A 72,089-nucleotide genomic window follows, 5' to 3' on the forward strand; every position below is an offset into this window, starting at 1 on the left:
TACAAGATATAACAAAAATAAATAAAAGCTGAAAAATAGAGAACTCAGCTTATGCTTGGGTGTGGTAGAACTCAGAAGGAGCATGATGCGTCTGCATGTTGAAGACCAACAGATCCCTCATCGTGATAATCTGACGGCTGGAAAACAAGGGCACATCGTAGGTCCATGTGGAAGAAACGCACCGGAACTGAAAGCAAGAGTTATCCTGAAAACTTAAACAAAAAGAAGTGCAAGAGACAAGAGTCGAACTCATGTCCTTGTACATGGGAATACTTTGGCCACACGCGCTCTCCACCAGACTAACATTATTACGCTGCTAATGATATGAACAACCATCATGATATAAGAAATAAGTCGCTAATTAAACAAAGAAAAATCACGTTCAGTTTCCCTTCATCTTCTTCGTTGGGTCTGTTAGAAATAGCAAAACTTTTTGTGTGTTTTCTTAAACCTGCAACCTTCATAAATCAGCAATATCCAATATAAATTCAAGGGAAAAGCATGGTTCGATTGGATTTTATGTCACGGTTTCAATGGTGTCATCGATTTAATTCAATTTTGCCTCAATCTAAAAAACCCAATTCAAAGCTCTGAGACCTATCAATGGTAGATGTTAATTTCAGCACCAAATCTTGCAATTAAAGACTCAATCATCACCGAAACAAATGCAGGAACATGTATATATGATTACAAATCATTCAAATAGCATATTTTAATAGATATGGTTAAAGCATAATCAAGCAAACCGTGACTGTCAAGGGGTCGATTTCGTGCATTCGGTTTGAAGGGGATAGTACGGTCACGTTCGGACAGCTCTCAGGAACCGATTGTGGTGCTTAGGGTAGTATGAATGAGCTTCAAAGTTCGTTGGCCATGGTGCTTGATTTTCACGTCCCTTGGAATTCCGCCCTCAGTCTTGCTATGGCCGCAGAAGAGACCCCTCTAATCTGAAAATCATTCTGCTTATATATGAGATTGAATTAGGTTAAGAAACTGAAAATCAATTTCTCAAATTATCTTGGAAAGATTTGATTCTCTAATCTCATGAAGATTGCCAATTTGTGACCAAGATTCACACGGCTTGCCCACTGTTTTGGACAACCAATATTACTCCAATTCAAATCCATATCGTTTCTTCTTTTTTTATTTCATGATTTTTTCTCTAATCAGTAATAATTTCTAATAACTAAGTAAATAATAATACCAAACATAATCTAATAATAACCTAATAAGAATGATTTTAATAATAGTGACAAAATTGTTATAATTTAGATCTAATCTACTAAAACTTAATCGATAAAAATAAAACTATAAACTTTACTAAAATAATAAAATATGATGATAGCTAATAAAAAACAAATAACTAATATTAATACTAATAAATCTAATATAAAAGTAAAAAAAAAATAAAAATAAAAAGGTAAAAGATAAAATAAAAAATAAAGATAAAAGACTGAGGGAGGTGAGATTCAAACCCGGGACATTGTACCAGCAAGCATTACACTCTTACCAAATGTACCATCTCACTCATTTGAAATAAAGTGATATTGGTAAATATAAGAGGGCAAATTTTGGGGTATGACACAATGTATTAGAGTACCACATTATCTCACACAAAATTCATATCCTTGTTATCATCAAAACTAAGAATATTGATCAGAACAAATCTTGTTCTAACATGGACTTCTCCACGCTCGATTACTACTCTGACTAATTGCAGCCTCACATCAATGTGCTTAGTTCGCTCATGATAGGCTGAATTCTTCGACAGGTGTATTGCACTTTGACTATCACATTTAACAGTGATACCTCGACCTTGAAGTTTCAGCTCCTTCGCAAAATCTTCAAGCCACAATGCTTCTTTCACATCTTCAGTTAGGGCAATATACTCCGCTTCAGTGGTTGATAGAGCAACAACCTTCTGAAGTGTTGCTTTCCAACTAATTGCAGTGCCAAACATAGTGAAAACATATCCAGAAATAGATTTTCTGGAATCCATACAACCTGCATAATCAGAGTCGACATATCCTTCTATTACTGCTTTACTATCTTCACCCAAGGCTCCACCATAAATTAGGACTCTATTCAGATATCCATTTATGTACCTTAAAATCCACTTCAATGCTTGCCAGTGAGCCTTTCTAGGGTTCGCCATGTACCTGCTTACAAGACTTACTGCATATGTTATGTAGGGTCTAGTACAGACCATAGCATACATCAAAGAACCAACTATATTAGCATATGGGATGCTATTCATATAGGCTCTTTCGATATCAGTACTAGGACACTGATCAATACTCAGCTTGAATTGAGGGTTTGTTGGAGTCACAACTGGCTTCGAATTCGACATACCAAACTTTTTGAGAATCTTCCGTAGATATGCCTCTTGAGATAAGCATAACTTCGACTTCTTTCTATCTCTTCGAATGTCAATTCCAAGAATCCTGGAAGCAGCTCCCAGATCCTTTATATCGAACTCCTTATTGAGATCAGCCTTCACCCTCGTCACATCTTCAACATTGTTTCTTGCTATGAGAATATCATCCACATAAAGCAACAAAATAACAAATGAATTACCAGGTCGAAAACTGAAGTAAACGCAGTGGTCGAACTGACTTCTAATGAAACTTATGCGTGCCATGAACTTGTCGAATCTCCTATTCCACTGTCGAGGAGATTGTTTCAGCCCATACAAAGATCTCTTTAACTTGCACACATAATCTTCCTTCCCCTTTTCGACATACCCTTCAGGTTACCTCATCAGGATCGTTTCATCTAGATCACCATACAAGATCGCAGTCTTCACATCCATCTGTTCCAGTTCAAGATCGAACTGTGCCACCATGGCAAGCAACATTCGGATGGACCTATGCTTCACAACAGGAGAAAACACATCATTGAAGTCGACACCTTCTTTCTGAGTGAAAACCCTTGCAACTAACCTTGCCTTGTATCTTTTCGACGTCACTCCTTCAATTCCTTCCTTAACTTTGAAAATCCATTTACAGCTGACTAACCTTGCCCCGGCAGGTTTCTTGATCAGTTCCCAAGTAGGATTATCATGAAGAGATTTCATCTCATCATCCATGGCCTTCAGCCATTCAGTCTTATTTCGACTCCTCATAACTTCCTTATAGTCTCTAGGTTCTTCGTCTAGAACCTCACTTGCAGAGATTAAGGCATAAGCTATAAGATCTGCATATCCAAGTCTCTGAGGTGGCTTGATGACTCTTCTCAACCTATCTCTCGACAATAGGTAGTCATCGTCAGTTTCCTCAACTTCAGCATCTTCTGCTTCTTCTTCGACTTCATCTGGGATATGCAATTCAGCATCAACATGCTCCACCTCAACAGGAACCTCTACCTGTTCCAGCTCTTCGTCAGATGTTTCTGTACTTCGACCAACATCATCAGTTTTCTTAAAAGCCATTTCAGCTTCATTGAAAACTACATCTCGACTGGTGATACACCTCCTGTGACCTGGCTCTAGGCACCATAGCCTATAAGCTTTGACTCCTTCAGGGTATCCCATGAACATGCATTTCAGAGCTCTAGGTTCGACCTTGTCTTGCCTAATGTGAGCATAGGCTACGCATCCAAATACTCTCAGTTTGTCGAGATCTGGTGCATGTCCCGACCAAACTTCTTCAGGTGTCTTCATATCTAACGCTGTCGAAGGACATCTGTTTATCAGATATGTTGCTGTTGAAACAGCCTCAGCCTAGAACACCTTCGTTAACCCCGCACTAGTCAACATGCATCTGACTCTCTCCAAAATAGTTCGATTAAACCTTTCAGCCAAACCATTTTGCTGTGGAGTACCTGCAGTAGTTCTATGCCTTGCAATACCAGAGGCAGCACAAAAACTGTCGAATGCCTCATTGCAAAATTCAAGGCCATTGTTGGTTCTCAACCTCTTGACCTTTCTGCCAGTCTGATTTTCAACCAGAGTCTTCCAACTTTTGAAATTCTCAAAAGTTTCATCCTTAGTCTTCTGGATGAATACCCATAATTTTCTGGAATAATCATCTACTATGGATAGAAAATACCTTGCTCCTGAATGTGATGGACACCTTGCAGGCCCCCAAAGATCAAAATGGATGTAATCAAGAGATCCATGTGTTCTTTGTTTGCCTTTGTTGAACTTCACTCTGCAAGATTTTCCAAGTACACAGGGTTCACAAAACTTCAACTTTTCGACTTTGTCTCCACCAAGCAGATTTTGTTTCCCTAATTCGACCAGACCCCTTTCACTGACATGGCCCAATCTCATGTGCTAGATTTCTGTTTTCGACAAGGGTTTCGTGGATGCAACATTTGTCGAACCACTTACAACTTCAGCCTCAAGGGTATACAAGCCTTGTTTCTTCACGCCTCTCAAGACTTCCTTCGAACCCTTCATGACTCTTAGGATACTTTTCTCTCCTTGGAAAACATATACTTTCTTGTCGAATTCACCAAGAGAAAGCAGATTTCTTTTCAAATCAGGAACATACCTGACTTCAGTCAACAACCTTATTGACTCATCATGGAGCTTGAATCTCACAGATCCAACACCTGCAATCTTGCAAGCCTTGTTGTTTCCTTGCAATACTGATCCACCATCTTGATCACATAATTCCTTGAACAAGTCTTTGTTTGGAGTCATGTGCCAAGTGCAACCTGAATCCATAATCCACTCCTTCTTAGAGTCACTGCTTGAAACCACAAGAACATCAGATGATTCGAAATCATCTTGAACAATGGCAGCGTTGCCATTATCCTTACCTCCATGATATTTCAGGCGTTCAGGGCACACCTTTATTGTGTGACCCTCCTTCTTACAATGGTAGCATCGAATGCCAGATACTTCGCCACTATAAGACTTCGACTGGCTTTTGCCTTTCTTCTTGTCGAACTTACCATCCTTTCGTAAAAGTTTTCCTTTAACGGCCAAACCTTCGCCAACAGTCGAAGGTTTATGCTCCTTTCGTTCATTCAAGTCCTTAGAGTACAAGGCTGATTGAACTTCTTCAAACGTCAGGGACTCCCTTCCATACAAGAGAGTTTCTTTGAAGTGAGCATGTGATCGAGGCAAAGAACACAATAGTAACAGCGCTTGATCTTCATCATCGATCTTCACATCAATATTTTCAAGATCAAGAATCAGCTTGTTGAACATATCCAACTGCTCAGCCAACACTTTGTCTTCAATCATCTTGAATGAATACAAAGCTTGCTTCAGGTAGAGTCGATTTACCAGCGATTTGGTCATATACAAACTTTCCAGTTTCACCCATAACCCTGATGCCGTCGTCTCCTTTGATACCTGCCGGAGAACCTTATCACCAAGGCTCAACAAAATTGCGCTGTGTGCTTTCTCGATCATATTCGTCTTCTTCGCTGCCGTCAATTCTACATTCATGGCTGCCTCTCCCTTCAACGCTTCCAAACAACCCTTCTAAACCAGTAGGGCTTTCATCTTCAAGCGCCACAGACCGAAATCATTCACTCCGGTGAACTTTTCAATCTCATACTTTGTTGAAGGCATCTTCTCCACGCTCACCGCACCAGTTTGTTGTGAAAAACGATGTCAAGAACAAAGTATAATACAAGGGAAGAATAAAGGACAAGGAAGAAGAGGAACACAAGAATTGGTTATAACTGCTATTCTTTCACTTTCTCTTAAAACAAGATTACAAGTTTACAAGAATAACAAATAACCTCTCTCACCCTAAATCAGGATTTGCAGCTTAGCAATGATGAGAGACTAGTATGCTATTTATAATAAGACCTAACATACTAACTAATGGGCTTTTTCAGCAAGGCCCATTACACAAGCCAACTTAATAAACAAGCTAACTTAACAAATTAGGGTTTAAACACTAAAACCTAATTTAACATGCTAACAACCCTAGCATCTTCGACATCTGCATGCTAGACCCATCTTCGACTACAGCATGCACACTTCGACACCAGCATGTGAACAATCCTTCGACTTCATGCTTAACTCTGCCGAACTGTCAAACCAAGAAGCTACCCTTCGACAATACTAGAGTTCGATCCAATATCTCACAAGGTGAAATGTTGATATTTATTTCAGTTGGGAGGAGTTATAACCGAAAGGGAATTTTTTTTTTGGAATATATATATATATATATATATATATATATATATATATATATATATATATATATATATATATATATATATATATATATATATATATATATATATATATATATATAACACCCACACACAAGGCAACAAATCAGAAGTATTTTATATATACAAAAATTGTTTACAAACCAACCAAAAATATCAGACATACATTTGCTTCATACTAATCTAGGTTACTAGACAACCACTCACAAGAAATTAGTTTAAATCATAAGAATATAGGAAATAGTTGGTCCATCGTGAACATTCATCTTATAAATCAAATATTCTTATGTGAATGGTTTCACATCGTTAAACACTTATAATTTAAATAAAGATTAAAATTAGATTAACACAACAACAACATTTAACTTTCAATCTCTACAACAACATATATATTTTACTAACTAACAACAACAACAATAATAATTTAAATAACATAAATAAACTACATGCATATGGATAAAGTGATTTCCCGTATCCCATAAATTCCTAATTTCTCGAGAGAAAATATCTAACATATGTTCCATAAGATAATATCCACATGCATATCTGTTTGGTTGTTTCTGCATCCACAAATAATTTGTATATAGTGGTTAATATACTCAAAACACAAGTACTATTTTCATTAGAGAAAATTTAAAGAATGTCACAAATAATAGCACTTGATTTTGGAAAAATCAATTTTGGTTTTTATTTCTTGACTATGACACATAAGATTGTATCCCTTCATAGCTCTACATGTTTAAAAAACACAAATAAAAATTATTCAAAAGTAAAGGTAACAGTTACCTAATACAAAGAATATCAATTACGAGCAAACAATTTCTTTTATCTTTGAATCAAGACTATAGTGTAACGAGTATAGCATAATTATACAATTTTTTTGGGACAAATGATTATTAGTTGTCAATGACCACAATAGAAAACTTACATTATATATATATATATATATATATATATATATATATATATATATATGTATATATATATATATATATGTATATATATATGTATATATATATATATATGTATATATATATATATATATGTATATATATATACATGTATATATATATACATGTATATATATATACATGTATATATATATACATGTATATATATATACATGTATATATATATACATGTATATATATATACATGTATATATATATACATGTATATATATATACATATATATATATATATATATATATACATATATATATATATATACATATATATATATATATATACATATATATATATATATATACATATATATATATATATATATATATATATATATATAATCTATTTTCTCTTGAATTAACTTATTTTGTATGTATGTTTGGATATTATTTGAAGAACGTTGGGAAAATTGGATGCGGAATGGGGCATAGAAACCATACTTTTCTTAATTTGTTTGAGCACAAAATTGATGTATGTACCTAAACAATATTAACACAAAATTGGCATTAAAAGTATTAGAGAATAATGAATATAAATTGAAATCGCCATAAAAGTTATACTTATGTGCACCATAATTGAAGTATGGTTATGTCGAGCTAATTAGTACCATTCACAATACCCCTAATACAACTCTTTAATATTAGAAATAAGTGTATTTGATTCACGTTGTAGTTGTATCAGGAAGGAGTCTCACATCTCCTCTATCATGTTTGTCAATCATTGTAGTGGATCAAGTTGAGGTATTAGGGTCTCAATCTTATGTTGGAGGATGAAGCTGAACAACTAGTTTTGTACTTGCACCACTTAAAACAACTTTCTCAAATATGTATGATTTATTTAAATTTGGATGGTAAATTACACCCATCAATTTCAATTGTTGCATCATAAAAACAACAATACGATGCATAATTTTAAGAACATAAACATCAACAACATACAACATATATTTTTAATCAGACAAACAAAAAATAAAATTTCTAAACCAAACTTATATTTATCTCAATCACATCCCGAGCCACACTCTCCCACATCTCACGGGTCACACTCTCCCCACCTCTTAGGTCACCCTCTCCTACAACTCTTGGGACACTCTCCCGCATAGCCACTCACTCTTTTTTTAATGTTTCCTCTATCGTCCCATGCATCTCTCTTCAAACCTTTGGATTACTAGCTCTTCAATTATTTTTTGCATATTTCGTCTCTCTTTGACGATGATCCAAAAAATGACCTCAGGTGAAGCCTCATCCAAAACCATGGACACATCCATCATGTTCATTTGTTCCAATCGCTTCTACCAGTATGTCATGGCGTCGTTGTGGAACAAAGACATCAACATTTATTTTTCAACCACTGAATCCTGCAACATAAATAAAAGTTCATTACTAAATCTAATCAACTACAATTAATAATGTTAAAAAAAAAAATCTATTTACAATCTTATCAACAACTGCGGGTGTAGCATTTTATGTGAACTTACATCCTGGTCTTTAACGTGCTAGTTTCCATTTCTCATGGCGTGATGGTGGAGATGTGCTACGATAAAGGATTACATAGGATCTCCCAAATCTTGTTCTATTTATTTTCTTTTTTCTTTTTTATTGTTTCCTCCAGTTTATCATATCCTCCACGTGAGAATCTATGATGATAAATAGTTTTTCCTATTCTCCTTTCTTTTTCATGATCTTTAGATTTGTATTAGAATCCATTATGAGTCGTGTCTTAAAGCCCCTCTGATACTCACCAGCATATGATATTAATTTCTTTTCTAGCTTAGCATCTTTTGGAAGAATAAAAATATTTTACATTTACATAATAAAGTTGGTATTAGTATGAAACAAAAATATAAATGGGCATATATACTTGTAAAACAAATCATGAAAGTTAAAATAAATATCCCCAAGATCTTTCCATATACTTTCTTTCAAGTCACCATCAACTTGGCTCCAATTATATAACAAAACGTTAGTCTTAATTCTATCAGCTAATTGCACGTAACTCTTAAAAGTCGTAGAATTTTCACCATAACAGTTACCATTTGTAAATAAAAATCGACTGGCAACCTAACACCGATGTTATGGGATTTTTTCAATCCTTCCATCATCGTGGCACATATAGAATTTATTTTACTTTTAGTCTTAATAGATGTGGTTGTAGAAGAGATGATGATTTTATGAGAGGTGGTGGTTAAAGTGTCCATCTCGGTTTAAACAACAACAACCACAATAAATATATTACTTAACACAACATCAACTTCCTAGAGCACTTCATAAATATAGTCTCATAACCATTTTACTTTACAAAAAACTAACAAATAAACCTAAGAATTGCATCAATAAAGGCACCTAGTGTAAGATTCATAGTATATATGCTATATATTGTAAGTATGGAGTGGAACCTAAGAAGGGGTTGGCGGTGAAATAGGTTTTAAGACTTTTTCTCGTTTTTAAGCGATGGTTCTTATGTTCTTATTTTTTCAGAAATATTTCGATGAACTTATGAAGTAAAGTGCATAAAAATAAATGCAAAATATAAAGAACACTAGAATATATACTAGTTCCTCTTTCCAATCAAGGGTACGTCTAGTCCCCTCACACTCCGTGAGAGATTTCACTATGTTAGAAAATGTTACACCCTCACACCAAGACTCTCTTACTTATCCCTATATCATTTTCTTATCAAATCCTGGTCATCTTTCACTACCCTTACTTGTCCATTGCTTAATGGGTACTTCATTGTTATGTATAGAGTTGATAGAGAGGCCTCCCATGCGTTGAAAAATGTATGACCAATGATAATGATTCAAAGGGATAAAACATTCACCACCATGTACCTTATTTTGACACTTTTCGTGCATCCCCCTTTTTTGAAAATAGTTAGAATGGTGACATATCCTAGGACTTGCATCTGCTCTCCCGAGAAATTATCCAATGAACCCCTAAGATGTTGCAGGAGCTCTATGTTTATCTTTAAATATTTGAAATCATCCTAGTAGAGAATTTCGATTGAACTATTTGAATCTTCAAAGACTAATTTGGAGGTTCATTACTATAAGATTATCTTGTTGGGAATGATTCCTTCTACATCCCTACTGGAGAAACTAATTTTTGAATTGCATTTCTTTCTCTAAACATCTCTTGGTCTGGGTGGGAAACCTTAATGTTTCCTTCATTGAAACAAGCAAAATATTCTCTTAACAACTCAAAGTGGCTTTGGAAAAATATTGAATAGGCTTGTGGAAGATACTTTCCTATGTTTGGAGGGCGAGGATTGGTGGATCTTCTTCTTGGTTAGGTTCTGGTAGCTAGTAATGGAGAACCGAGAGAGGCTCATATACCATTTGAGGACTTCTTCTTTTAACATTCCCGCCATAAATTTGCCACAATAAAGGTTGTTTTCATTTTGATAGAAATGATGTACTTTTGCGGATCACTTTGGCCATCAAACATCGCTAAGAAGGGCAATTTGAAGTTGTTAGGGGCCAGTGCATCTTAGAACTCCGCTGCTAGAGGTTGAGTCTCCAAGGGTTCTTCTTGGTCGTCAACTACTGGTTACACTTATTATTGTTGTAGATCATGTATGTTGTCTTGAAATGTCTCATTCTGGCGAAGTAGCTCCTCCATATAGGCGAGCATATTCGCTATTGCGGGTCAATCACTGTAATTGTTGTTTGTTGTTGCCCTTACCATCAAAGAGCGACAATGGGTTATTGTTATATATGGTTGTGTGGACCTGTAATATGGTGAACTGAATTTTAAAGAAATGTCACGGTAAGCAAGAGTCGCCACCGACTTTTATTTTATCCAATCAGAAAGGCAAAAAGAACAGGAAAGACCTTTGAAAGATTTTGAGTTCAGGGGGTAGGTTGTACAAAGGGAAGGTTTAAAGCACCCTTTGTATCCATGGTTATCCATGGGCTCTTAATTTCTTAGCTCACTTGTTTGAATTGTTTGTTTGAAAAGTAGTGTATGAATAGTAAAAACTTCGTTAAGGACTTTAGCTTGTAAAATAAGCGTAGCCTTGTTTTTTAATTGATTTGAAAAGAGATTATGAAAAGTAATTGGAAGTGTTGAGCAAGCAATTAAGAACTACCTACCCTAATTTTGTATTTCTTGTTCTTTAAGTCTTTCGGGCGAAAGGGTCTATCCATACCATGAGAGGGTAGGAAGTCTTTCAATTGGATGTTTAAGGGTCATCGAAATATCGTTCGCCATAAAACTGTACCTACCATGTAGAGAGGTAGGTAGTTTTTAGGGAAGGATAGAATAGTCATTAATCTTTTTAGGCATCATGCGAGGATACCGCGTTAGGGTTACCCTAAAGGTGTGTGTGTGTAATCAATCACGTGGTTCAGTTCAGTGATGTTATCTTATAATTAATGACTCTACTTTAATTCAGGGTTTGCACTCCCTAAGATTACTAACCACGCAGTTATAAACAAATAATACAAAACCTAACTATTACAAGGCCTCGGGTGGGGGATTACATGGCCAAAAAACCCGTTGGTGCAGAAGAATAAAGGCAGAAAATAAGAGGGAAGAATAATTAATTTAAATATCTTGAGCCTTCATGCTCCTTGATCAACCCTGAAAATTAAGAATGAAGAAGAGAAAAGTTAGTTCATTAAAGATCCACAAACCCCAGCTGGTTAACCTAAACCAGGGCAAGGGCAAAGTTAACTTAAAAGAAAATCAGGTTTAAAAAGAAACTAGACTAGGGTTAGTGTTAAAGTTAATTATTAATTCAAACCTAAAATTAAATACTAAATTACTAAGAATAATTAAATTACAAATCTAATTATGTAACCTAAATTAACCACTAAATTATTTAACTAATTAACCTAACTTAAGTTAAAATTACAAACCTAATTATCTATCCTAAATATTAATTAAATTGATACTAATTAGATTATCCTAAAAAAATAACTAATTAAATCTAATAATTAAAACCTAAATTGATTAATTGAAATTAAAACTTAAATTAATTACTAAGTTAATTAAATTTATAAGCTAACTAAAATCATTATATAATTAAAATTGATAAACTAAATAAAATTATTAAAAGAAAAGTGTTGGCTTTAAAAGAATTTTTTAAAAAAGTTTTTGAACAAGGTTTTGTAATTGAAAAGAAAATAAATAAAATCAATTAGAATAAAAGGAAATTTAAAAAAAGCTTAGCTTAATGATTCGGTGTGGTGCGCATCTATAGGTTCACGGTGGAACAGCAAGCTCTGGGCGTTCGATCATACACTGGTGTTGATCCAGAGGTGGAGGTGCGAAGGCACGTCGTGCGCACGCGTAGACGTGTAGTACTGGATCGGAAGACACCCTATAGCATACGAATTAACCCAAAAAAACAATCCCCCACCAGGTCTCGAACCGGTGTCATGGAGGACCTGAGTAACACACACATACGCGCTACCGCTGGGGCAATTTTATTTTGCTGTTAACCTAGCAAACAATAATAAATATATAAGAGATATTTTATTCAAATTCCTTTGAACGAAAATTGCGCGCCCAATCCTTCGTCTTCTTCACGGGGACGAAACCTTTGCCCACGGTTTCCACTTGCATTAGCTACGGTTTCTTGAGCGTCGCCATAGATCCTGCAATAACCAAAACTCGAAATACAGAGCATAAATTTAATCTATGGACATACATAGGCCGGAAATCATCCCCTGAATTCAATTGCAACGTTAGTTTTGGCCAATTTTGCCTGAGATTCAAAGCCCCAAAACAGAGCTCCTATGACCTAACAATGGTGAATGGATTTCCCTGCACTTAAAACTCAATTAACATATCCAGAAAGCTTGCAAACATGATTATGAACCTGAATATACAATCAAACCATATTTATAATGCATAAATCACTACAGTCGAACTTAAAAAGAAAGTGTGCAAACCGTGGCTTGCTGGGAACGATTCTGAGTGTTTTCAACCTCGATAGTGATTGGAAAAGCTTCAGGGCACCTTCAGGAATGTCTTTTGATCTTTCAAACTCTTTGAATTGGGCTGTGTCGTGAATTCGAACTTCAACTTTCTTCCAACTTTAAGCGCTCGACTGTGGCTTCTGTTGGCTGCCAAAAACCTTCTTTTTCGTCTGGGATTGTTGTATGCATATATAGGAATAGATTAGGTTAACAATATTGATTCAGATCTTTGCAAATAGTATGATTGAGTATGAAATATTTTTGATTGGAATTTGATTGAAAATATTCCTAATTTTGGCCAAAATCATTCCATTCTCTCACCAATCTTGCATCCACGAATTTTGAAGCAAATATGAATTATTTTGATGATTGAATTTAATTGGAACTTTCTCTTAAATCAAATATTTGCATATCCTTTAATTATTTGATTTATATTATATTTTAAATGAATAAAATTCAATATAAAATAAAAAAATCTTCATAAATTCGTGGCAATTGGATTTGAAGTCTTAGATAACTTGAGGATCAAGATTGAATCAAAAAAAGATTGGGTTGGTTTGCAAAAAAATCTATTTTGACCCTTATTTTCTTCATGCACCCTACTCAAAAATGACCAACTTTGACAAAGCATATCTCCCTCAATTTTTAAGATATGGAAGTGTTTTAGGACTTTTTGGAACGCTCAAGATGTCCTCTACAAGCCAGTTTGGAAGCTTTTTTCCATTTGAGGATTTTATCTTGATGATATTGGCTTTGACAAAAAACTGCTTTTGGTCGACTTTCAAAAAGGACCTATGATCTTTTGATCCATATCTCTCAAATGAAGCATTTTTAGACTTGGCATGTGAAATACAAAGTTATAGAGAATTCAATTTCCTTCAAAATGAGATTTGGATGGAAAATTTCTGATGTTCCATGTGAAAGTTATGGCTGGTCAAAGTTCAATTGACTTTAGGCCAAAAAATACTAATTTAGGAACATTAGGTTTTGTTGATTTATGCACTTTCCTTGATGAATCATGATCAATCCTTGATCAAATGATGAATGATACATCAAAATAAGGATGTTGACAAAAAATCAGGAATTTTGACTGTACTTTGACCACAGTTGACTTTTAGGTCAAACTAGTCGAATGTGGACTTTCTGGACAATTGACTGAGCAATCCTTGGAATTGAAGCTTGTATTCTGCCAAAGAGATAGTTTGAAACATCATAAACCATATGAAATCAATTAGAGACTTTGATTCATTGATTTTCTTTAGGGAATTCAAAACCCTAGTTCATTGAGCCATTGTTTAGGAGAATGTGTCTTTGAGTTTTGAACTTTGGTATGAGCTTGAAAGGAGAAATGAGATGGGCAAATTTTGGGGTATGACAGGCCCGAGCTAATTTTAACAGACCTCGCGGTGTGCTCCGAATTTACACGCCGAGTATACTAACTGATAACCTTACTGGTGTTAAGTCAGACAGAGTCGCAAGTATGAATATATATCATATGAAAAAGTGTTTGCCCTCTTCTCTATGATTGCATCATGTATATAATGGTCTAGGATTGTTTTATATTTAAGACCAATTAAGGGGATTATGCCTCTTTTAATGGGTTTTAATTGTCCTTGGAAATCAAACTTAATTGACAGATTCTTTGCCATAATGTTCCTAGTTTGCTCATAAACACATTGTCTATTGTTCCCTAATTTAAATAACCTCTCCATATTGGTTTTGGGTCGGCCAAATTGACTTGGCTCGTTAGTTGACCTAACCCGGCCATGCCTTGTTGAACAGATTAGAAATTAGGGCGGGTTCATCCGAATTTGGATTTAAATCCGATCCAAATTACCGGATTCGAACACAACCTCTCAAACGTGAGGCATGAAAGGTGAAATATTTACATGTAAACACTGGTGTTACGGATAATATTGTAGAGACTATATAGTTAGATATTTTAAACTTAAAATAATAAGAGAAGTTGTGAGAAAAATTGTTTCCTTCTCATAATTAATTATATAAAACTGATTCTGAAGTATATCAGAACAAGCTACAAAAGCTTTGTACTTAGAAATTTGTAGACAAAAATTTTAAAAATCTCTTCTTCAAAAGCCATAGATAATTATTTGTTCACTTTTTTGCCTAAGATCATGACAGGAATTAGAGGATGCCTTGTTGTGACAAGCATACATGAAAGTGATCAAAGCTTTCTCCACATCTTCAGGAATCCGTTCTTGAACTAACGAGATTGCATAGTTCAAGAAAACACTATCACACGGCAACATGATAGGTCTATTCCCCGGCAACCCAAACACTTCTTCGGACCATTTAAAGAGTTCTCTGAACACGTTCGTGCTAAGATACTCTAAAGGAACCACAAATCGTTTACGATCAATGCTGTAAACAACAAAGTGGCCCTTATTTACCGCTGGAGATTTCAAAACCACTTCATTTCTTAGGTACGAGATCCTCTTGCGTCTTCGAACCGCCATTTTCTGCCACTTTTTCGCCATTTCTATGACCCTTTTTGCACTTATCATGGTTTCAATTTCTGAAGATTTAGAGAGTAAACTAAACTATGGTGCAATGCAAGTTATGATCTAGAATCATATATATTTATACTCAAAAAATTTAGACAACACCATATGGTAATGTACGAAGAGTGTTGTGCTAATAAGGTACATTGCCATGTGGTATCATTCATTCACTAACGAAAGAAGTGACAAAACATAAATTGAATTTGAGGACAATATATTTTTGGACTAGACATGATAAATGACCAAAAAGAGAAGTGTTATTGTAAACCAATTTGGTCCTTTGAATATTTGTGACATAAATGCTAAAGATGCAAAATCGTTTTCTATACAGCAAGACATGAACCATATAAGTTAACATTCTGGGCCCAGCAGCTTAGTGGGTATGAGGCTGAGAACATACCTAAATAATTATAAGAGCAATATATAGATAAGATAATACAATACACCCCACTGAAATGGTACTTAGGAAGATGCATGAATATAAACAAAAGAACAGAAATTAAGGAAACAGTTATATGTGTATGCATGTAGTCCAAAATATTTAATTACATTTGTTTTGTTAGATTAAATTTCAACTGTTTTGCTGGTAGACCGGTTTCATCAAATGGTTAATTGGTCTTCTCAAGTATACTACTTCTTGTATATGTTTGAAAAAGTACTATAGTACTGTACAATTTATGATATATAGTAGGCGAGTACTAATTGATCTGAAAACATTGCTTTAAACTAAATTAAATGCCATGCCAAAAAGAAAAAAAAACACATGTTATTCTTCAGAAAATATTTATTATGATTCATTATGATGCTTTGCATATTTCATTTGTATAAAAAAAAAAACTATAGTTTTGAAATTTTAAAATGAAATGTTCACAATTTTATAAATTTTTTTATTATATTTTAAAAGTTTTATGTGAATTGTCTCATAATTTTAAGTGAGAAATGTAAAATTTTATAAAAAAATTATTATAATGTATTTTTAATTTTTAATTTATAATAAATTTGACTTAATTTAATATTTATTTTATTTTAATGTTGACTTAACTCAGTCCAATTTATTACTCTTGCTTTTATGAAAAAGAGAAACTAAAATACATAACATGAAAAATTCAAAAAAAATATATATATCTTGTGCTTCTTTGTCTCAAGATTACATATTTTAGTCACTTTATAGATTTATTTTGTGATCAGGCCAAGTTCATTAGTATTGATTTATTGACCTTGAATGGATCTGATCCAATTCCATACGTGAGTTCCTAATATATATGTATCCAGTATCATAACTTAAATACTGTAATTATTCTAGACATGTAATTATAGTGCTACATTTTTTGTATCAGAGTAGGTCGGTTCATGACCTAGCTATGTTAATTAGTATAATGTAAAGGATAAAATTCTGGAAAATCTTCTATAGGTTCTTGCTATCATTTCATAAGTATTAAGTTTCATCATCTTAATATTCATGTGTGATAGACAGGATCATTTAGTTAAGAACTAGAAAGGAAGTTGTGGGATTGAGAAGACCTAATAAAGTTCAAGATTTAATTTCAAGAGATGGAAAGCTCAAGGCTTTATAGGGGAGGCTGTCACCTAATAATCAAGAGGTTTTTGACCATTTCAACCGATTCATGTTCGGGCACTTGGGTAAAGCACCTTGATTTCAGCCATCTGAACCTTTTTAAGTAATCATCAATTAATTCAGACGCTTTACGCCTAACACTAGCTAATTCTTTGAGGCTAATATTTCACTGCCCAATATAGAATTATTCATGGAACAATCTCTCCAATTGATTCCAATTATATATGGAGTGAGGGGGAAGTACGAAGAACCACGTAAAGGCATTTTTTGTTGGAGAATTTGGGAAATATCTCATTTTCAAATTTTCATTATTAGCTATATCGCCTGCCTCAGTTTGATATCGAGGAATATGTTCGACAGTTGACTCACTAGTGTCTCCTACAAACTTAGTAAATTTAGGGACTTTCTAGCCATCGGGGATTTAAACTTGTAACACGTATTCGGACAGAGGAGACACAAAGTTTGGACTATGTAATCCTACACTCAAGCCATTTTGGGCTAAAACGTTTTCGACCATAAGGGCTAAGTGCATGTTTGGATTGGCTTCTACAAGCCCCAAAAGCACTTCTAGTGCACTTCAACTTGAAAATTGATTTTTTTTCTTGTTTGGATACTTTTTTTAAAATCAATTCTCCTACTCCAAAAGCAATTCTAGTAGAAGCTACAATTCCTAGCTTTTGAGTTTAGTAGAATCAATTCTACATATATTATATATTATTTATTACAACTCTTTTAAATTTTCCTTCTTTACCCTCTTTAATTTTTATCAATTACTTCTTTTCTTTTTTATTTGTATTAGAATTTATTACCATTTTGGTAATTATCCAATTCAAAATCACTTTTGTTAAAACTATCCAAACAACATTAATTGATGACAATCACTTCTATATCATTGTATCCAAACATAAATAAATTATTCTAAACTCAATTCTGTTGAAATCAATTCTACTAAACTCAATTCTTCCAGAATCAATTCTGTCCACCGTCAATCCAAACACAACCTAAGTTTTTCTGCCCCCTTAGTAATCTTGTCGAACATTCCTGACTACTTCCTCAACATCTGGGTCTCTATGTACCGAAACCACTCTTAGGTTAGACTGACCTATACTCTCTTCTTCTCCTTTTTGCGTAAGAGGTTTGGCGTGTCATACACCTATTTGTTGTTGTTTCCCTGGGTTAACATGGGCAAATCTATTGTTTAGTATCTCTACTGGCCTGGCTTGCACAATCTGGGTGATTGGTTCTGATTGGGTGTGAGAGGTACCCAAAAAATTCACTACTCGGCCCATTTTATTGGCCAATAATTGGTAACTTTGGTTAGTGTTCTGAACCAGAGGTTTAAACACCGTACCAATTTTCCAAGTAAGCATATTAACCGTCTCATGGTTGCTCTCATCCATTTGTTTCCTTATGGACATCATGGAATTAGTAGTTAAAGCATGCATATTTGGAGGGTAAAATCCAATCCCTCTTGGTTGTGTTATTCAACCAGGGTTGCTGATAGCAAACCCTGATTTCGCATACAAATTCAAAATGGACGGTATTATTGCACTGTTATCTGCAAACATTGACGCGTGACTTTGTAATCATGCCATCATTGCGGTTGGCATACCATAAGGATAGTCCCTAGATACACGTGGTAATGTAAGACTTGGAGAAAAAGAAGCCCTAGGGTCTCCTATAACAGCCCGTGTAACCCTAGGGGTGGTCGGAATGCTTGTTGCCACAACTAATGCAACCACCATTCCTAGTAACCACGTCATGTTAGTTATTAGGTAAGGATAGGTTCATCGGTTACTAGGGGATTTGAAGTCCCAGTCACTGCAACCATTGATCTGATAGGCTATTTAATGTCTAGGATGTCATTTTGGGGAAGTGAAGGGTTCCTAGGGAGAACCATTTTGAATAGAGTGTTACCATTTATTAGACACATATAGATGCATAAAACATTTTTTCAAAAAATAATTGACAACAAAAAAGAAATCACACCACAGTCCCGCTAAACGTGCCAATTTGTTCACTGATGTTTTTCGCAAACAGTCACTTAGTTTTAAATTTGTTGCTTGAAGAACCAAACTAGTAAATCCTGGGATATATTGTGTGATTTCTCTGGGAAAAACGTGCATTGAAGTCATTGTGAGTTTAATGTCAGTTGTGTTGAAAAAAGTGTTAAATAAGATGTAGTAAGTAAGAATTTATAAAGGACAATAATTCGATTGGCTCATATTGCTAGTTAAAAAGGGAAATAAACAAACTTAGAAAGAAAGGTAAATTTTATTTTCATAAATAAAATTGGTAGGCATACATACATTTCCTTCAGAAAAATCATTTCTTTCTTATGTGTGGGTATTTTGAGTGTATATTAATGTTTACAATGATTTTGCCACCCTGAATTTTAACATTAGAGTCCTTATTTATAGTATTTGTAAAAATAATTGTCTTCAACGCTCAAATCACTTCCATCTGACACGTTATCTTTGAATATTTCACTTGTCTTCGATTGATTTCCATGTGTTTTTGGTGCTCCTAGATAAGATCAAAGAATAGTTATTCGATTTGATTTTGGAATTTCCTCAGTTGAATCTCCTCCGATACGTCGAACTAGCCAATCTTTAAGTCTTTGGAAATTTTGCTTAGTCCCAAACAAAAACCTGAGCAGGTCAAACATTAACATTTTTCCTTGAATTAACCCATGGTTGAAAAAGTATAAAACCTTGTTTTTTCGCATGTGTAGAATTTACGACCACTTCTTCTTGTTGAGTTGACATGTTGAAATTTCTTGGTTAACAACAAGCAAGAGTGGTCAAAATTTCACTTAGATGTGAAATTAAAATTTTTGAATGGACCACTAGATTAAGTAGTGCATGTCAGTCAACCACCTTGTTTTGTGATACAATGTGAATAAAGACAAGTATACAAATTGCACAAAGCCTTTTATAGCCGCAAGCAGGCACCTAAGACATGGAACAAGAAAATTGACTCATACCTAGTGGAATTGAGATTCATCAAGTGCAAGTTAGAGCATGGTGTCTATGTGAAGGTGATGACATGAGACATAACCATTATTTTCCTATATGTTTATGCCTGCTTGTAATTGGAGGTAACACTAAAAACTTGATGAAATTCAAGGAGGTGATGAAGGTGGAATTTGAAATGTCATATTTGGGAAGCTTGTTCTATTTCCTAGGCATGGCGTCTCAAATACCAAAATTGGTATGGTTTCACATAAAAGTAAGTGTGTAAAATAAACCCTTAAGTGATTCAGGATGCTTGACTCAAATCTTACATCTTCACCTATTGAACCAAATTTGAAACTAGAGAAGCATGGAGATGCAGACAAGGTTGATGTCACTTTGTTCAAGCAAATTATAGGTTCCTTGAGGTAAGTGCGCAACAGTAGAGCTGGTATAGGAATCTCAATGGGTCTGGTTAGCAGATACATGGATAAAACTAGAGTGTCACACATGAAGGCTGCAAGGAAAATCCTGAGATATCTAAAAGGGTTACTCAATTGTGGAATCCTATTTCCATAATCAAGTGAAGGCAAAGAGGCACCAATCAATTGTTTTTCTAATGTTAATTGGTATGGAGACAAAAAGGATAGAAGAAGCACAATTGGATATTTCTTTCAAGTGTTTAGTGCTCAAAATTTATGGTGTTCAAGGAAGCAACTTGTGGTGGCATTTGTAGCAACCTGCCCTAAAAATTAAGATTTTAGAGTCGCCACCTATTCTACCAGGGTGAATAGGAAACCCTACACAGTTAAGAAATTCTGGTAAGGTTATTATAATCAGGTCAAGGGAAGGTGTTAGGCACCCTTAACCCTTTCCTAAGGTTGGCATTTAAGGTTTGTAGCTTAAGAGCATTGTGAGCTTTATGGCTAATAAAGATGATAGTGACATAAAAGCCAATTAGGGTTAACAGTAAGATTTAAACCTGATTGGGGTTTTGGGGAAGGGGACTCGCCTTGGTTATCCAAGTGCCTACGTACCTCCTTAGGGAGGATCAGAGTCTACGTAGTTCGGGGGCAAGGTTGTACGCCTTAGAATTGATTATGAATGTATGAAGGCATTTTGAATTGCCTTATCGAAGTTATGAAAATCCGTAGTTTGAAGATAAAAAGTGTTTTAAATGTAGCGTATAACCCTGGTTTGAAATATGTATTATTAATCGTAATGATCAATAGGTTTGATCACCATAATTAACAGATTAGTAAAGGATTGCTAACAATTCTAATCGATATATTCGATTATCACTATTTAGCAAATAAATGTATTTTAAAAAATTAAATTATTAATTTTATCGTTACTCCTCATAATCAATAGTTTCGATTAAAAATAGTAATGAATTGATAAGAAGAAATGCTAATCATCATAACCAATAAGATGGTTAAAACCTTTTAGCAAAATAAAATCCTATTTGAATTTAATTAATTAAATAATTAGATAATTGATTATTACCCACCGCGATCAATAAATTTAATCAAAACGAATAATAAATTTAATTTTAATGTTTATCATATTCTAATGTAATTAAAAAATATTAGATTATAAATATATAAATAAAGATTAAGAAGTTAATTAAATAAATATAGTTAAATAATTAAAATAAATTAGAGAATCTGGTTCAGTGTGGTTGGGCTGAAAGATTATAGTATAGAGATCAATCCAGGGCGGTGGATCTAGGTGGATTGAAGATCCTACAGTCAAATCTAAGGGAACACCATGGCCTAGGGAAATACCAGCGCATGGGATCAAGCAGTTAAACATGCTATTAAAAAAAACTGGAGGGAGAGCTTGAACCCATGACATCCCCCTCACATACACGCCTCTCTAACACTCCAACCAATTGTTTCAGTCGTTTATAACCTACGCTCCATATAATATATATATATATATATATATATATATATATATATATATATATATATATAAAAAACAAGAAAAACCCAAATAAAATGCACGCGCGAATTCGAATAGACAAACCAGATAAGGACACCTCATCATCTTCTCCAACAAACCTGTAAAAAAACTGCCAATTTTAGCTACGCATTCGCTATGAATTCTCTTCGTAGAAATTAAACCCTGCAACACAAAAATCATTTGCAAGCTAAAGAAACTTTTTGCGACCATCCCATATTCTTCGTCCGAGTCCACTGAACCTAAACACAGCCCTAATTCCTCCTGATTTCACCCCTAGCACAAAACCCCAATTTCAAACCTAAGAACCCTAATTCGGCCTTCAATGGCGAAACATATTTGAACCATGCAAACTTCAATTAAACAATCCAGAAACATTCATAGCATTGAAACAAAGCATGACACGCACTCAAATTCACCTAAACATGCATGAATCACTCTAATCGACTCAAAGTTTAGAACGACATACCTGGGCTTATATGGAGGTTATCTGGGGGTGTTGATGCAGTGTGATGATCCAAACACCTTCAGAATCCTTCAAGGAATGTTTTGCAATCCTTAGATCCTCTTGCAACTGCTTAATTCTCAAAACTCGAAAGCAAGTTCTTGATGAATTTTTTCGTTCTTGAATATGTTTACTGGCCAGAATTTTGTCCCCCATTCCATTGGCCTCTGTTCTCTATTTATAGAGGAGTGTATTAGGTTAACTAACTTGCCTCCAATCTTGATATTTTGTGAAATTGATCTTTGATTGGAACTTGAATAAAATCTTTCTAAATTGGACCAATATTGCTCCTTCTCTTTCCAATCTCTTTGCATACGAATTTGTGTTGAAAATATGCCATGATTATTGATTGAAATTGATTATTATGAGGCCTATAACCAAATATTTGATTTTCTTTTATTTACATAACTTCAAATCATTATTTAAATGAATAAAAATCATATAAAATCAAATAAAAATACTACAATTCGTGGAAAATGAATTTGATAGCTTGGATAACTTGTGAACAAGATTAGACATTAAAAGGTTAGGCCCATTTGCAAGAAACTCCAATTTGAACCCCTTTTACTTCACATTTTTCCTTCAAAATTGCCCAACTTTGACAAGGCATATCTCCCTCAAATTTTAAGATATGAAAGAGTTCTAGGACTTTTTGGAAACCTCAAGATGTACTCTACAAGCCAATTTTGAAAATATGTTTCATTTGGAGATTTTATCTTGATGATATTCTCTTTGAAAAAAACTGCTTTTGGTTGACCTTTGAAAAGAACCTATAATCATTTGCACCATATCTCTCAAATGAAGCATTTATGGCCCTGGCATGTGAGAGACAAAGTTGTAGATAATCCAATTTCCTTATAAATAGGCTTTGAGTGAGAAATGTCTGATGTTCCATGTGAAAGTTATGCTTGGTCAAAGTACAATTGACTTTTTGGACTAAAACCCTACTTTAGTAACTATGCCCTTTGTTGATTTTGAAGCTTTTCCTTGATGAATCATGACCAACCTTTGATCAAATGATGAATGATACTTCACAATATTGTTGTTACCAAAAAAACAGGAGTTTTGACCATACTTTGACCATAGTTGACTTTTAGGTCAAGCTAGTCGACTATGGATCATCTGAGCCAATGAATGAGCAATCCTTGGAATTGAAGCTTGATTTTTGACATGGATATATTTTGAAACATAATGAGCCATATGAGATCCATTGGGAACCTTGGTTCAGCCCTTTTTCTCAAAAGAATGCAAAACCCTAGTTCTGGAGGTCCTTGATTAGGAGGAAGCCTTAAGTAAACCCTTGAGCCTTGAGTCATTGAAGATGAAATGGGGAGGGCAAATTTTGGGGTATGACAGCATTTTCCTCGTGTAAAGCAGAATACTAGCAGGATCTTATGTTGCTTTTCAAGCCATCTAGATCAAGTATGTGCTAGATGAAATGCATGTCCATGTTAGGAGACCTATGGTGCTACAAATTGACAACAAATCAGCCATTAACCTCTTTTTTCTCTCTTCTCTTGCAGATAATTGTTTCTCAACCATCTGCATTATAACTAGAATTCCATAACCAATAAGTTTCTAAGTTTTATATTATAGAAGAGAAATATTTTTATTAAATTGAAGGGTTTTTGAGAGGTTTCAAGAATAACAAAAGAAATTTAACGTAGGGAGGTGTTAACGTTTGGACGGTGTAACCCAAAAAAGAAATGACATGTTTTGAAAGCATTGTTGATAACAATGTGAGAAGTTATCATACTTTTTATAAAAATAAAATAATGGGAATTTCTTTTTCCACTTAGTGGTGGTGAAAATCACCCCTGAAAATTCTAAAATGTCCCTCGGAGGTGCATCTCCGAACGCACCACAAAAGAGGTGTTTTTGAATATGCATCTCCGAAAGCATCATTTATGCGTTTGAAAGGTGTTTCAGAGATGCATCTCCGAAATAACCACTGACAGTGATTTTTTTAAAGAAAATTATCAAATTTAAGTTTTGATACGCATAATAAAAACGCGAACGAAATAAAAATGTTAAACAACAATAACCATAAACAATAATAGGCAATATCAAATGATAATAAACGATAAGCGCAACGATAACAAATAATAATGTGTTATTTTGAAAATAGTAAAATATTATACATAAATTATTCTGAAATAAAAAACATTGCCTACTGTGTATGCCTAATCCTCACCTCATGGCCCTTACTCTGCCTCCTGTATCCCACCGCAGCCGCTGCCTCGCTAACCACCCTCTGCATGATGGCCACCGCCTCAGGTATGCCCCTCTCAACGATCCCTAAGTACATAGCCTCATGCATAATCATTTGTATCCGCTGACAAATCGGCAAGACATCAATGGCATGGGCATCCTCGGCCTGCTGGTTCTCCAAAATCTCCTCATGAGATGGCTTAGATGGACGTCCAGGAGCATCGGGTGTCATGATAGGGTGTGACAATGTATAGAACCATGTCACGTATCCCTCTACACAATGTTAACATTCGATAGTCCTATGGCACCAAATGATGCTCCCAATCATCAAAGATCTCATTGAGATCTCGGGAGATAATGGTGTTGGAAACAGCCTGAGATGGAGATATGTGTATGACCTGGACATAGCCAAACTGTCGCATGCATCACTCCGGCACCTGACCATAATTCAGGTCCCACATGCCAGCCACCCATAGTACAAAGAGATGGATTTGAATGGGATAACCTCTCTCTGATCCTCAAACGGTGTCCATATGATATCATCATGAACAGTATGATCGAGATACATCTGGAGTGTAACATCCCGATTTTATTAGCTATTTATTTAATTAATTTTATTTGGTGTTTTACTAATTATTCATGTTATTCAATTATTTAGTATGATATTATTTAATTGAGATTTGTGCTAATTGGATTAATTGAACTATTAGTAATATTATGAGATATTAGTTGATGGGCCTAATTTAGTTAGAAAGAATAGATTGTGGGTTAAGCCCATTTATGTGAGAAAGATATTAAGAAGAGGAAAACTAGGGTTTTAGAGATAACACAATTTGGGGGAAAGGAAGAGAAGGAAGAGAATAGAGGAGAAAGAACATAGAAGAGAAGAAGAAGGAAATTGTAGATTTCTTGAAGAGGGTGGATTTAAGAGTTAGAGGTAAGGGTTTGAATCCAAGTTCTTATAGACTATATGATTGGGTAATGTGTGTTGTTGTGATTATCTCTTCATCTTTGCAATTTCATGGAAACATAGAAAAGTTAGGGTTTATGAACAAATGCATGAATTGATGATTTGGAATGTGTTTTAATTGATGTTTGATGATGTTATGATGTTAGAAGACCCATAATAGGTGTTATAATTGAGTCTATAACATGTATTCTACTGATATTCGTGATGCTTGATGTTTTCCAACTTGATTGGGTTAAGTTTGGGGGTTTTTGGATGGGTTTCGTATGCTGTTTTCTGAGTTTGGGGTTTTCTGAAATCGCCAGTTCGCGCCGCGACCCCTTGTGCGCGCCGCGAACCTCTTGGCAGAAACTTGGGAAAAACTGGATCTGTTCAGTTCGCGCCGCGACCCCTTGTTGGCGCCGCGAACTGCTTGGCAGAAAGTTAGGGATTTTTGGATTCGCTCAGTTCGTGCCGCGAACCCTGTTGGCGCCGCGAACCCTGTTTTACAGAACTTCTTCCAAACTTTGAAAGGCCATAACTTTTGATCCATAACTCCATTTTATGCGCCGTTCGAAGCGTTGGGAAGCTAATGAGATTGTCTATATGATAGGATAGAATGGATTGACACTTGTTTTATAAATTATGATGATAATTGAGAATAACATTTACCTATATGTGTATGTTATGGATGAATTGTGCATGATCAATGTTCATGGATGTATCATGTGATATGATAACCGCGATTTATGTGATTGAATTCTAAATTCTAGTTGATGTGGAATAGTTTAAATTGGATGTTAATATATGGATAACATGTGATTACTTATGTGTGTATTATGAAACAAGACTTGTGGTTAATATTCATATATGTGTTAAGTGATGTGATATCCATGATATGTTATAATGAATATAAATATACATTTATATGTACTATTTGAATGTGTCTTATTGATAATGATCATTTTAAGGTGTATGTATTGAGATGTGGATTGAATACATGTAAATGCTTTTATGTGCGTTACGTTTTGGTATGTAATGAATAACAACTATTGGTAAGATGTGTGGTAATATATTCATGATGATTGTGACTGGATATATGATGGTTGTTATGCCTTGTTGTAATTGTTAATTGTGTTGTGAATGTTGTGTACAATTGGCGGATAATTCATAGAGTTGGATTATTGTGGTATGCGGTAAGTTAAGATTGATGAGATAATCTTAATTGCATAAGTTGTTGGTAATTGTACATACATTCATAGCATGGTCGGCTTTATGGTGGAAGCGGTGAAACTTGGGTTCACATGGTAAGAGACGTTGATCCTTGAATGGAAATAGGCGTAGCAGACGTGATCCTTAATTGGAAATAGGCGTGTTGGCTTTGATCTTGTCCGGATCGGGAGCGTGGCTTGGATTCTAAACATTGAATCGGAAAGCGGTGAAACATTGGATTCACATTGGGTACCACATGCATAGAGTCACATGTCTTGCATTGAGTTACATTGGTGTTATGTGATGTTTGAATGTATGCAATTATGTGATTGTTATGTGTGTATAAGATGTGATAAGTGAATTTGGTGACTCATTTTATATGAATTGTTGTTGTGTTATGAATGTGATATATGTGATTTGGAGCACATGTGATATATATGTGAACTTATATGTATTAATGATATATGTATATATATGTGAATATGTGAATCATGTTTGATCACTTAGGATTGAATGAGCTAAGTAGTATAACATGAATATGTGAATCTTGATTAATGGCATATGATGCATGTTTATGTGAAGAGTGATGAATTCTTGAAATGTATTCTTATTGTGTGTTACATTTCCCATTATCATGTTTTCTATAAGAAGTTGAATTCTCACCCTTCTGTTTGAATGTTATCCTTTGTTGGTAACGTGCAGGTTTCATGGATTGTGATGCTTCGAAGGAGGCTTAGCGTCGAGATTTAGATCTCTAGTAGGGTGTCGTGACTAAGTAGTCACTTGTGCTCTGGTCATATGTAACACATGGGAGTTGGGTTTTATGTTTTTATGACTCGATGTTATGAGATATTTGTTTACTCATATTGTATTTGTATTTGAATATGTTATTCTGGTTAATGTGTGGCCTTGAGCCAAGATGTTGAGACATGGTGGATGATGTATGAGAATCATCCTATTTTACCATTTATTTGATGAGATGATTATTCCGCTGTGGTTTGCATGTTGTTTTAAATTCCCGTGTTAATTGGAAATGACCATTGCATGTTTAAAGATAAAATATTTGTTCTATTTTGAAATATGTGTAACGCCCTTGTGAGATGCATGCTTCTTTACTCTGATTTATGCAAATGTATGCCTTATTTGGTTAGTATAGAAATGGGGGTGTTACATGGAGCGGCAGCACAACTTGATTCCCTCTGTGGGGGAGATACATAGTAGCCCTCGGCATAACCTCTTTATTGTCAAGATCAAGAACATATCCATAAATGCGGTGGAAGTGAGAAATGATCCATCCTTGATAGATTTAATAGTGGGAAATGATCCTAGGTATAGTAAAATAAATTTAATAGTGGGAATGAAAGGTATTGTTAGTAGAATGCAAGAGCCTGTAAGATGCCTCGTCCTCCAGTTAGTGGCTTCATTAAGCTTTTGGTATAGGTATACCAAACAGCCGGTCCCCCAGCTCCACTCACTCAGTGCATCCAAATCCATAAAGTACTGGAGGTATGTTACATCCACGTAGTTAGAACTTTTGTCGACAAAAAGGGATGTGTCAACCAAGTACATGAAGTAACACCTCAAATTAAAGCACACTGACGGTGATACTGAACAAAGATGTCGTCGCCCTCAGACTCAAAATCAACAGCCGCAATAAGGTGGTCATCATAAAGGTCCTTCAAGAACGAGAACTTTGCATGTGCCCTATTAGTCGAAGAACACTGCTCAACTGCCATCTCTGGTTGAGCACCCCAAATACTCAACCATCCACTCAATGGAAATATCACGAGTGATGCGAGAGTGGTTAAAGAGCCTCCCTCCAATAGGAAGGTGTAGCAGGCAGGCGACGTCATCTAGAGTGATCATCATCTCTCCAACCAAAAAGTGGAAAGACAAAGTCTCCTCGTACCATCTCTCTACGAATGCCCCCCGCATTCCGTGGCTAATGGTGTTGTAACCGGAACAACAGAATCCTGAAATTTCGGAGGCAATAATGGCATCCCTGAACCATTTCACAGCAGGATGATGCAGAGTGAATATTTTGCGAGCGTGGTTCACAGGCTTTAATACCGACCGCTCCTGTAAAATGAAAATTTATATCAAAATGGACATATAATACAAAAGTGTAATAATAAGAGGAAATTTGTAATTAAAAAGTGTAATAAAAAATATACCTCTCCACTGGAAACATGTCGGGCAACATGATCAGAGTAATATATCAAGAGGGAGGTGTCAAAGGGCCCTCCTGTGTAAGTTGGGGTAACATGCACGGGTGCAGACACACGAACCTCCTCACGTGCAGGAACACGAACCTCCTCACGTGCAGGAACACGAACCTCCCTGTGTGCAGGAACATGTACCTCTTATGATGCCTCCTGGGTTGAGGACGCACGTGATAGACGACTCAAGGAGCAAAAGTGGATGGTCCCTTCACTTCCTTCGACGATGTTCGCGACCCCTCACAGCCTGCTCAGCTCTCTCACGCCGAGCGGAAGCAGTTTAGGTTAGCCTGCCGAGTCTAACTCTATCCGGGTTGTCAGATATTTTTCCTGGAAAAAGAATAATCATAAGAACAGGCCAGGTTTGAAAAGAAAAAAACAACTCAGTCATTATTTTGGAGATGCATCTGCGAAACTACCTACGACCTTTATTTTTGGAGCTTCAACCACAATCATCCAGAAAAACCATTTTTACACAATTTAAACTTCAAACAACTAATATTATACAATACCTACTAACTATAAATGATCCTAAACATCTTTTTATACACATGGAAATAGAAAAATAATTTTTCAAAAATTTACTCAATGTGTAGAAATTTGTTGAATGATGTTGCAATGAGTTGTAAGGAGATGCAATAAATGGAATAATATTTGTGGAAATTGATGGAAATGAAGTTTGAAATTGTATATTTGGGAGTTGCAATGAATGAGTTTTTTGTTTGAGGTGTGAACAATAACAAGAATGAGGGGGCTTCTGTTGTAAGTTTGTTTATATAGCCTAATTTTGAGATGCATTTCTAAAAAACTCAAAATAAAATAAAAATAGATTTATTTCTGAAACACCCCTAATTTTGAAAAAAAAAGTGAATTTGAAGATATATCTCTTAATTCTGAAGATAAAAAAAAAATTACATTACATTTCTAAAAGATGATATAGGGGTGGAAAGAGAAATTTCTTATAAATAAAATAATAATGTTGGGAATACTTTATATTGGGCCAAATCACAAATTAAAACTAAAGCCTTGTTGATAAGAATGTGACCCATGGTCCCTTCTTGTAGAAGTAGGTAAGCTTCCTTTCAAAGACTCGAACCTCGAGAGCATTGTGGAATGCAATTTTCCGCATCTGATGTTGTAGTTGCATACCACATAGAGAACAAGACAAGCATGTAACTCTTTCTCTTTAGAAACTTAGTATTTAATTTAAAAACAGATTAACTTGGGATCAGTTTCATTTAAAATTAGCAGAAACCAATTGAAGACGAAATAAGAAAAAACCAATTGAAGACGGAATAAAAAAAATTATAGGTTGATCCACCACAAAATTTCAGTCAAAATATATTAATAATGAAACAAATATGATATTAAAATAAAAAATATAGTACATAACTTTATATTTAGATTTATATATATTTTTTTACCATATTTATATTTTAAGTTTATTTTATTTTATGTTAATCTTTCTTATTGACTTCTACCGTCAAATGGAACTGAGCTTTCCTACACTGCACCGGTGGTTGTGGATGGGGAAATGGAGATCCAGATTGAAGAACAAGATGTGGCCTCAGAGAAGGAGTTTTGGAGAAACGCTTTGATCATGTATGCTATTGGGAATGACCTTTCGATGAATGCTGTGAAAAAGTTTATGGCTACAACGTGGAATTTTGTCTCTCTCCCTGAGATTTACTATAATGAAGAAGGATACTTCCTTATCAGATTCAAGACTCGAATAGATAGGGATGCTGTGTTGATGCGAGGCCCATATACGATCTTCAAAAAACCAATTCTCCTACATGAATGGAGCCCAAAGTTCACCTTGCAAGATGATGTGCTAAGGGTTCTACCAATCTGGGTGATTTTCCAGCAGCTTCCCCTGTACTTTTGGGGACCCCAAAGTATTGGTAAAATTGCTAGTGCTATTGGGAAACCGATAATGACAGATGAGTGTACGGCTAAGAAGTTGCGAGTATCATATGCTCGGGTCCTGATAGAAGTGGATGTCACACAGGAATTGAAGCACCAGATTCTGATCAGGGGCCCCCAAGGTGAAAAAATGATACAACAGGTTGATTATGAATGGACACCACCATTCTGCAAGAGCTGTAATAAAGTTGGTCATATGTGCAAGGCAAAGGAGGAAATACCTCGCAAAGCAAAGGAAACTAAAAAAATATGGGAACAGAAGAAAGAAGTCAATGTGATGCAGGAAAAGCCTATAGATACTAAGAAAGCTGAGAGTATTGAAAGTATCCCTGCTGAACCTCGGGTGGAGACTCCATGGACAGTTGTGTCAAACTTAAAGAGGAAAGGTAAAGAGATAAAAGTGGTTGAAGTAGCTTGCAGCAATGGATTTGAGGGGCTGATAGGGGAATGTTCTCAACCCCCTGATATTACATGATTTGTTGGAACATAAGAGGGCTTAATAAAATTGCTAGGAGCCTGGAGGTTAAAGCCCACCTCAGAATGCAACAGGTATCTTGTATAGCCTTATTGGAAACTCGTGTTAGACCTAATAACTGTAGTCAGGTTAGAAGGAGACTTGGTTTTGACTGGGATTACATTGACAATTATGAGCATCATAGTAATGGGAGAATATGGCTTCTATGGAACCCTAGAATATGGACTATAAAGGCTATAATACAATCTGATCAATTTGTGCACACTGAGGTTTTGACTGCTGCAGGGAGTTTCTCTCATTACCTAACTATTGTTTATGCTCAAAACCAACTTGTACATAGACAAAAGCTTTGGAATGATATTGATAATATCAGTAAGAACATAAATGGCCCCTGGATATGTGCAGGTGATTTCAACAATGTTCTGAAAGTTGGAGACAGGATTGGTGGGAATGAGGTCCATCTTGCTGAGTATATTGATATGGAACAGATGATGGCTAGTAGTGGACTCTTTGAACATGAGACTTCAGGCGCATTCTTTACTTGGTCCAATCGACAAACTCTGAATCCCATTATGTCGAGGATTGATAGGATGTTGATTAATAGTACTTGGTGCCATAAATTTCCCATGAGCCATGTGGAGGTACTAAACCCTCATATTTCTGATCACTCACCCCTCAGGATCAAGTTTGATAACACACAAACATTTGAAAAAAAGAAGGCCAGATTCAGATTTCTAAATTGTGTTACTGATTACCCTGAGTTTCATAGTATTGTAAATACTTACTGGATTCCTCATGCAGCTGGCAATCCTATGTACCATTTATGGATGAACTTGCATAGACTACAATACCATATGAAAGGCCTGGCTTGGAGGACTACTGAAGGTATTAGAAATTTGAATGAGAGTCGGTTACATCTTGACAAAGCTCATGCCCTTCTGAGAGCTGATCCCCTCAACCCTGATCTATGCCATAGGGTTAAAACATGGACTGAGGAGGTATTAAAGCAAAGTGACATGGAAGAACGGATTTTACAGCAAAGAGCGAAAGAAGATTGCATCAAGCTTGGAGATGGCAATAACAAATTTTTCTATGCCAAACTCAAAGCTAAAAATGCTCAAACTCAGATTAAACAACATCAAAATGCCACTGGGAGGATTATTTCTGAGCCTGCAGATTTGGAAGCTGAGGTCTTGGATTTCTATTCAAACCTTATTGGACAAACTGCACATAAGAGAACCCATGTTGATATCTCAATCCTGAGGAAAGGTTGTCAGCTTACTCGTGACCATCAAAACTCACTCACCAGGCCTGTGACTGAAGAGGAAATTTTTAATGCTGTTAAGAGCCTAGGAGACAACAAATCACCTGGCACTGATGGATACACTGGAAGATTCTTTAAAGCTAGCTGGAATTTGATTAAGTCTGATATTATTAAAGCTGTACAGGACTTCTTCATCAACAATAGGATGCATCGAGCTGTTAATTGCGCGGTTGTAACATTGATACCTAAGACTAAAGAAGCCAAGACCATGAAGGAAATGCGCCCTATTGCCTGTTGCACAACCATCTACAAAGTAATCTCAAAGATCCTCACAAAGAGATTGAACTCAGTTATTAACTATGTGGTGGATGATAGCCAAACTGCCTTCTTGCCAGGAAAAACTATCCATGATAACATTTTGTTGGCTTATGAAATCTTGAGGGGCTACAATAGGCAACATATCTCTCCTAGATGTACTTTGCAAATTGATATTCAGAAGGCGTATGATACGGTTGAATGGGATGCTCTTGAGCAGATTCTTGTTGAATTAAATTTTCCATCTCAGTTCATAAAGTGGGTAATGTTGACTGTCAGAACCGTCTCTTACAGATACATGATCAATGGTAATATAAGTGGGATTCTTCAAGCTAAGCGAGGTTTAAGGCAGGGTGACCCTATATCACCCCTGCTTTTTGTGTTAACTATGGAGTATTTGCATAGAATACTGGGAGAGTTGAAAGCTGACAAAGACTATAGTTTCCACCCTAAATGTGCCAAATTAGGAATCACAAATTTATGCTTTGCTGATGACCTGCTTTTATTCTCTAGGGGTGATGAGAAATCTGTCCAAGCCCTTATGAGGAGATTTGATCAATTTGCTAGCTCTACTGGATTGAATGCAAACCCAACAAAGAGTAAAATCTACTTTGGTGGCATTTCTACCCAAAGTCAGCAGCACATAGCTAATGGGATCAGATATGGTATTGGCACACTCCCCTTCAAATACTTGGGTGTCCCTCTTGCAGCTAGGAGACTTACCATTAACAGTGCCAGCCTATCATTAGTAGAATGGTGGATAAAATTAACCATTGGTCTTCTAATCTCTTGAGCTATGCTGGTAGAAATCAATTGATTAGGAGCACCTTGATGGCCATAACTGGATATTGGATGCAAATATTTCCACTTCCCAAAAGTGTGATCAAAAGAATTGATAGTATTTGTAGAAACTTTCTATGGTCGGGGAAAACAAGTGGCAGGAAATCACTAGTAGCCTGGGATGCAGTTTGCCAACCAAAGAATGCTGGAGGCCTAAACCTCACTTATCTAGCTGATTGGAACAAGGCCACCATTCTGAAAATGCTTTGGAATTTACAGATGAAAGCTGATAAGCTCTGGATCCGGTGGTTTAGTACTTATTATCTGAAGGGTCAAGACATTATGCAATGGCATGTGAAAGATACTCATTCTTGGATAATCAAGAGCATCATCAAACTTAGAGAAACTGCTAATGCTAGTGAATACTGGGCAAAGAGTATTCAGGAACAAAAGTACAAAACTAATGCTATGTATGCTGAAATCCATGGTAGCAATACTGATATGAGATGGAAAGCAATGTTTTATAAGAATTTTGCCCGACCTCGCGCTTGCTTTATCACTTGGCTGGCCCTCTGGGAACGACTACCTACTAAAGACAGACTTGCAAAGATTAATATCATCACTGATGGGGTTTGTGTTTTCTGTGGTGAACAGGAAAATATGATGCATTTATTTTTTCAATGTAGATATACGGCCCAGATATGGTGCTGCATTCTGAACTGGTTAGGCTATCGAAGGCAGGCTGGAAATTGGAGACAAGAAAGTTTTTGGCTCAGTATGGAAACTAAAAAGAAAGGATGGAGAAGAGTTTTGTTACGCATGGCTGCTACTGAAGCAATTTATCACATATGGCAAACAAGAAATGCTCTTTGTTTTGAACATATCCCACCTACTCGAGATCTTGTTCCCCAAATTCAATCTGCTGTGGCCTTACGGGCACAGTCTGCCAAATGTGTGAAAAGCCATATTCACCTAGGAACTTTTGAAATTAGATAGTTTACTGGTTGTTTAGGTGTTTTGATATTTGTTGATACCTGGATCATCTTTGATCGGTTGTAACTACACTGTTTTGGTAATAAAATTAATATTTTACTCCAAAAAAATCTTTCTTATTGACTTAGCAACGGAAAATTTTGTTACTGAAAATATTAATTGTTACTATTCTTTATCTTTTCTCTTAAACTCACAAAATATAAAAAAAATTTAAAATACCTTGAAATTTTCGCGTAAAAAAAAAAAATTAGAATAACATATTAGATTTAATGTTCAACAAAAATAACAATTACAAAGATGGGCCAAACCAAAAGCACGGAAGCACAAAGATGTTCCTATTATTTTTTTTACATTGTATTTTTTATTATTTTAAAAATTAGATCGGACTTGTCGAATCGGTTGAACCGAGAACTAATCACATAATTGGTCTGATTTAATTGATGGATTATATATATATATATATATATATATATATATATATATATATATATATATATATATATATATATATATATATATATATATATATATATATATATATATATATATATATATATATATATATATATATATATATCTGTGTGTGTGTGTGTTTTATAGAACTGAAGTAAACCAGTTAAAGCTGGTGTAAATTGTTAAAATTGAAAAAATCAACGATTTCAATGTATTTTTATTTAAAAAAATTAAAACAACGTTGTTTTGATTATTTTAATGAAAAATTAAAATAAAAAATTAAAGTAAAATGTCGTGGATGTCGTTGATTTCGTTGTAGATGGTTTTGATATTGAAAAAGGAGATTTCAATATTGAAACAATTTTTTCTTCCTTGAAATTAAATTTAGTAGACAATGAAGCTATTTTATTATAAATTATTCAATTAGATTGTGTTGCTATTAAATTTTGTTTGCAATTATCCTACATAATTTTGTACTATTTTGTTAAGTGTCATACCTATATTTAAAATTTGAATTTAAATTATGAATTAAAGAATTTATTTATGATATGATGTTTTAAAAAAAATTTAAGTGCTAGATATATTTTGTAGAGACTGAATCATCCAGTTCAACATATTTTATATTTATATAGTTTTGTTATAACAACCAATTTATTCAACCGAATTATTCAGTTTAATCCGATTTAGTCATGCAATTCGACCAGTAATCCAATAATTCGATCAATAAATCAATAACTTAATATCCTCACTGGTTTCATGTCCGGTTCAATTTTTAAAATATTTATATTTTTCATCTGTATAACATATTTGTGTTAATGTCAAAGTGAAATTTCAATATAATTTTATTTATGTTTTTATTTATTTGAAAAACTATAGCGTATGGAAATCAAAAAACACAAGTTTGACTCTTTTCATTTTAACTAGCCGTCTATCGCACGCGTGCGATGCACGGGTAAGTATTATCGATAAATATTAATTATAAAAAGTACAAAATAAATTTGTATTAATTTTCTATTAAATTTAGTTTTTATTAAGAAAAATTAAAAATAATTTAATAGCTGTATTTTATAATTAAAAAAGAGTTATATTCTTATAAAAAATAGAATAATAATAAAATTTGTAAAATATTAAAAATAGTGTCCTTTTATGTAGTGGTGTAGACAAATACATAAATAAAAAATTTATGAATCCATTGATCAGCATTACCACCTCATTATGATTTTTGTTATTAATTTGGTTTTTTTTATTAATTAGAAATATTAAGATGAGAAAAAATCACTTGAAAATTTAATGTTAGAAATTTAATTCGTAATCTCATACAAAGCATCTAACATGATCATAAAATTAAAAAAATTCTCTAAAACAAAAAATATTTTAGTTAATGGTCCAACTTCTATTAATGTTTGAAACTAAAATAATATAACATTGAATAATAAAAAAAATATAAAAACAATAAAATATATAAGTATTATAATCTGACATCTTCTATAATCTAAATATCTTTAAATATGAGTTAAATTTCATGAGCCTATCTCAAGGTCATGCAAAAATTTATTAAGAGATCAATTTCTTTATTAGAATTATTGTGTAAGGATTTATCAAATTTTATTAGATTTAAAATCATAAAATTAATATCAATTAAGAATAAAATATGAATAATAAAAGCTAAACACAACCATTTTAGAACGTGTAATTTGTTTCAATACCACATTTCAACAATTTTTTAAAAACTAAATTTTGTGATGTTTCAAGGTATTTACAATTTTTTTTAAAATTAATAAAAATAAATAGAATTGAAAAAGAAGTAAAACGCTATAAAGTTAAATAATAAAAAGAAATTAAGAATGATAAAAATTAAAAAATATATAAATCTTGTACATACATTTTGTGATGCTTTCAAATTTATACCTGTAATTTTTCAACAAACATCAACAAAATTAAAAATAAAACGGTATAAGATTAGTAATTAGAAGAAATTAAGAATAATAAAATCAATAAAGAATGAAGATGTAGAATTTAGATGTATTGTGTAGACTTCCAAATGTTGCACCTATAAGAAAAAATCACAATTACTCAACATCAATAAAATTAGAAAAAACAATATATTTAAAAAATATAAAAAAAAACATAAAGAAGAAGATGTAGAATTTAGATAAAATGCAAAAGAGAAACATACAAACAAACGCCCTTATATGCTATAGAGAATATATATACGGAATGAAAAGAGAAGCAAGTTGGAAAAATGAAGTTGCTATAAATATAGATGGAGATTTTATGAGATAGTGGTTTAGTGGAGTTATTAAAAAGAGTGAGTGGATTTCTAAAACATGGAATGATGGGGTTAGTTAGTTAACAAAAGAAGAATTAGTAATTGTGAAAATTAGTAATTGTGAAAATGAAAAGAAAACTAGGTGTCCCATATTTTTAGTCATTTTAAATATTAAATTTAAATTAATAATTAATCATTTTTATTTATAACTTATTGACCACATGTCCTAATTTTTAAGCATAATTTTAAATAAGTAGTTGACCATTATTATTATTATTATTATTATTATTATGATTATTATTATTATTATTTTTATTATTATTATTATTATTATTATTATTATTATTATTAAGTTGAGTGGATTTTTTTTAATCAATTTATTGTTTATTTATTATTTACGTTTTTAAAATAAAACTAAAGAGGAGAGAGAAATTGGAGAAAAAAGTTAATAAGTGGGTGAGTAGTTTTTTTTAATTAATTTATTATTTATTTATTATTTAATTTATTTATTATTTATTATAGAATTTGGCGGGAAGTTTTGGTGGGAAGTGTAACACTCTATTTATTTTCATAATTTAATTTAATTAATTTAAATAAATTATGGGGAATTATTTGGAATTATGGGAGACTATGAGGAATTAAGCAATTGGGCTTGTGTTGTAGTTAGTAAAGAGAGGGTGCATTGGTAGGCCTTATTACTAATTAAAATAAGTTTATTTCAATTTTAATAAAATAGGAGGAGTGGTGGAATAGAGAGGGTTACAGCATTTTGGGAAAAGAGTTTGAACGTGAAAAGAGAAGAGGAGTGGAGAAGGCGACGCGAGGAAGAACGAAGAATCAACCTTCAGGTAAGGGGGGACTCTTCCGTTTATCTTCTATTATGGGATTATAGGTAGTATGATAGAATTTGATCGTGTTATTCGGATCAATTGGGTTGTGCTTAGGTTGTAGAAATGTTAGGTTTTGGGAGGATTGATGCATAATGATTATATTGATCATGTATTGGTGATAATTGGATGGTTGAATGTATTATAACGTGTTATAATATGTGTTATTTCACTGTATGCGAAATCTGGTTGGAATGAGATTTGTATGGTAGTGATTCGGTGAAAAGGAGGACGAAATCGCAGGCTGTTTTCTGCTATTCGGAGCGCAGGAAATCGCCAGTTCGCGCCGCGTCCAGGAGTTGGCGCCGCGAACTGCTTGGCAAAAGGCCAGGAAGTTTTGTTATGCTCAGTACGCGCCGCGAGAGTATGGTCGCGCCGCGAAGGCGTAGTTCCTATTCGTTCCGCGCCGCGAACGTGTGTGGCGCCGCGTGCTGTTAGTTGTTGCGACAGGTCATTTTGGAAAAGTTTAAAAATGTGTAACTTTTAAACCGTAAGCCGGATCTTGGTGCCGTTTCGAGCACAGTGAAGCTAATCAAATAATTTATACAATCAAATGGTGTTTTGAGCTGTGGTTTGAATCATTTTAAAAACAATTGATCTTATTTGTTGTGGTGGGATATGCTTATAGGTACACTAACGAATGTCTTACCTGTATGATGTTGTGGTTATAACTGGTGTTTATTATACATGTATGGTTGGTATGAAATATGTGTTTTATTGATGATTATGACATTGATCGATGTATGTGGGTGATGAGCATGTTAAGGTCGATGCATGCATTCATAATCATTTGTGGCTGGTCCTTGACGATGGTGGATCAGTAGTAGCTAATTCCCATTGTGTGGAATTAGTGAGTGGGTGTTGCCGTATCCTTGACGATGGTGGGTCGGTGAGTTGGGTTATCCCAGATTTTGGTACCACATGCATGTAGTTGCATTGCATTAGGCTGTTTTGATGTTATAACATGAATGGAAGATTGTCCAATGTTATAATATGTGTTAATTTGGTTGTTTGCTTACTGATTGTATGTTTTGAATCTGATCATAACTGTAATTGGGTGAATTGCATGTGAAATGATATTTTATTATCTATATCTTATAACATTAGTTAAATGTGAATGAGACTCACCCTTACTGTTGTTATTTTTCAGATTAAGGAGTAGCTCTCGTACTTGGTGAGGATTAGCTCGTCAAGTAGTTCGTTAGAGTCAGTTGGGTCCGTGTCATGCTCTGGTCGTGTAACACTGGGGGCGTCGTTTAGAGTTACTTGTTAAACTTTTGTTTTGGATGGATTTTATGTTAACGCCTTAAGTCTGTGACTTGGCTGTTTGTTATTCAGATGTTAAAGATAATTCCGCTGTGTTAAACATGATAATCTGAATAAATTTGGTTGACGTTCTCTTTTATGGCATGACATGAGTATTATTGTTAAATCATTTGGAAGTTGTAATGCCTTTCTTCATGTTTACTCTGATTATTATTTATTATTTATGCGGGGTATTAGAAGGGTGTTACAATAGTGGTATCAGAGCATTGTCGGTCGTTTGAGTCAGAGTCTTAGTGTCGGTTAATCCCTCGTATACGATTAGTGTAAGGTTGACACTGTCGATACTTCTTGTTCTAATAGATATTGTTTGATATTTAGCAGAACAATGGCCGGAAGAGGAGGAAGAAACGATGATGCTATCGCTGAGGCTCTGGGCATGATTGCTGGTGTGCTGGGAGGGAATGCCAATGGAGCTGGAATTGGTGCTGACAGGCAGCTGAATGGTTTTCAGAGGAACAACCCTCCGTTGTTCAAGGGCACTCACGATCCCGAAGGCGCCCAGAAGTGGCTGAAAGAGATTGAAAGGATCTTCCGGGTGATTGATTGTGACGAAAATCTGAAGGTGAGATATGGGACTCACATGCTGTCTGAAGAAGCCGATGATTGGTGGATGGCTAGTAGGGACGAACTGCAAGCTGCAGGTGTTGCAATCACTTGGGCTGTGTTCAAGAGAGAATTCTTGCGGAGGTACTTTCCTGAGGATGTTAGAGGCAGGAAAGAGATTGAATTTTTGGAGCTGACACAAGGTAACATGACTGTGCCGGAGTATGCGTCTAAGTTTGTGGAGCTAGCAAAGTATTATGTCCACTACAACAATGATGAGGCTAGTGAATTCTCGAAGTGTGTCAAGTTTGAGAATGGTCTCCGCGATGAGATTAAACAGGGTATCAGATACCAGAGGATTCGCAGGTTTGTCGATTTGGTTGACTGCAGCCGAATCTTTGAAGAGGACAATATTAAGCTGAAGTCGTCGCACTCTCGCGAGTTAGTCGACAGGAAAGGGAAGAAGCGTATGGATCGTGGTAAGCCGTATGGTAAGGGTAACCAGAAGGCTGGAGGTTGGAAGAAGCCTAGTGGGGGAGACTCTAGTGCCCCTATCAAGTGCTTCAAGTGTGGAGAACCTGGACATCGCATTCACGAATGCAAGAGTGAGGAAAAGAAGTGCTATAGATGTGGGAAGGCAGGCCACATTGCTATTGAGTGCAAAGGGAACACTGTAACTTGTTTCAACTGCGGGGAAGAAGGTCATATCAGTCCTAAGTGTCCCAAGCCGAGGAAGAATCAAGCTGGTGGTAAGGTATTCGCCTTATCTGGTTCAGAGACTACTCCAGATGATCGGTTGATTAAAGGTACGTGTTTTATCCATGGCACTCCTTTAATTGCAATAATAGATACTGGGGCAACTCACTCGTTTATTTCATTGGATTGTGCTAAACGACTGAATTTGGAAATATCTGAGATTAATGGAAGTATGGTCATTGACACTCCTGCGTCGGGTTCGGTGACTACTTCGTTCGCTTGTTTGAACTGTCCAATTGATATTTTTGGTAGAGAATTCGGAATGGACTTAGTGTGCCTTCCGTTGGAACAACTTGATGTTATCTTGGGTATGAATTGGTTGCAATTTAATCGGGTTCATATCAACTGTTTCACGAAAACGGTTATTTTCCCCGAAGATGTCATTGTCGAAGATTTAGCAATGACTGCTAGACAAGTGGATGAAGCCATGAAGGGCGGGGCCGCCGTGTTTATGTTGATTGCATCCATGGAAGTGAAGAAGAAAGCGGTGAGTAGTGACTTACCGGTAGTATGTGAATTTCCAGAAGTCTTTCCAGAAGATGTAAGAGAGTTACCGCCAGAGAGGGAGGTAGAATTTGCTATTGAGTTAGTCCCTGGGACTAGTCCTGTGTCGATGGCGCCGTATCGTATGTCGGCATCTGAATTGGCAGAATTGAAGAGTCAACTGGAAGAGTTACTGGAAAAAGAATTCATTCGTCCTAGTGTGTCACCGTGGGGTGCACCGGTGTTACTAGTGAAGAAGAAAGAAGGTTCAATGAGGTTGTGTGTGGATTACAGACAACTCAACAAGGTTACTATCAAGAATCGGTATCCCTTGCCGGGGATTGATGACTTGATGGATCAACTAGTTGGGGCATGTGTGTTCAGCAAAATTGACTTGAGGTCGGGATATCATCAGATTCGGGTGAAGACGGACGATATTCAGAAAACAGCATTTAGAACGAGGTATGGTCATTACGAATATACAGTGATGCCATTCGGAGTAACCAATGCGCCGGGGGTTTTCATGGAGTATATGAATAGAATCTTCCATCCTTTTCTGGATCAGTTCGTAGTAGTATTTATTGATGATATTTTAATATATTCTAAGAATGAAAAAGAGCATGCGGATCATCTTAGAGTGGTATTGGAACTATTGAAGGAAAAGAAGCTTTATGCAAAACTGTCAAAGTGTGAGTTCTGGTTAAACGAAGTGAGCTTTCTTGGGCATGTAATTTCTAAGGATGGTATTGCCGTTGACCCAACGAAAGTAGAAGCAGTGTCTCAGTGGGAAGCTCCGAGGTCAGTTTCCGAAATCCGTAGTTTCCTTGGTCTGGCGGGTTACTATAGAAAGTTCATTGAAGGTTTTTCAAAGTTAGCATTACCGTTAACTAAGTTGACTAGGAAGGGTCAAGCGTTTGTTTGGGATTCGAAATGTGAAGAAGGATTCCAAGAGTTGAAGAAGAGGTTGACTAGTGCGCCGATCTTGATTTTGCCGAATCCGGCGGAGTCTTTTGTTGTCTATTGCGATGCTTCGTTGTCAGGATTAGGAGGCGTACTGATGCAGAATCAACAGGTAGTCGCTTATGCGTCGAGACAGCTCAAGGTGCATGAGAGAAACTATCCGACTCATGACTTAGAATTAGCAGCAGTGGTATTTGTGTTGAAGTTGTGGAGGCATTACCTATATGGTTCGAGGTTTGAAGTATTTAGTGATCACAAGAGTTTGAAGTACCTCTTTGACCAAAAAGAGTTGAATATGAGACAAAGAAGATGGTTAGAATTTCTCAAGGATTATGATTTTGAACTGAATTACCATCCGGGTAAAGCAAATGTTGTTGCCGATGCATTGAGTAGGAAGTCCTTGCATATGTCTATGCTTATGGTGAGAGAATTGGATTTAATTGAGCAATTCCGAGATTTGAGTTTGGTATGTGAAGACACTCCTACCAGTGTTAAATTGGGTATGCTGAAGCTGACTAGTAGTATTCTGGAGGAAATTCGAGAAGGTCAGAAGACTGATGTAGAGTTGGTTGATAAGCTGGCTCTGATTAATCAAGATAAAGGAGGTGAATTCAGAATCGACGAGAATGGTATAATAAAGTTTGGTAATCGTGTTTGTGTTCCTGATGTTGCCGAATTGAGGAAGAGTATTCTTGAAGAAGGACATCGTAGCGGATTGAGTATTCATCCTGGTGCTACCAAGATGTATCACGACTTAAAGAAGCTGTTTTGGTGGCCTGGAATGAAAAAGGAAATAGCTGAATTTGTCTATGCTTGTCTGACTTGCCAGAAGTCGAAGATTGAGCATCAGAAACCGTATGGAGCTATGCAACCGTTATTTATTCCAGAATGGAAGTGGGATAGTATATCTATGGATTTTGTGTCAGGTTTGCCGAGGACGGTGAAGAATTGTGAAGCTATTTGGGTTATCGTAGACGGGTTGACAAAGTCTGCTCACTTTATACCAATGAGAATGGATTACCCAATGGAGAAGCTGGCTCAATTGTATATTGACAGGATAGTGAGTTTACATGGTATTCCTTCGAGTATTGTGTCAGATAGAGATCCAAGGTTTACATCCAGATTCTGGGAAAGTTTGCAGAAGGCTTTGGGTACTAAGCTGAGATTGAGTTCTGCTTATCATCCACAGACAGATGGACAGACAGAAAGAACTATTCAATCACTAGAAGATTTGTTGCGTGCTTGTGTGTTGGAAAAGGGCGGTGCTTGGGATAGTTATCTACCCTTGATCGAATTTACTTACAATAATAGTTTTCACTCGAGTATTGGTATGGCTCCGTTTGAAGCTTTGTATGGTCGGAAGTGTAGAACGCCTTTATGTTGGTACGAATCTGGCGAAAGTGCTGTGATTGGACCGGAAATTGTTCAGGAGACAACAGAAAGGATCAAGATGATTCAGGAGAAGATGAAGACGTCTCAGAGTCGTCAGAAGAGTTATCATGATAAAAGAAGGAGGACACTTGAATTTCAAGAAGGAGATCATGTGTTCTTGAGGGTGACTCCTACAACTGGTGTTGGTAGAGCACTGAAATCAAGGAAGTTGACTCCGCGATTCATTGGTCCGTTTCAAATTTCGGAGAGGGTGGGAGAAGTGGCGTATCGTATTGCGTTGCCACCGACGCTTGCGAATTTGCATGATGTATTCCACGTATCACAGTTGAGGAAGTACATTGCTGATCCATCTCATGTGATCCAAGTCGATGATGTACAGGTAAAAGATAATCTGACAGTTGAGACTTTGCCCATGAGGATTGAAGATCGAAAGGTGAAACAATTGCGTGGCAAGGAGATAGCGTTGGTCAGAGTAGCTTGGGGAGGACCAGCAGGTGGGAATGTGACTTGGGAACTGGAGAGTCAGATGAAGGATTCCTATCCAGATTTATTTGCCTAAGGTATGTTTTCGAGGACGAAAACTATTTAGTGGGGGAGAGTTGTAACACTCTATTTATTTTCATAATTTAATTTAATTAATTTAAATAAATTATGGGGAATTATTTGGAATTATGGGAGACTATGAGGAATTAAGCAATTGGGCTTGTGTTGTAGTTAGTAAAGAGAGGGTGCATTGGTAGGCCCTATTACTAATTAAAATAAGTTTATTTCAATTTTAATAAAATAGGAGGAGTGGTGGAATAGAGAGGGTTACAGCATTTTGGGAAAAGAGTTTGAACGTGAAAAGAGAAGAGGAGTGGAGAAGGCGACGCGAGGAAGAACGAAGAATCAACCTTCAGGTAAGGGGGGACTCTTCCGTTTATCTTCTATTATGGGATTATAGGTAGTATGATAGAATTTGATCGTGTTATTCGGATCAATTGGGTTGTGCTTAGGTTGTAGAAATGTTAGGTTTTGGGAGGATTGATGCATAATGATTATATTGATCATGTATTGGTGATAATTGGATGGTTGAATGTATTATAACGTGTTATAATATGTGTTATTTCACTGTATGCGAAATCTGGTTGGAATGAGATTTGTATGGTAGTGATTCGGTGAAAAGGAGGACGAAATCGCAGGCTGTTTTCTGCTATTCGGAGCGCAGGAAATCGCCAGTTCGCGCCGCGTCCAGGAGTTGGCGCCGCGAACTGCTTGGCAAAAGGCCAGGAAGTTTTGTTATGCTCAGTACGCGCCGCGAGAGTATGGTCGCGCCGCGAAGGCGTAGTTCCTATTCGTTCCGCGCCGCGAACGTGTGTGGCGCCGCGTGCTGTTAGTTGTTGCGACAGGTCATTTTGGAAAAGTTTAAAAATGTGTAACTTTTAAACCGTAAGCCGGATCTTGGTGCCGTTTCGAGCACAGTGAAGCTAATCAAATAATTTATACAATCAAATGGTGTTTTGAGCTGTGGTTTGAATCATTTTAAAAACAATTGATCTTATTTGTTGTGGTGGGATATGCTTATAGGTACACTAACGAATGTCTTACCTGTATGATGTTGTGGTTATAACTGGTGTTTATTATACATGTATGGTTGGTATGAAATATGTGTTTTATTGATGATTATGACATTGATCGATGTATGTGGGTGATGAGCATGTTAAGGTCGATGCATGCATTCATAATCATTTGTGGCTGGTCCTTGACGATGGTGGATCAGTAGTAGCTAATTTCCATTGTGTGGAATTAGTGAGTGGGTGTTGCCGTATCCTTGACGATGGTGGGTCGGTGAGTTGGGTTATCCCAGATTTTGGTACCACATGCATGTAGTTGCATTGCATTAGGCTGTTTTGATGTTATAACATGAATGGAAGATTGTCCAATGTTATAATATGTGTTAATTTGGTTGTTTGCTTACTGATTGTATGTTTTGAATCTGATCATAACTGTAATTGGGTGAATTGCATGTGAAATGATATTTTATTATCTATATCTTATAACATTAGTTAAATGTGAATGAGACTCACCCTTACTGTTGTTATTTTTCAGATTAAGGAGTAGCTCTCGTACTTGGTGAGGATTAGCTCGTCAAGTAGTTCGTTAGAGTCAGTTGGGTCCGTGTCATGCTCTGGTCGTGTAACACTGGGGGCGTCGTTTAGAGTTACTTGTTAAACTTTTGTTTTGGATGGATTTTATGTTAACGCCTTAAGTCTGTGACTTGGCTGTTTGTTATTCAGATGTTAAAGATAATTCCGCTGTGTTAAACATGATAATCTGAATAAATTTGGTTGACGTTCTCTTTTATGGCATGACATGAGTATTATTGTTAAATCATTTGGAAGTTGTAATGCCTTTCTTCATGTTTACTCTGATTATTATTTATTATTTATGCGGGGTATTAGAAGGGTGTTACAGGAAGAACTTTTAGGATTATAATTTAGTATGATGATACACACCTGTATTAACATTTGATTTTGTCAATTCGCATTCCAAATGCTATTATTGCAGCAACCAACCACATGAAGATGATCATCCTAATTCATTAAAAGCAGCAGCTTTCACTTCAGTTTGCCATAAAAACTTTGCAACTCTCAGTATCTTTTCAGGTGGGTACATTATACATACTAACTCCGGTCTCATTTATAAGAAAAGATTTTCTTTTTACATACATTGAATAAATAATGTATTTGGACAATATATTGTCCAGATATATTGTTTATTTGTGTTTAGAACTTGAATGTTTGGATGTTAAGATTTTGGATAGAAATTGTGGTCGAATAAATGTAAAATTGTTTTGGAAGAAGAAAATAAATAAAAAAACATAATAATTGTCATTAAAATAAATGTTTAAATTAAAAACTTAAAGAAGGGATGTTTCATACATATTTTCACAAACATTTTTTCTATTTGGCTTTGATACTTTAGTTTTATAGAGAATATTTATGAATTTTGCGATCTTGATTATATTAATGAGCTTAATTTATATACTAATATATTGTTAACCGCCGATAACAGTTACCTGTGCATAAATCAACATGTACTCCTTTACTTAGACTTCATCCTTTTAGTTTGTTTTCACGTGTCTTTAACGTTTCAATTGCTGCAAATCACTATTCACGCGATGACGACCTTCAAATCCCCTTAATTGCTTTTGTCGAGATTCTTCATATATTGTATATTATTGTCGAAACATCCCTAGTTCAATCGTCTTTTAGATTAAAAAAATACACTCAATCCCAACATCAGATGGGCGCATCGAATTCAACACTTCTACACCACATATCCACGTCAAAGTGTTGGTATTTTTTGTAAATCTTTGAAATTCTTGACATGTTTTAAAGAAAGAAGAATAGTCCTAAACTTGTGAATCAGTTTCAGAAACTCCTCCAAACCACACTTGCACCTAATAAGCAAGTCAAAGTCATCTCTTTAGTCGAAGTTACAAACATATCGAGACTATATCTTAAATAATCTCATATTTTCATATCACTCCTCTATGTCGAATTACTAATAAATTTTCAGGTTAAAAGTAGGTGGATCAATTGTCTCAAATGACTCACATTGCTTGAGGAGGTTGCACACAAAACTCACCACATGTAACTAAAAAGAACCAATACATACAATTAGGAATCTTAGATGTTACTACTTACTTCTAGTACTGTAATTGTTTTCAGTTGCTAAACTAAATATGATCAATTATTTGTAACTAACTCATAGATAGCAGAAAATCAGTACCATCCAACTTATCCGCACTTTGAAAGACATCAACATCATTTTTTAGGAGTTTAATTGTCAATTTTCTTCTTTTCTTATGATTGTCGGTGTTTTGTGAGGGCGTTGCATTAGTATTTCTATGATCACAGTCATCTTGGTCGCTGTCCACATCGTAAGAAGACATTCCACCCGAATTAGAGCAAATGGAAATCACATAAACTTTCTAATTTCAACCATTTTTATTTTATTTTGCCATATATCTCAAGTTGTTTAAAAAAAATGAATGCATAAATCAACATAATTTAAAATTTATTCTTAGTGAATAATTTTATGTCACTAAATAAAATTATTAGTAAACTTTAGTGTTACCAATCATCCCCTTGTCATGTCAAGAAAGTTGACGGTGTTAAAGATGATGGTGTTAGAATGGACTCCGGAATAAACTTAAGGAAAAAAAAGATATTTGGCCAAAAAATTACACACATGAAATTAAAGGGACATTGCATTCTATATAAAAATTTTATGTCAAAAAATTATTTATACTACTCGTATTTTGATAATAATAAATTGTATAAAACAAAAATATTTCTCTCTAACAATTTTTGAAATAATAAATTTTCATTTCTATTATAAATACAAATACCTCTCTAAGGACACTAGAGTAAAGAGTTAATGAATCCTAAGAAATTGGACCGGAACGAATTTGAACTCAAGACTCTTGACTCTAATCCTATTTGTTCCTTTCCCCAACCCCTAAGTCCAACGACTGACGTAATAATTTTTTTATATAATTTAATGATCTTTTAAATTTAAAGGTCATATTTAAAAAATATATATGTTTAGTTTCTATTAAATTATAGTTTTTAAAATTTAATATTTATACAAAAATTGTTTATTTTTAATTTGTAATAACTCGGTTAATCTAGCTCTCAATGACAATGCACTTGGATTAGGAAACGCTAAGTATTTAAGTGTGGAATAAAAGCATTTAGTGGATCTTAATCTAGCTTTAAACCATAATTTGAGTTGAGTGGCTTGATTAGTGATAAGAGTTTATGTGCACAGACAATTCTGTCTTTTTCTACGGACATTATAAAACCCAAATTTGAAGAGAGAAACCTCATTTTCTCTTCATCTTTATCTATCTTCAAATCAGATTTCTTAGAGAGAGAGAGAGAGAGAGTGGGAGAGAGATAGAGAGAGGAAATAAGATAAGAAGCACATAGTAGATTAATAAATTAATGATTGATTTAGAATTTTAACTCAGTTTTCATGAAAAGAAAATTTTCTTTAAGAAGGGGCTTTGTAAAAATATACACTAGAAGAATGAAGGAAAAACATTTGGGGTTAGGGTTAGGGTTAGAGTTAGAGAGATAGAGAGAGGGAGAATTTAAAAGAAGTAAGGAAGAACATTTTGATTCTTGTGGTTTTCCTCATTGCATGTTGAAGCTTATAGCAGAATTTTGAAAAAAGTATTTGTTCAAGCTTAGAAACATCATCGTCACCATATTTTCATCAAAAATTCAGGTTTTATTCAAGGTGGGGTTCTTATCTTAAGTAGCCTAGAAACAAATGCATGTGGGGAAGGTTTGATATACTAGTAATGTTCTTCATGTTCTTGCTTAAATTCATGATAAATGCACGCTTGTTATGACGTTTGATAACCTTGATGACTTATCATGATTAGTCAGGGTTTCTCTTGCTTAATGTTGCTAAAAGTATGATTACATGTATGTGTTATTGGTTGCACTTGAGATTATGCAGGAATTAGAACATTTAGTGCTACCCGGGGAAAATGCAGGTTACCTACGAAGAGGCCATAGGAAATTTCCAAAAATGATGAACATTTTTGTTATGGGCACAACACGTCCCGTGCTGACTGGCACGGGGGACCTGTGTTGCCCTCAAGAATTGTTTATGAATGATTGACCTGGTACCAACACGTCCCATGTTGGCCGGCACCGGGGGGGGCTCTATTGGCCTCTACTTTACTATAGGAAGGGCTATCTTAGGCGCAACATTGCCCATGTTGGGTGGCACCACCTTGTTCGTTCCAACAGAGTCATAACGGTCTAGTACCATGTTCCAATAGAATGAGTTGGAATGGCACGACACTCATTTGATTAACTAATAGTAGATTAACCATTGGTGAATCATGAATTGGTATGACTGGAATGATAAATTAAAATTGGCATAAGAAATGGGTGAGAACCCTAGAGGTCTAATAGAAGCACCTAGTTGCACATTACACGCGTATATATGCGTATATTTATCCCTATGCACGTGTCAAATTGCAATCCTAAGTGAGGCGTAATATGATGATCGTACTCCTAAGCAGGGGTGTAAGGCGATGATCACACTCCAAAAGGGGCGTGATGCAGTAAGATGATGGAAGGCATCCACTCGCACTCCTAAATGGGACATAATACAGTGAGATGATTTGCGAACATCTTTTCCCAATCCTAAGATGGGTGTAATGTGATACTTGCACTCCTAATTTGGGGTGCAATATAAGTGCCACACTCCTAAATTGAGCGTAATGCGAATAAGATGAATTCGTGTAATCTTTTTCTTCGCATTCTTAAATTGGGGCGTAATTTGAATGATATGTTTTATGTTATGCACGTAATAACTGATTAATAACGCGCCTAGCCTATAAATATGAACTCGAAATTGAGAATTAGATTTGTTGGTAGTTACCTTACCTGTAATCTAGGCTTGACATAGGAAGCACTAGTTGGTAGGTGTTCTTCCCGTAAGCCATTATGTCTCATTGGTGAAGATTAGCCATAAAGGTATTTACCTTAACATTCTCGCATAGTGAGAGGTTAAACACCTCAATTTCTTTATTTGGTTTTATCCTATAAAGGACTAGGACGATAATGTCAAAAATAGTTATGGATAAACCTTAGAGTCGAGCAGACTTGCGGTACAGCTTAAAATTCCATTGAGATGAAGCCTATCACCTCATTCATGTTGATTATTTTCAGGTAGTTCAGGCAAAGGTAAAGAGGTAAAGGAACAGTGCCTTGAAGACTTTGAAGACTTATTTATCTGTTTTGTATTCCGCTATATTTGCTATGTTCCATATTTTGGATATTTGGTCTTAGTTGTATCATGTATTGTCTTTTGAGATAATTGCATTGTCCATGCATTCGGATGTCATATAGATTCAATGATTGTATTCAATACTAATATAACGCTTTGAATAATATTATTCTTGATGAATATTATTTGAGGTGTTATATAGTCTTTTATTTTGAATGAAATTTAAATATTCATATAATAAAATAATTTTTAATTTATTTTCAAAAATATTAAACTACAATGTTATTTAAAAAAATAAGTTTTTTAAATCAATAAAAATATCATTAATGAAGAAATATTTTCCTTGCAAAATTCGTCATTGATGACATCATACATATTAATTACGGAATTTGTGACATAAAGATTAGAGAAGAATAAAGTCTGTCTCCAAATTTCTTATTAAGTTAAATCATACTCTCTAGCCATTATTATAAGTAAATATTTTCTTTTAAGATTTATTGAATAATAAATGTGTTTGGTCTTTTATGTAGAACAGATACATTCATTATTCAATAAATCTAAAAAAAAAATATTTACTTATAATTCAGGCGGAAGGAGTACCATATTTGTGAAAGAATATATGATAAATTATTTTATGATCGAATATTTTTAGCATACATTTCATCGCTAATATTTACTACTTATCTTAAAGTTTATTAAAATATAATTTTTCGTTACAAAATGTGTCATAATTAATAAAATATTTTCCTCATAAATTTCCGTCACTCTCTTTAACAGTGCGAATTATATCATCTCATTTCATTTGGAAGCTTATTCATGTTAAATTCTTTAAATATATATGGAATTTAAAAAGTGCAATATGACATTGGATGACACCATCATCAACATATATTAAGAGAGTAGAGAGTTAGTAAAATTTTAGCTTAATTATAATTTTAATATCTTTATTTTAATATTTCTTATGTTTTAGTCCCGTTATTTTAAAATTTGGGTTTTAGTCCCTTTTGTAAAGTATATTTTGGGATCTTAATTGTAAAGTTACAATTAAATCTAAAATCTTCATAAACCTCTTGATCGTCAATCCCTTTTGAAAGAGTTTCATTCTCGAAACAATCTTCTAGACTAAAGTACTGCCATTAAATACGGTGCCACTGCCATCTATTGTGAAAGTGCATTCCATTATCTATTTTTTTCATTTTTCAACCATTTAGCAGATGTTATTTTGCAGGGTTTAATATTATTGCAATCCAAAAAGAAATTTGAAAGTGACGGGGTTATTGACCTCTGCAACATACTATACTGGTAAATAATAGTACGTATTGCAACAGTTTAAATCCCATAAAAATAACCCTTGCTACATAGTTTTAAAAAAAAATTTAATTTATGTCTCACATAGTGGACATGTCTCACACGGTAGAAAGCGTCGTTAATCATATTCTGTGAAGTTAATCATAGAGCAAATTTATTTTAATTTTTTTTCTAAAGAAGACTTTTTTATAGATGCTATATTTCATCTTTTGAGGTTGTTTTTTTTAACCATCTTTTAAGTATTTTTCATCATGATTTTATGGGACTAATTAAGCCTTCTATTTGTTTCTAGTTAATGTACTAGCCGTTTCTATATATAAGTTAAAAAATGTATCAGTAAGAATTTAAGATGATTATGTAAATAAATAGAAACTAGAAGGTAGTGTAGTAAATAACAGTTTGGAACGCGTCACAGAAAATTATAAATAAATATGATTGAGAATAATTGTATTCATATTCTTAGTTTGCAAATGGGGTATGAGTTGTAAACTTTGTTCCTAAGTTCCCACTCAAGAATAAGCATGTAATCATTTCTCCATTCCTACGATTCCCACTATCATAAAACTTCTCTTCTTTTTGTCTTTGGAACCAAACTACAAATGGAATCAACAACCGACATGCCAAAACCAACCTTGTTTTGTATCTTCCTTTTGATTTTAATTTTCAGTTTCATTGTTTGATTATACAAATTATATATTCTCGATATCATTCTTACTTAACAGCTGATCTAGTAGATACTATAAATATAGAGAATATCTTTTCATTCCATGGAGTTCTCATGCACTATATGCGTTGCTAAATTTGTCTTTCTGTTTTCGGAGGTGTATCTTCAGAAGAACTTTTTTTTGATTTTGCGTTGATTTGTTGAGTAGATGTATCTACGGAACTTTTTCTTAATTGAATTATTTGGGAGTTTTTTCAAATGTTTCCCAATTTAAAATACTTCCCTAGATACATCTTCGGAAAAATCTAAATTTTGAGAAAAATGTGTTTCCGGAGATGTATCTACGGAAACAGGGGCCATAAATGTAATTGTGTCAGGTGCTTAAGGGTATTATGGGATGGACTGAGATATTCTCTAAATATATACCGATTCATTCAATTTCTTAAACTAAGTACCCTTTTTAGTCTCTTACCTCTATCTCTAAGTCTATTTTATCCCTTTTCATTTAAAACGGTCAAATAGATCCTTTATTTATTTAAACAGAGGCATACCAATCATTTCCGTCTATTATTCAGAAACGGCGTTAAATATTGGCAACGTGATATCTTAGGTGGCATTAGTATTAATTTATTGACTAAATACCTTTTTTGGTCCCTTAAGTGTACTTCGGGATACATTTTGATCCCACTACAACACGGAAGCCCTATAAGAGCGCTTTTTTTGGGCTTTAAGAGCGGATATTATCGTCGAAAATATATTATCATTATAATATCCAAAATTATATATATACATCATTATAGCTCCAAAATTATATATATATACATCATTATAGTAACCATATATCCTAGAGTACTATAATATTATACTTCAAATCGACACAAATCCTACATGAATAGCTGATGAATATAAAATTGACACAAATCCTCTTTGATTTCTTCCAACTTAAGTCTCGTGTAAGAAGCAGCACGGAATTCGTCAAAGTACTACAGAACAAAAACATAATATGAATGATTTAGTTAAATGTAATAAATTATAAGAAGTTATCTAATTAAGTTATAAATCCATACCGTGATTGGAATCTCTAATTGATTCATTTGAAGGATTTCTTTCATAAACCTCAAAACATAGTATCCGCAATCTGAACTGTTTCGCTGTATCGGACACTACATAGAAAAACAAATAAGATTTTATAGTTGTCTTGTTTTAGCAAGTAGCATAAATATTATAAGCAAATTTGTGAAAAATAATGTACCTGTACTTTGATCCAAGTAATGTTGTTTGATTTAGTCCGGGATACCTGTGCGTCTCGTTGACTTCGGAACACTTGTATTGATCTAACAAAAATATAAAAGCATATATTTAGATCAATCTCACAAATAATTAAATATATAAATATACAAGAATATTTAGAAGGATCCCACTTACAAATCAATCATTTCCTTCATAGCCGGATAATTGCTCCACTCACCATCTACCGAATTCAGAAAATATACCACTTCTCTTATCGGGTTGATAGCAAGCAACAACCAGTGTGCTTTATAAATTAAAACAATAGGTTATATGAAAATTTTGCTACGCAAAAGAAACAAAGATTGGATGAACCAAGAATGAGAAACTAACCCTACTGGTCGGGTATTATACGCCTAAAAAATCAGACTTTCTGTATTGTCGGAGGACGTGAATCTATCGACTAAGTGTTGTCTAACTGATTCCGATTCCGAAGCAATTGTCATTCCGCTGCAATGGGCGGAAGACACGAAACAGAATCTGTTTGACAATGCAGTCCCGCGCAACACTCTGTCATACAACAACCTTAAATAAAAGCATAATAAACATTAGATTATTTTCATTGAAATGTGTAAATAAATTGTTCGACTAATTAAATAATATATCGGATGAGTGAATATTACCGGATGTATGAGTGCATATTAGCGACGCCTAGTTGTTCATGCGTAAAAATCTCTTCCAATTCATCTATTGCAATATGTGACATGAATTCAACACCAAAGATACCTTCATCCATATTGATATTACGGAGAGCACCATCCTTCAAATCGGACATATCAACAAGTGTTCCGAGTGTCGTCCGGTATCGAGGCACAAAAGCACCACCTTTTTTTGCCGCTTGCTTCGGAGGACCCTTAGGTGGTACGCTATGAACTTGCTCTGTCACTTGTTGTGACCCCCGAGCAGATGCCTAAAAATCATATAACAATCGGTAAAATATAAAATCATGCAGTTTTAGATTCAAATTATTTATTAACATATTAAATGTACCTCTTTTAGTGATGCAACCGACTCCTCCTCCTGTAAAATCCCTTTACCCTTAATTGCGGGTTTTGTAGGAGCAGTCTAAAATTAAAATGTAAAAACTAATTAACGTAACGGTGCAGACTTGACATTCAAAAACTAAATGATTCATAATGGTTTTCAATATACCTCATCACCAATGATAATGAGCTCCGAGGGCCATGCAACAAATGACCCTATTGCATCTCGCATCAATGTTGTCTCTGAGACCATGTCAGGTACCGGTAGCACCGCATCATGATCAAATACAACATCAACTGATACTTTCCGGTGTCCATCCGGGAGCGGTCTATGGTGAAGTAAATCTCCCAAAATGTTGTTCACTTTTCCCTTGCCAACTAGGCGATAATTCGGTGACGATAAGTATAGTTGGCAAGATGAAATGCCCTAAACCAATAGTAAATATAAAATCATTATCATTAATAAAATAGAACAATTTGTAAGGAAAAAAATTTATAATTACCTCGGGAAGTTATCTTTGACAGTTGAAACTAGCTTTATCACTAGTTTCTTTCACCGATGAAGTATTGCACTTTTCTCTCATATACATATCTTTATCTCTTTGCAATTCAGATACTTGTGTTTGCAATTCCTGCAATTTTTGCAACACTTCTTCATTGGTAGGATTTATTCTCCTAGGATGCTTGTAAAAAGAGGTTGGAGTCACACCATGACCTTTACCCCTCACCCGACCGGGATACTCAGGAGCATCTAGTGCTCTACTAGTGCGACAAGGTCTCCTGTAATTCATTTACATTTCAATGATTATTAGTGGAGATAAAAAATCATTTATATATAAAAAACATTTGATTTAATTAAAGACACAGTGTTATACTTACACATTCAGCATATGTACTGGAAGTGAGGTTTCCTCACGAGCTTCCTTCCACAACACATGTATTGGAAGTGAGGTTTCCTCACTTTTCGTCTCCTCTAACTATGCATTGACACAAATGATAAAATCGTCAAATAAAACACATTTAGACAATTAATTAAAACGCATTTCTATTTACTTACAATTTTTTCCTTTAAGCGTGCATATCCCAAACGCCCTTTTTTGTATGGATACGCGGCTTTTGATGCTCTCGCACTATTTGTGGCACTCCTTTTCCGAAAAGCTTCATCTCTTTGATTCACAAACTCAACCCAATCTTTTTCATCAATGAACATCTCATACTTTTTTGGACGTCCCGGGGCCTCTTCAAGAAAGTTTCCTTCTTTATCCTTAAGATAGTTGTTTGTTAGATAAGCTTTCCACCCTCTATATCTTTTTCCGGCCAAACTAAGAATGAAGCGTTTATGCTCATCTGGTATGGTAAAAGACCTCTGCAAACAAACATACGCATAGAGTGTGTTAGTATAAGTAATTTAAATAAATTATCGTAAAGAAAATAACAACAACCATATTGTTGCACCCCAAAATTTGCCCACTTATTTATTCCCCAATTGGCTTTCATATCATGTCCATGTACATACTTCATGTAGGTCATTCATTTGATACATTCATTCATATCATTGTTATTATTCAAAAACTTACAAGAAAAAAAGAAGTTAAGGCTGAAGAAATTCTTGATTAAAGAGAAAATTAGATCTGAGGTCTCAGGCACGATCTCCAGTGGCATTCTTCTGAGGTTAGGGTTTTATCTACAAGTCAGAGCCTTGTTTGAAAGATGCAAGCTTCAAATTCACCAGGATCGCCAATTTAGGGTTTTGACCAAAGTCAACCCCTGTTGACTTTTTGGTCGAAATTCAATCAGAAGATGGATTTTGGATATGAAAATTTGGTTGCTTTGAAGAAATGTTCACTGAAGCTTCTTTGATTAAAATTGATTGAGAATTAAATAAAAATTTAATCAAGAAATTCATCTGGAATCGGGAAATTCAGGAAAGTCGACTTTTTGGTCAAAATCGGGGTGATTATTCAAATATTTCTTTTGGTGGAAAATCGGTCAGAGAAAAGTCAAGGAAACAAAATAAAACAAAGAAATCATTGAATTTACCATTTTAGGAAAGTTAGTTAAAATGAGAAAATTCAAAAAAATGGGAATTTCTACACTTAGAGAATTTTTGGATAAATTGGAAATTGGTTGATCAGCTCACTTCACCATCACTTTACACGTGTCAAGAAGCTTTGTTTCAAGACAAGTTCAACATCAAAGTTGTATATCTCATGGAGACGAACAACTTTGTAGTTGGAAGTTCTTTCATTTGAAGCATGGTTAGTGAACTACAAAAGTGTAAAGTTCGAAGGTTCCAAGTAAGTCAAGTCATGTTGTTGGGCAAATTGCTGGGTGTGACGCAAATGTTTTATCAAACAGTTGGCGTGCTAACTTTGAAGCTGATTACAAGAGATTACGAAAACCCATCAGATGCAAACTTGATATAAATGTCTTCTCCTCCATGCTCTCTATCCAATGAGACGAGAATTGGGTCATTTGGACAAGTATCAAATCATTTATGAAGCCTTAAAGTCATGGCCTCACCAAGTCACATTTTGGCCAAGGCAGGGGCACCAATCCTGGGCAGCGCGGAGGCATTTCATCGAACATGTGGCATACTGAATTCAAATTGATTCTAGGGAGCTGTAAATACTTTTTTGAAGCATTTCCAATGCTAAGACATCTTATTACGTGCCCTCTATCCAATGAACTGAAGTTCTCTGATTTTTATCACATGTTTATGTAGATACTAAGCCCTAAAGTTGGGCCCTTAGCTAGTTCTGTGGGTACAACGATGCAGTCCATTTTCCCAAGTCATGCGCGCAAACGTCCACACAGTGGTGTGTCAACATGTTGGTGAGATTTTTTGCCACGCTTCCAAGCATCATTTCAACAAATTCCTAACATGAATGTTAATCTATCCCGGGCCCTCTCTACGTTGGTCATGAGTTTGAAGATGGTAGTGATCCATGGAGAGAGTTCTGATAGCGCAAACATGACCATCCGGAATGCTTTCGAGGCCAAGCTAAGTTAACTCGTTGCAGCAGCTATAGGGTGTTACACTATACCTTGCCATTTGCCTATTAAGACCATGCAGTCATCGCACACGTGAAAAGCATACTGGAAATTTACTCCAATTGAACAACCCTTGTGCATTAAGTTTGAGCAATGATCCGATACAACATACACACCACGATACCATACACACACACACACACACACTTCCTATATAAGCTCTTCACATCTCACTCTCGCGGAGGAGGATTCATTTTTGCTTCTGTCAGTTTCACAAAGTCTCTTCACTCTCTCTTCTCTCCACTTTTCATCTCTCTTAACACTCACCACCATAACCACCGTAACAACCTCCTTCAACAAACTTCTCCAGTCAACAACCTTCATCATCACTCCACCACCATCAACTTTCTCTAACCACCATAACAAACTTCAACCGCCTTGAGCCACCATCAACCACCGCTCCCGTTTCGATCTTCGTCCGCATCTCTTCTTCACATCATCGTATCCTACTCCTCGCCACTGATATTAAGAACAAGATTCAAGTTCCAAAGTTTGATAACTCTGAGTTTACTTCTCAGAGTCTGATCACGCCCATAGCACGCTAGGCATTGTCATCATTCTTGAGGTCCGGAGCAAAAAACGTGAAGATCCGAAGCTTTCCGAAGATATTCGATCAAAAACTCTTCCAGGTGAGATCTAACAACTCTCAACACCATATCAACTTAAGTACATCATGCACATCCTGTATATTCATCGTTCATTATATGTACGCAAAACTCTTCCGTTCTTGAATCTTGTTGTTGCTGATTTATATGAATTTAAGGCGTGTATGCGTGTTTAGATCTTACATTTGAGTTCTGCGAATACTATGGATTACACCGATGAGTTCAGACTGCGTTTTGTTGAGATTGTTAGATGTTAGGGTTTTAAGATTCATATCGGTTATGGATTTAGAGGAAGAGTTGGTAGGAATAGAGGTCGGATTCGCACTCTATGCAAAAATCCGAGCAAGATAGGGTATGCATCTTGAATTTCTGGGCGTATTTTGGTCTCGCCGGCAATGATCACGGCTGAGGAAGACGACCGGAGTTGAGCTCCGGCGTCTGAAGTTTGTTATGTTGGTATCCTCCGTTTGCATATGTGGCGTTATGTTATTGGATCCTTTTTCCAACTTTGTTGACTTTTTTGTTTTATTATAATCATTGGGGAGTGATGTGTTAATGTATTACTGGCCCAGCTTGTTTCCTTTTGTCTTATTCAATTTAAAGAGTTTTGGACCGATTGATGCTGAACGTGGATTCAATATTATGTCACGTTTAATGGAAACCATGGTATAAAATAAACATGCATGCTGAAGTGAAAAAATATAGAATAAAGAGAAAAAGACTTGGGCCTCGTTTCGCAGTGGGCTTTGCGCCACAGTAATTTCTGCACCACCCCAGTTTTTGGCCCCAACGCCTTGCTTCATAATTTCAGTCAATATGCTAATTGCTTCTGCACCCCTGGTTGACAGTTTTTTTTTAAATGTATAGAAATTAGTTTTTTTTTCTCTCTTAATTTTGTTCTATAATGCAACTTCCATTCAAATAAAAATAATAAAAATAGTTTTTTTTTACTAATTAGAAGTTCAGGAATAATTGTTTTAATTAGACTTTAATTGGTAATTGTCTTTGAATTTTGATTGTTTCCTCCTAATAAAAATACTTAGTTTTTTTAGTTTTAATTCTTAAAAATAGTTTCAACATGATAAAAAATAAAAATACCATTGTGTTTGTAAATATTTTCTTTAATAGTCTAGAGTTTTATTTCTCTTATTTTTGTGAATACTTTTCATTTTGAGAAATGTCTAAAATACCCCTAGTTGTTAAAGTTGACTTTAGTCAACTTAAACAATTTTCTTTCTTAGTTAATTTCCTTTAGATTTTAGTTTAGATTTTAAATAGGAATTAGAATAACAATTAGGCTAGAAAATAGGTTAGTCTCCCCTCTTTCATTCTTTTTTCTTTTCAACTTTAAAACATTAACAAATAAAGATAGGAATCACATTAAGAAAGTGATAGAGAAATGAGTGGGATTCATTCCCTAATCTGTTTCTCAATCACTTAGTGGCATAGAAATGAGTGGGATTCATTCCCTAATTTGTTTCTCGGTCACTACTTAATGGGAGAGAAATGAGTGGGATTCATTCCCTAATCTGTTTCTCGAACATTAATTAATGGGATAGAAACGAGTGGGATTCATTCCCTAATCTGTTTCTTGAACATTATATAATGGGATAGAAGTGAGTGGGATTCATTCCCTAACCTGCTTCTCGATCATTATACATTTTTATGTGATTCTAATCGCAAAGTAAATCCCCTTAAAAAATACCCAACCAAAAACACTTAAAACACCTAATAAAGGCTCGAATTAAAACAAAGTGACGAAGTGGTGCGAAACCTTGTATTGGGTTTTGTTCATCATGTAGTTACATAAAAAAACACAAACCCAAGATCCTTTACTTTTGCCTTGTTAGGCACCTAAGAACAAGTTAAGTCCATTCCAAAATTAGGCGTATAAGTCTCCAAAGGTCGAGCATCGTGGATTGTGACCTTAACCGCTGTTCAACTAAAAAACACAAAACAAATGGAAACTATGGAGCCGAACTACGATCGCTCTGATTCCTGAAAGGAATACGTAGGCATTGGGTCGCGGGGCCTGAGCGAGAACACTTGTAAATAATTCCTTCTTTTCCCCGTATTTCTTTTGCATGCATTCACATTTAGATTTAGACATTAGACACCCTTTAGATAGAAACAAACATAGGTGGATACCATCGAGTATGATGGGCGTGAGGGGTGCTAGCACCTTCCCCTTGCGTAACCAAGTCCCATGCCTAAATTCTCTGGTCGAAAGACCTTGTTCTTATTCGATTTAGGTTTTCTGGTATTCCTTTCCCTTATGGGATAAATATAATAGTGGCGACTCTGATTCCATTTTTCGCAGTAGCGACACATATATGATACCTTAAGCTCGTCTCAATAGTTAATTTTTTTTTTCAAATGGAGAATCTATGGAAACTACAACAATTTGCCTATCTATTCTATATCAAAATGCTCCATATGGACACTAAAACAAAATGTGGCAGAAACATAAGCACACACTCTATTTCTAGGCAGAGTTGATGAACCTTTGCACAGATAATGAAAGATACATGGAACAAAAATGTTCTGTCTTTCTCTCATAACACAAATCGTATGAAAAAATCGCAAATCCTTCTAGCCACATGAAGTGGAACAATGAATCATCTTTATCATCAATATCCTACTTTAGAGTAATCTTAAAATCCTTAGTTTTTCAAATACCGTTTTATTATTCTGAAGTACCAATCAATTTAAATACCATTAATCTATTCCTAAGCTAAAAGCACAAAATTAAGGTACATGAACTCCCAAATCAGAAACCCCAAAATGCAGAAAATCACAAATCACAATGGTGGTCAGCAAGAGATGCATAGAGAGATGGTTTTAGAGACTTACAATGGTGGTAAGCAATTCTCGAGTAACGGACTCAGTTATGAGTTGTGAATGTGTGCAAGAGGTTTCTTTGTCGGAGAGAGTGTTCCAGTGATAAGGTTCCTTTAACTGAGACGAAGATTCAGCCGGAAGTGAAGGAGGAGACGAAGAGCTTTGCGAAGGTGGAAGGAGAAGACGAAATTCAGAGATTCAGTATTGAAATTAAGCCCCAAACGAAATTCAAGGATGGAATGGTGATTCAATATCGTGGAAGGCAGAGATTTTCATGGAGATATGCTAGGTTTATGTTTGGGGAAGAAGAATGGTATTCTGATTTTTGAAAAACGTAATAACGTGGGAATGTTTTGTTTTAAAAAATATAATTGTAAATACCCTACGAGAGCGCTTTGGTACCCAACCCTATACCAGCGCTTTTTAGATAGAAAGCGCTTTGGTAATATACCCCTTTACCAACGCTTCTAAAAGCGCTTTGGTAACCTGTCCTATAACAGCGCTTCTTTAAAGCGCTTTGGTAACCAGCCCTATACTAGCGCTTTTTAAAAGCGCTTTCGTAGGCCCCCCTTATAGCGAAACCTATAGTAGCGCTTTTTCCTAAAAGCGCTTTCGTAGGGGTGCTGCTAAAAGACAAATTTGGCGTAGTGTCCCTTATATTTAAAAAGTTCCAAAGTGATCCTTCAATTGTTCAAAAAGGTTCACGTTAGTCCTTTCTGTGACATCCGTTAGTTAAAGTCAAAATTATAGTCCAGTTGGCATATACGTGTCGCTTAGTTGGCATATTGACATCTGACGAGGACATGTTCATCACCAAATTTCTAAAAAAGTTCTGGTGTCTTTATGGTTGTTGGACAACATAACACACCACTACACCACAACACACTTGTTTGTATATTGTACACATAATATATATTTAAAATATATATTGAAATCTTGATTATTAATAAAAAGAAAATATTCAATCCAACCCATATCAAACCCAGAAACGCAAGCTTGTTCATCATTTTCCCAATACCTAAATTATATATGTTTAAATTTCAATCATTATAAACCTAAATCAATAAAAGATTATTTATTTTCAGGTTAGTTCTTTTTCTATTAATCACGATTTTGCTGTTGAACACACGTACGGATTAATTCATTTGATTTTCCGCAAATCTTCCGCTTGGTTCTATAAACCCAGATTTTCTCAAACTGATTTAGGGATGAGGATTTGATTTGCGTTTAATACAAAATACTAAATTTCTAGATTTTTCAAATGGGTTGTTGTTTCATCTTCATCAAAATTTCCAGATTCTTACCAATTTTTAGGTTTCTTTGTTTATGGGTTAAAATTTTTATAAACACAATACTAAATGATGCATAGAGAGTGGTGATTAAAAAATGAGGAAAATTTCATTGGAGTTTTATTGAAAATTTTTGGTGTTTATAGTGTGGGATTTGGGTCAACGTTGAACTGGATTTGGGGTCACTATTGAAGTCTTGTGGTTGAAGAGGTTGTTTTCATTCTTGAAAAAGATGATGATGATGACATAGATTTGTTATCCTCAGCAAAATATAAGTATTAATTAGAAATTGAAATATTTTTTATTAAAAATAACAATAACAAAATATAATATGCTTTAACGTGATATTAGAAAAAATATAATAAGCTTTAATGTGATATTAAGAAAGAATGATAGTTGGGAGAAATTATAATTATTAGTGATAATAATCAAGAGATTGTTTAGGATAAATATAAATAAAAAAATTAAATAATACGTAGAATTTAGTAATAGACACGTAGGATGCCTCCCAAACAAAAGTTAACACCGTTTGGAAAAAATGAACGGAAATGATTAACGTGGACCTTTTTGAACAATTAAAGGACCACTTTGGAACTTTTTAAAGATAAGGAATTAGAATGTACTTTGAAGTATACTTAAGGGACCAAAAAGAGTATTTTGTCTAATTTATTTTATTTTTTAATCTTAAATATTAAAAGAAGTCAAAACGGCCAAGGAATCCAACACTGGTTGAATATATACGCTTAATTTTCTTCTGAAGTTTCCTCACTTGTTGAAGTTCCCAAATTAATCTCAATTTCAAATCCCTTCTTTCCATAGTCTCTACAACATGACGAAATTTAGGAACAAAGCAAGCAACATGTTCTTTAGAATATTTTCTAGATTTTCTCATAATTTGTGAACGAGAATACTTTCTGGATTCCTTTTTCTCCAAATTCTCAGAAGCAAGAAGAATCAAGTCTTATCCTCCAAATTTTAACGCAAAAAATGATAAAACCCAGTGATGGGTGCACTTGTCTCATACCTAATAGACTAATTTCAAAGAGATTCTTACCTGCAACTCCCGTCTTCACCGAAGCCACTCAAATCCCGATTTGGTATACTTGGAGTTTGTTAAGAGTCCCACATCGGACAATATATGGCCTGAACATGCCCTTATAAGTGGGGGCAATCCTCACCCTACAAGCCGGTTTTGTATGGTGAGTTAGGCCCAACCACATTTCTTAAAATGGTATCAGAGCCTTCTTTAAGATCCGGTGGGCCACCTTCTATGGTTTCCGCTATCGGGCCACCCATTATTTATTTTCACGCTCCAGTTGTCTAGTCCTGGGCGTGAGGGGGTGTGTTAAGAGTCCCACATCGGACAATATATGGCCTGAACATGTCCTTATAAGTGGGGTCAATCCTCACCCTACAAGCCGGTTTTGTAGGATGAGTTAGGCCCAACCACATTTCTTAAAAGAATTTGCTTTAAGATTTTGTATTTGTTGTTTAAATTGTTACTTGCTCGAATTCCCCGCCCCATTTACTTATTACACTTGTATTATTGTAAAATTGATTGAAATTGTGGAAAATTAGGTTATGGTTTCGTTGGGGATGAGGGTCCGATACACTTTGTATTGTTTATTTACGGCTTTTATGCTTAGATTCGTACTTAGGAGAGGAAAATATGGTGGGTTAGAGTGTACAGCTTTGAGATTTAGTGCATTTTGAAGGAATCTGGGTTGGGGTTCGCAAGAACATTCATCGTGTTCTTGAGGACATTCATCGAATTCATTGTGTTCTCAAGAACATTCATTGTTTTCTGGACATTTATTTGTTTATGGTAGTGAGAGTTCAAAGGAAAAAAAATAGAGTGAAGAGAGTTCAGGTAACAATCTCCTTCTGAAAAATGTTAAAAGATATTAAGATATTAATTTTGTTTCTTGAAAATATTGATTCCAACATGTATTAATTTGTCTCTTGAAAAATTGTTTCTGGAAAATATTGATTCGAACATGTTGCTGATTGTATTAATTTTTTCTGCATTCTTTTGGTTTAATCAAATTTATTTATTACATGGCACACATGTGGCTTTCTTCTTGACAAAATCAGTGCCATTTGGCGCACAGTTTTGAATTTGACTAACGGATTTAATAAAAAGGACAAACATGCCACATTTTTTAAAGGTAAAAGATCTATTTGGTCTTTTTAAAAGAAAAGGGTCCAAAATAGACCCAGAGATAGAGGTAAAAGATTAAAAAAGGTATTTAGCCTATTTTTTATTTAATGCGAGATTTGAATAATTGACACATATAGCGTCTATAGTAGAGTTTGATGTCCAATGAATAGATCTTTTCAAATGTAGCATATTAATATTTAAATTTTGATTTGGAGAGAGTTGATATTTGGTGTTCTACTGTTATTTAGCAATGTAAAAAAATAACTATACGTGTGTTTGATTGGTAAAAAAAAATAAAGAAGTAGACATTACAATTCTAATTGTTTTGTGTTTGATTTAGGAAAAAATACTAATAGGTAATCTGTACATATGCACGGAAGCGGTGTTGCCGCTCTTTTTTTTTAAGTAACATACCAATATTAGTTTTGTGAAAAATATTCAGCCATTCTCAAAATTAGAGACTAGACCTAAATAAATTTTTTGTCATTCACTAAATCATGCACTAATATGAAAAGGTGATACCATAACGGTTGGGGAAAAGTTACCACAACGGTTGACCAACCATTGTGGCGTAAGGTGTGATTGTATATATGATACTTTCCACCACGGTTGTGCGACCGTTGTGAAGAACTATGTAGTGCGCTACCTATCATAACGGTTGATGTAAACAACCATTGTCATGAATATAGGGTCATGGATTCAATACCTAATTGCAACCAAAATTAAAGCGCTTAAAAAAATTACATTTCACACTGGTTATTTGTTCAAACCGTTGTGATATATGTAAGAGTTTATTATAAAATATGGGATTTCTTGTTTTTCCCTGCCCCTCACTAACCATATACAACAATTCAAATAGATTTTTAAGATAATAATCTGAAAAATTAAATTATTCTTGAAAAACAACTTAAACGATCCAATGTTTTTCGTATTATATGCATATTGTAATTCATGATTTCTTCATTAACCCATAGAATTTGATTCAACCCCAAATTCTTCAAAGTAATAATGATGAATGAATGTTTTCTAAGTCTTTCATACAAAATCTGATTTTTTTTTTCTAGTTTATTTTGCAAACATCAAGCTTTGTGTGAAAGACTCGGACTGACATTCATTTATCAACATTGTTTTGAAGAATTTATGATATTGAATCAAATTCTATAGGCTAAAGAGGAAATTATGATCTACAAAATGCATGCAATTCGAAAAAAATATTGGATCGTCAAAGTTGATTTTCAAGAAAAAATTTAATTTTTCTGATGATTATCTCAAAAATCTATTTAAATGAATGCAAGTTCAACGAGGGGTTAGTGAAAAAAGAAATCACATATGATATAACAAATTCACTAACAAAAACATCAATTAATTAACATGGATTGAGAGAACTTGATAACTAATCGTTCCTGAAAACTATGAAGAGGATAAAGTAGAAGGAAGAGTAAAAAACATGTGTTCACTACGAGAATATTATATGAGAGACTCATAATATTTCCACAGCAAACACAAATTCTCAACTGTCTTAGATCCTTGCTCACACACCAGCTGCACACTAATAAGTAAAGAACCATAACCACTTTTTAACTACACATGAAAAACCATTTATTAACAAACAACAAAAAACAACATCAACAACATACAATAACATTTATCAACAACATACATAACTTTAATTGAAAAAATGATTGTCTCATTTAAATACATGTCATGCACAATGAAAGGATGATAAAACTAAGGAGTAAGCTGGAAAGGCTCGGCACGCCTTAGCCACTTCTTTAGAAGCCTTTTTCGAACATTCCTCCCTTCAGCAAGAGAAGCCTTCAACCTCGTTATCTAAGCAGTCAAAGTAGATGGAGGATCGTACCGATCTACCTCTTTGTGCAAAAAATTAACAGGCTCGACTTTTGCTCACAACAAGGTCAAATCGTCTCAGCTTCAGATTTCTCCGCTCAAGGGCCTCGCATTTCTCCTTCAACTCGTCATGCTCCCTATAATGGTGGTCAAAGCCCAGTATGCCATCCTAGATAGCAGTTACCATAGAAATCTCAGTCCGACCCTGAACAAAGTACATGAAACGTCTGCAAAAAGACCCCATTTGTCGGTTGCAATTAAGCTCCAAACAAAAGCTAATTCCCCATTAAATAATAATAAAAATGTAAACCAACCACAGACTTATACTTTGGGTTTCAGAAAATATTTTTTTTAACAAAATATAACTTTAAAAAGTTAGATAAATGTAATTGTTTAATTTTATTAGCATGTTATTATTTATTTTTATTTACTCAATATTTACATTAGTTAAAATAAATTAACATACATTATTTTTTTTAATCATTTTAATTTTTTAGTTTTTTAGTATGAATAATAAATAATTCATTTATTACTTTGATATTTAATTATTTAATATACATGGTTATTATTATTATTGAAATAAAATAAAATCATTAAAATGCATAAAATAAATGAAAAACTTTAAAAAAAATGCTATAGGAAGGCTCGTGAGTTCAATTAGCAAGTGCATGCTATAGGAATGATATTTTTTTGGAGAAATTACCCACCCCATTTGTAGTTTTTACGATTTTAACAAAGCTCTTTTGTTATATCTTTCGTAAATTTTAATTGGTTTGTAATTTCTTTTGTGTCGGTGTTTTTTTACCCGACGTCTGTGTAATCAGATTTTGAGAACCCTTAATTCTCTTATTAATATATCTTGCTTACAAAAAAAAAAACAAGTGCATGTATATTTTAAAGGATCTTTCAATGGGTCAATATATATGTATGTGTGTGTTTTAAATATATATATATATATATATATATATATATATATATATATATATATATATATATATATATATATATATATATATATATATATATATTAAAAAGATGGTAATTTAATATTAGATGGGAAAATATACTATTTTGGTTAATAAATTGAAAAAAGATAGAAGTATAGTACAAAAATTCTCCAATTGGTGCATTCCTTTTAGATATCATACATGCAGGACGACCTTACATAGAATGCCTAATGCACATAATTTTTAGGGATGACAACGGGTAGGGCCGTGTGCGGGTTTCACACTACTTAAACTCGCACCCAAAATTACCACTTGAATCTGAACTCAAAGATTATTCGAGTGACAAAATAACACTCACGCCCACATCCACTGGGTTCGGATTTTTCCATCAAACCCGAATCCGCAACAAAATACATAAAATATACTTTTCCTACAACTTTCCAATATATATATATATATATATATATATATATATATATATATATATATATATATATATAAGCGGGTGTAATTTCGGCTGCGTGTTTCGCACTACCCAAATTCGCACCCGAATCCAAACTCAAACCCAGTCAACTCAGATTTTCACACGTTGACTCGGGTTCTGGTGAACCCTGCAAATTTGGGTCTGCCTGCCATCCCTAATAATCTCCCAACTACGCTTTAAATTTCTCACCCTTTACTTTAAAATTCACCATATAATCTCTAATATTCATTAAAAACTAGCTACCTTCAAACCTTATAAATAACTCTTTTATTCTTTTCATTTTTCCCATAATTTCTTCATATTTTTTCTCTCCTTACTTTTACATTTAATCTTACTCAACATTTAAAATTTGATATTTGTCAATAATGTCTTTGTTATGGATGAAGAAAAAAGTGTAAATATTGAATAATTTGTTAGTATCCAAAAGGGGAAAAGGAATCACGCAAACTCTGGATGGATGTGATTAGTGGCAATCGACAACCGAAGAACGAAAAGGCACTTAAATTCATAGCACCAAAAATAGTCAATGGAGTTGTTGAGGTTGTCATCGAAGAAGAGGATATTGTTAATGAGGTAAACTTCTGGGATACTATAATTATGTATGTTCTAGGAGGAGGCCTCAGTATGAATGTTGTTAAGCAATTCATGGTAAAACACTGGAATTTCGCAAAACTAACTGACATGTATTACAACAATGATGGGTATTTTGTGCTGAGATTCTATTCATATCAAGAGAGGGATGCATTATTGAGGAATGGGCCCATATACGATTCGAAACATGCATATGTTGTTAACCGAATGGAAACCAAACTTTAATTTGAAGAAAGATATGCTAAGAACCATTCCAATATGGATTAAGCTTCCAATATGCTGAGAAAGATATTGCTAAGAACCACAAGCCTGGGGAAGCTTGAAAGTGTACTTGGTACACCACTGATGACAAACGAATGCACTGCTAACATGTATCGAATAACGTATGAAAGGATCCTGGCTGAAATAGTTATCACGCAAGAGCTAGTGAAGGAAATCACGATCACAGATAAAAAAGAACATATGCAACAGCCGGTGGAGTATGAGTGGAGACCTCCCTATTGCACTAAGTGTCAAAAATTAAAGGCACATATGTGGAGAAAAGCCAAAACAAATGGTCAAGAAAAATTGTTTTTTTTTCTTCCTTTTAAGATATATTCAAATTTATACTTCATGTTCATGGATACGTTGCTCTTGAAAATATTACACTTTCATATTTGAAGCATGCGATATTTGGACAAGTTATAAATGTTACTTCATATAGTATTCATTAAAAAAATTTCCTAACTCTTGTAGAAAGATGGAGACCACAAACACGTACATTTCATCATCTAATATGAGATTGAACAATAACTTTGATAGATGTACAAATGTTATTTGGTTTACGTGTAGATGGTAAGACAATGAATGGTCAATCGAATCAAACATGACACTTTACCAAATAAGTATTGGGAGCAAAGTTAAACACTAGTGATAATAGAAGTCAAGTTAGCTTAAATCACTACAAGACAATCTTCACATAGACAAGATGTTAAGAGTCCCACATCGGATAATATATATCCTGAACATGTGCTTATAAGTGGAAGAAATCCTCACCTTACCAGCCGTTTTTGTAGGGATGATTTAAGCTCAACCACATTTCTTAACATAGTATCAGAGCCTCGTTTATTGGGTCACCCACCATTTGCCCTGAATATGTCCTTATAAGTGGGAGAAATCCTCACCCTACCAGATATAGATAAACTAGGTAGATATAGTTGATATTTGCTTGTTTGATGCCAGCTTTACAGAGACAGGTGCAAAGTCGCGTGTGAAAATATGAATACATTAACTGAATGCAATGTCTTGATCCAAACACGGGGATAGTTATTATTGCAAAAATATAGCACCAATAAATTAAAATTCATATGTGTATTTGCGACCAAATAACTATAAAACTTATTATACACTATATTAAAATTTTAAATATATTTATAATAATTTTCACAAATTTTTATGATTTAACATTTTTATGTTAGGTGATGCGCACACAAGATGAAATAAGATAAAACTATGTCATATAATGCTATGGCATATTAATTGTTTATAGATCAAATAAAATCAAACGATGCAAGTCTTCTTCACTTAAGTACTTCTTATTTTCTTATTTAAATTCAAATTAAATACACTAACATAGTAATTTTATGTACTATTTTATTTGAAGGTCTTATCTTGGTATTATACAACACTGTCTATAGGATATGGTAATTTGGAGTGCAAACATTTCACTGATCTGTTTCTGAGTTGCAGAAATACATCAAGTTAATCGATGCAAAGTTCAGCTTTGTATGAATCAAGACATTACCAGATCTACAAAGGTGTTTCAAAGAACAACATGAAATTATTATGTCGGATGCTTAAAAAGCATAAAGTTGGAAGGATGTTGAAGAAAATAAAGAATGGAATAATATATGAGTTGACATAAATTTATTGCAAAATCTTATCTATGTGTCGATAAACTATTAGTTGACCCATGCGAACAACCATCTTCATCATGGCATTATGCAACTAAACTTCTAACACACCCAACCACACACATACTTCAAATTCCCGACACAACCCACTTACACCAATAAACTCCAGCTATGTTAAATAACCCCCAACTCCAATACATTCAAACTACCTAACAACAACAAAATTTTAACCCCCAATTTTCACAACAAAAATCACACACTAGCACCCCTTAATTCATAGTGATGCATATATAAACACTTTAATCCAACTACAACTTCTTAACATCTTAACAATAAATTTTATCTTATCAAACATAACCATTCATCCCAACTTCTCCCCTAAATTCATCCCCACAAACAAACTTCTATTATCCCACACCATTGAAACAACAAACCCAAGTACAACAAAATCGCGATATCAATTCACATCGGGCAACAAATTAGATTTTAAAAAGCAAAGAGTTTACATAGTTTACGTGTGCACAGTCAATATGTCAAATTAACATACAGAATGTGTACACGTTAAATAATTTGGGAGAAATTTTGTTGAATGAGGGAGTTCATCTCGGCCACTACAAACTATAGAAAATCAATGAGTACCTCGTCAAAGTGGAACTAGGGGTTCCTACAATACCAACAACCACTTTACTTTTCTTTCTTCTAATTTTGTAATCAATTATTTAAATTTATTTATAGTTAATTTTTTAAAATATTAGGAACTGAAATAAATTTTGCAAATTTTAGTATATTAAATTGATAAAAATGTTAGACAATTAATTTATATCTAAATTAATTAACTTTCATAGTAAATTTATTAATAACTTAAATAATAAATGATTTAATAAATATTATATATAACATTAAACCATAAAAAAGCCACCAATTAAATTGATGGTTGCATTAAACACTTAAAGAGGCGCCAATTGTATTATAAAACCCATGGAATTTTAAAAACAGAGATAAAAGTGAAGCAATTTGGTTTTTTTTGGAGAATGTGAGTAGTTTAGTATTATTATTTGTTTTTTTTTAGAAAAGTGAGTTATTGAGAGGAAAAATCTAGATATCATTTCATAATTATTTTATAAATTAAAAAAAGTAATATTGAGGTTCAGCAACCTTAATATTTATTATTAAAATTTGTAACATAATGAAAATAACATGATTTTTGAAAAATAAAATATTTCAAAAATAATTTTTTTATGAAAATTTATTTAAAATATTTTTTAAATTTAAATATGATTTATTAAAATGTATTTATTTTTTAAAATAAAAATAAAAGAATAAAATACATAAAATCATATTTTATGAGAAACTATTTAAATTTAAA

General features: G+C 34.4%; 1 protein-coding gene across 1 annotated transcript; it reads right to left on the reverse strand.

Annotated features, from left to right (window-relative positions):
* Nucleotides 1-12,594: 12,594 nt before the first annotated feature.
* LOC131605263 (auxin-responsive protein SAUR68-like) lies at nt 12,595-15,534 on the reverse strand. The gene is made up of 2 exons (XM_058877640.1): nt 15,212-15,534; nt 12,595-12,712 (listed from the first exon to the last, which is right to left on the reverse strand). The coding sequence occupies exons 1-2, from the start codon at nt 15,532-15,534 to the stop codon at nt 12,595-12,597; spliced, it is 441 nt and encodes a 146-aa protein (XP_058733623.1).
* Nucleotides 15,535-72,089: the final 56,555 nt, after the last annotated feature.

The sequence above is a fragment of the Vicia villosa genome, linkage group LG5 (genome assembly GCF_029867415.1).
Source record: "Vicia villosa cultivar HV-30 ecotype Madison, WI linkage group LG5, Vvil1.0, whole genome shotgun sequence".
Classification (NCBI taxonomy): Eukaryota; Viridiplantae; Streptophyta; class Magnoliopsida; order Fabales; family Fabaceae; genus Vicia; species Vicia villosa.

Excerpts from the sequence above, each read along its gene's own strand:
- LOC131605263 (XM_058877640.1), bottom strand. The coding sequence starts at position 15,534 with ATGGCGAAAAAGTGGCAGAAAATGGCGGTTCGAAGACGCAAGAGGATC. Across the intron at positions 12,713-15,211 it reads AAAGCTTTGATCACTTTCAT|GATCTATGGCGACGCTCAAG; the intron begins GTATGCTTGTCA and ends TGGTTATTGCAG.